Genomic DNA, 72,089 nt, shown 5'->3' with positions numbered 1-72,089 from the left:
ATGGCAAAGGGTGCAGAGCAGAGCTGAGGCGAGCTCTGTCACTAAAGCTTCATTAGACACTCTGCGGGGCCATTCATTACTGTTATCACAAACCCACACACACCTCTTAGCCTACAGCTGTTTGGACACATGTACCATGCATATGTGCTGCTATACAAGCTCGGAAAGGTGAAAGGGAACCTGCTCGTGAGCGTGGGCAGCGATATTTCATTCTTAACAAATAATACATTGAAATTTATGAGCTGCAGTTAATTCTAGTTTTGCTGATTGTGTGATTAAAACTGGTTTCAATAAGAATCAGAATTGAATAGCTTCCATTTGATTGTTTAAAGGGGTCTCCGAGGTTAAAGTCGTGTTTGCATGGGTTTCAGAATGATGAAAATTTTGCACCATTGTCATAGAAATTAACAAAAGTGCTCAAAATAGGGCAGAGGTATTTCTTCCTTTTAAAAATCAGTCAAATGGTGTTTTATTCTTTTGTGATCTTTTCCCTATGTCCGCCTCCAGAGCACACTTATTAAATATGTTTTTTGGCATTTTTGTCAAGTATTATTCTTATTTCTTCTTAATCTTGATCCTATAATAAAATGATATGCACACACCAGTTCTACTCACTTGGCCATGGCTGTAAATGAAGATACACTGGTTGCTGTGGGAAGACCATTGAGTTCAATACATTGAAAAAGCCATTACTCTGATTTGGAAATAACTTATGCTCCTGTTTCCTAGCATTCTTCTATTGCTATGTTCTAATATTTTCACTTTGTGTAACACTGCTTTTCGCTGAAGATTTCTGTGTTGTTATTCCTCCAGTATCTCCCAGGCAGATATTAATGTGTTGGCACAAGCAAAGCTAAAACTTCTGAAAGTTGCAATTGAATTTAAAACCACCCTTCATAACTTTTTCTACCCCTATTATGTAGTTTGACGACAAATCCTTCTTTTCTCACAATTTTCCTCAAAGCTTGTAAGGGTCTATTTTTTGGTGAATGGCCTGGGTGTTTGTTTTTACTTTGACAGCTGTTCCTGCCTATGCCCACTTGTGATTGGAGTCTTAAAAAGGTGAAGGTAGCAGTTTTTTGTCTTTGCGTTCAAGGGAGGTGAGGTCATCATGTCCTTCTGTGATGAGGTGTGCCTCCATATGACAGCTCCATATTTCTTCTCCACAGGATCCACTCAGAAAGGCTACAGGGGAGTAAGATAACACACACACATTTATTTACACTACACTACGTTTTCCCAGAATTACAGCCAAGCAATGGGCCAGATCTCAGGGTGTAAAAAGGTACAGTAGTACCATAATGTAATGTAATTCCCAGGAACTGTGGAGCAATTTTGTAAAAGAATCCCAACTGGATGCTTTCACTGTTATAATATTTTCACTGTGGTACCTTAACCGACATGACAGCAGGGATGGGGAGACAGCAGGGAGAATCTTTTTGATCAAATCTTCTCACTACATTCCAGATGGTAATTCCTTCCAAAAATGATAGTACCCCATTTAATATGAACATATGAACAATATGTATCAGTTGTGAGTTTTAAAGTCAGGATTTAATATATTATTTTTAAACAAGTCAAAACACTGCATAAATCCATTTTGACTTTATGGCTTGTTTGCTGGCATTTACTCCTTAATTAGACTTACACTTAGGCAAACTATTGATCCACAAGGAAAATTATTTGGACATTGCTCATACATCACAATATAAAATAATTACAAAGATCAAAAATATAAATGGCAATAATAAATTCAAAACAAGTAGCAGAAAGAGTAAGAGACCAGTGTCAGTAAGGCATAAATATATAAATGTTAGGGGTGGCACGACACACAATTTTCATGAGACGAGACACACCATGAGATTAGGTCCATGAAAATGAGACAAACAAGATTTTGACATGATTTATAATAAATAAGTGGAATCTATTTCACAATTTTAGCTTCACTATTTTTCTTTATTTTATGTAATACTTAAGTGGTCATTGTAGTACTGCATGCTTTTTGGAAGTACAGCTTCTCAAATTGTATAACTCACCAGCTCTTAACTCTTCAATTCAAAGAGAAAAAATCTCACAAGTCCATTTTTGTCATGTGTGCACAATCTTGTGGCAATTTTGTCTCATGAGATCTTGGGGCATTAGATCTGATCCCTAATAGATGTATGTATATGAACAAATAAAAATAAAGTATAGAAAGTAGTAATAACAATATATATCAGCTATGTACAAGATGTGGGTAAAGAGAAAGTACAAAAGTGATATATTGATTGACAGGGCATAGGGTTATCTGTAACGTAAGAGTGAGTTGTTGTACAGTTGTATGGAGTATGGTATGAATGTAGTCCTGTATCTCCCACTGTTTGAGCGGAGCTGTAGGAGCCTTTTGGAGAAGGAGCTCCTCCTCTCTCCCTCTACAGTCTGGTGCAGTGACTGAGCTGGATTGTCCATGATGGAGAGCAGTTTGTCCAGTGTCTTCCTGTCTCTCATAGTGACATCTTATTCTGCCTGTGTCCACCTTATGGAAGTGATTGGGCACAACCTTTACCTTGATAGTGAGCTGCATAGGTTCTCAGTTCTAAAGGCAATATTTGGAGTGTGGATACAGTTTTATTTTCTAACAGTTGTTTTGAATTGCATTCTCTGCTCCCCAAGGCCCATGTGCTAGCTTTCACTAGCTATTGATGTTTCCACAGATGGCAAGAAAAGAATGAATTGGCAGTTCTAAGAAGTGTAAAACATCAATGCTCTAATACATTTTAACCCTTGGGATTGAAGGGCACAAAAAGGTTGGGGCTTTTCTATTGTTCTTACGGAATTAAACCACAAAGATAAGAACTCCTAGGAAGACAAAAGTTCACCTCCCCCAGATGGGATGACCAAAGTTTCTTAAAAAAACTGAATGAAATTACTTGAGTAGGTTAATAAGTAAATACATGCAATGTTTTCCCAAGTGAGAATAGTTGTCAATATTGGATCTTGTCTGATCTTGGGAGCTAAGCGAGGTCAGGCGTGGTTAGTACTTAGATGGGAGACTGTTGGGAATAGCAGGTGCCACAGTGGAGCAGCAGTGGATCTGGTGGAAACTGTTGTTGTTTCCTGACTGAGGCAAGACACTTCACCTACATTGCCTAGTATGGAAGTAGTGTGTGCTTGTGTGTTGGTGTTGGTTGGAGAGCCTGATGGCACAGATTGGCAGCCTTGCTTCCATCAATTTACCCCAGGACAGCTGTGGTTACCAAAGTATCTTACCACCACCGAGTGTGGAGTAAATAAATAATGCGATGTAAAGTGCTTGGGAGGTCTGCAAAGGTACTAAATTGCGAGGCTGCTTCAATGGAGTCTTTTAAGACGATGAAGACAAGTTTTTAGTTGACAGGGTTGTTACTTCATTTAATTTTATTTCTGTCTTTTTATTTCAACATATTTATGTAAAACATTTATCCACATTATTATTAATTCAATATTTGGGCACAGTTTGGCCTGTCATGATAACAAATTTTAAAGTGCAATATACTGCTGAAGGAAATAAACGAAAATATTGAAACTAATATTTGCCTTTGACATGATGCCCTAAATTATTAGAATTATAACAAAAAATATTCTAAATGTAAAATATGGTTAAAACATATGCACTGCAATAAATAAACAGGCGAATGGTGCACTGTGTAACTTTTCTGTTGGAGATATTACTGTTTTGCCTTGATTATTCCAGAGTATGGAAATAAAGTTAATAAACTTTAACTTAATAATCACAATGGAAACAGGTTAATGGTCAGATCTATGGAGAAGCAAGCCTGTACATGGTAAGAATTCATGTTTCTCAAGGTATTTTTGAGCTCTAAGACACATGTAATTGAACTAATGCCAAGATAACTATGTTTGATGCCCTATTGTGGAACATTCCAGGCAAAGAAATAACATCTCCATGGAGACAAGCAAGTAGTCCATCTTAGAATTGCACCTTTAAGTTGCTTTATTTTAGTTTGTGTCTGTAATAGGGTTAGGTATCATTAAGAAGTTACCAATATGATACATACTTTGATACATAGGCCTTAATATGATATGGTTTTCGATACAGTGCACTTTTGATTCAATACGATTCAGTACGATATATTTCAAATCAATTCGATACAGTTCAGTGAAACGCAAAGGCTAAGTCATGGCTGTGATACTAAAAGTCTACTAAGTCCACTAAATCTGTGCAAAGTTTATATGAAAAATGCCCATTTTATTCATAACAGTGAAACTATCAACACAATTGTAGCTCTTACATAAAATAATTTAGTAAAATATACCTGAAAATACTCTTGGCTATATATTGATACTACAGCCCATGATATCGATATTGTATTATCAAATTAAACTATATGATATATCAATATGTCAGTATTTTTGCACACCCGTAGTCTGTAATGTGCCATAGAAGTTATGAATTTAAATCTTTACTGCTTAAATCTTATCCTATAGCCAAAAAAATAACCAACAATTCCCCAGTAGTGCAAAAAAATAAATTAAAATATTGACCACAAAAATATATTATTCCAGCTTTCATATACTGAATGATATGTCAATATAGTAATTATTGTGACAGACCTACTCACAGAGGCATACTTTAGTTACATTCTACACCATTTGTCTTGCATTTTATTGCATGAATTGTTTTAAAGTGTCCAACAATAATGGAGTGTACTGTTATCTGAAGTGTCACCCTCTCACTCCTCCTCACACTCAGTCCTTGCTGCCTTCCTCCCTCCTCAGCCTCTGGGATACATGACATTAATTAAACGTCTGAAAATGACAAGCCCTCTCCAGCTGCACCTGCTCCATCTCAAACAGGCCTTTTACTCAGGACATAGGAACAGCGCATTGATTTCCCTACTGTATAATTCTCCAAGGCCATGTCTTCTTTGGAGGACTTTTTCCATGTCCACAGGGAGAAGACGCTGGACAAATTAATACGTTAGGGGGCTCAGGTGACTGTAGAAAGACCAGTTGCATTGGGATGTCATTTTAATTTTTTATCAAAACTTCATTCTCTGTAAACTTTCAGCTACAGCCAGGTCTGGTGTCTTCTTTCTGTCCGGCTGTGGTTGTTGATGGGGTCCGTTATTTTAGGAAGGTGACCCGAAAAAGGATCACCTCACAACAGAGAGCTCATTAGCATAGACTCACGCTGGCAGTAGCAATCTGTGGCTAATACGTGACACAAATACTCAAACACTTGAAATGACTTATAACATTCTAAAACAGGATTTGGGTCATTTTAAATCTCATTTGGTTGACTTCAGTATTGTGGACTGTGTTAAGACTCAGTTTGAATCCATTGAATATGTCTTTGTCTTAGAGATGTCTAATAAATCCTTTTGACAAAATGAAACAAAGAAGGTTTACATGCTATTATGTAGCATAAACTCATGATTTACACATGTACAATCAAACTATTCTTGTAAGAATGGGATAATATAAAATTCACTGATTTCTCTTACCTCATTTACTGAATCATGTGCTTTAGCTTTTCTTTCGTCCTGAGTATTGAATGACGGTTCTTTCCTATGGAAATCCTGAATTCACCCAAAATTTCACACCATTTCAGCCCTCCCCACTGCTCGTAGAAATGTATAAAGATTTTTTTTTTTTTTTAAACTTGGAAAAAGGGATAAGGATTTGGTGTAAAATGTCTGAACATCTCAAGTGAAGATGGTTTGTATGTCATATGATATGTACATGTGTACTTGTACATGTTTTTTTCTGATATTCTCAATGTAGTTTAATCTATCTCTCTCCTCACTGTTTCTTCAGTTTTGCATTATTAATAATAATGACAAGCAGACTCAGACAGCTATGAACAGTGTGTCATTCTGCAATGACAGAATACAACAAAATCTGTCATAAGAAGCGCCCAAATGACATCTGTGTACTCATGGATGCTATTTCCTTTTGCACAAATGGTCTTGAGTGTGCAGTTGAAGCACAGATCGCTCAGCAGATGTCTTTCAAATGGAGCAAATCTTTCATAGCCTTTACCTAAATGGCCGCAATTAAATTGTGGGGGGAAAAAGCATTCATAATTCTTTGCAGTTTTACCAGATTTATATAGAAACTATTTAGAAAAGAAATAGATGAGTAAACAGCTGTGCTAAAAATATCATTTTCAACTGAAAACTCAGTTTTTCAAAACTGAGCTAATGAACTGAAACTGAGCCATGATTTTTGTAATGTATAAAATCTTATCTTAGTTTATCATGAGCCGGGATTTTAAAATTTTTTTTTATCAGAGGGTGACCAAAAACTGGTCTGGGGACCACATTTGGCCCCAGACCACAGCTTAGACAGCCCTGCTTTAATTGTTGCCATATTTCATAGTTTAATCGTTTAACTTCTTTAACCTTTTGAACTGTTGCATTATTTATGTTCTTTTAAATAGTTTAACTAAAACGTTTCATAACATCAACTCAACTTTAATTCATGTTTTATCCAACAAGCTGAAATGATCATCTTGAGTTTCAAAAGTGTTGTACATTTAAATAGAGTACTGGCAGGATGGGCACCTGTGAATAGCCAAGTCACTACTTGATCTGTTTTTATCATTAACCGATGCATCAAAAAATCAAGGTTGGAAATTGTTTCAAATTTGTTTGGCATTATAATTAATGCTATGCAAATTGCATTCCTGTAACATGTCTGTAATTGAGAATAAATTGTTTGTTATTCAATTCTGCATCTCCAAAGATTAGGCACACTGGTGTTGTAAAGCTACAGTCCTCAGAGGATGGTTACACATCCCCTATCAGAGGTAAACCGAGCATATAATTAGTCATTTGTTTCCTTAATTAACTTGCTCTCATCATTGTTGTCTGAAAGAGGAACATGTCAGTGAGTCATTGATGTTTTATAGGATCATTACTTCCCCTTCACCTTGTGCCCAGTTTGTATTCTGCTGGGAGACCCTTCACTTCGAAGACATCTCGTATTGTTGCTGTGCACACAGATTGACAATGGATAAGGTCACATTGAGTGGAGAGAAGTGAGATGCTGCAGAGACAATCCATCTGATATAAGGGAACAAGTGCAAACCTCAAGATGGCCGCTCATAAGCTCTTAACGGTGAACTATGTGGAGAGTTCGAAACCTCCTTTTCCCCATAAAAAAATGCTATTTTGACATTACAAGCATCTGCCATAACACTGAAATTATTACTATCGTAAGATGCAGGCTTGCATGTTTTTGCAGGTTTCCAAAATGTTCACTATATTTTATTTGAAGCAGTAGATTTGATTTGTGGTTGTCTTATTAATCTTCTATTGTCAAAGAGGTGTTTGAGATATCATAGTTGTCATTACTGCTATAATAAGACCCAGAGAGCTGAATCACATGTACTCTTGATGAGATATTTGTATAGTGTCCAATCATTTCATGAAAGACTTTCCATAGATGTAAATGTAGACGTAAAAACATAACTATGCTTTGGCAATGTATTAAAAACTAAATACAAGTTTATTCCTTGTTCCTTGTGGATCTTGACTTGTAGAGACGAACATGTTGAATTGTCTGTATGTTGCTGTCACTGTCACCAGCAGCGTGACCACCTCACCTCTGCCTCTCCCTGTGTGTCTGTATAAGACTAATGATCATCTGATGATGTACCAGCTTTGGCCCTAGGCCCTCTCTAAAGCCCTGGCTCCATCTATCACTGTGCGCTCACTGTGTAGTGCTGTGTGCAGAGAGGGCAGTCTCAGTCAAAGGCCAGGGTCACAGGGCCTCTGAGGACGATCCAGTGACTCAGCAGCAGAGCTGGAGGACCAGAGGGCACAAGTGTAGAGACAAGCTTTTCCATTCATATGGGAGGGTTAGTGATGTTGTACAAGATCACCTCTGACAAACAAGCTGTTTTATTACAACAGTGCATACAGTAACTGTTTACTGATTTTATGGTGGCCAAACCAGGAGATGTCGAGATTATCCTAGAAATCCATATTATTGAGGATTTAGCTCATATTATAATCATAAGAACTAAGAAATTCTAATCAATCCACACTCCAAAAAGTCAACCTAAACATAAAGTGTTTTAGGCTATTTATATCTTCACTTTATTATTCAGAGTAAGTAAGTCTGGTCACAAATTATAGATTGGTCATGCTGTCAACAACAACAAAATATGTCTTCCCACAGTCATCTAAAATGTGATATTGTAAGAGCCCTAACTCATCAAGTAACCATTTTACTGATGCTTCCTCCTCCACATCTATTTCTCCACTATTTTCCATCCTGAGATAAACTATTCCCAAACTATGGAACAGCTATCACCATTTAATTCAAGAAACAAGTTGTATCAATTGTAAGGCTACTCTCAGTACCAGGGGGTCACAGGAACACAAGCAGTGACAAAGTGGAGGTTGGTTTATCACATAGGAGGCTCAGGTGCAAAAATCTTGCTGATGAAGACCAAAGAGGCTAAAACCCTATAAAAAAAAATTTAATAAAAAGGAAGGACCAGAGAGGCAGATGGAAATCTAGTCCAAATCGTACCTTTTCAATTTAACCAAGCTGTCATCCGAGAGCTGATTAATGAAGCTGGGAATCCTGTCTGTCTTTCCTTCACCTCTGCGGACTCACAGATTGTTCTTTCTGATTGAACCCAGATATAGACTTCAGCTTAAAGGTTGAGCAAGTGGTATTTTGGTTTAAATTAATTTACAGATGCCCTGTAAAAATGGTCTGTGGATGAATGTAGCAAAATGTAAGGTTTTCTATATGTAGTTTCTGTATAACATATTTCTTTAATCATTTTGTATACATTTTGTTAAATATTTTGGCATTATTAGCATTAGAAAAATCCCACTCTTCACCTGATAATGTGCTACATCTACTTTCATACCTGCAGAAAACAGTTATATACACACACAGCCAAGACTATGACAGCTATGCGATAGTTTTTTTGTTCATGAACCTTACTCTTAATCTTAATCTTTAAAATGCAATTGACCAATAAAAAGGGAAAATGTTATGGTGACTAGTCTATACACAGGCTCCAAAGCATGCCATAAGATGACAATCAGCCTGTTATGATAAATACTATATTGACTGATAGTTCAATACATAGCAGATGGAAAAGTATGTATTTATTATGTTTTCTTTGCACTACTAGGAAGTTATTATTATTATTATTATTATTATTTTTATTTATTTTTTTGTTATTTTTGGCTATATGATAAGAGCTGTAAAAGGTTGAATTAATAGTTTGACCCATTACAGATACAAATGAACTACTAACTTGCCTTTTTTAACAATATTGTACATTTAGAAATATTTTTGTGGTATAAATCTGGTCTTGGGTTATTGTGGCATAAATTTGCTTCATTATTATTGTTTATCATATATAGTTTCTTCAGCAATATATCATGTTTCAAAATGCGTTATCGTGACAGGGCTAGCTTAATGATGATGTTTTAGGACTTGAACACAGTTGTAATTCATAAACCACAGGGTTTGTTTTTTGTGGTTTTGATCAGAACCGTACCAATCTGTCCTCAAGCGGTTTCATTTGGGCAAAAAATAAAATAAAATCTCTAGTTACAGACCTAAATATTGTACAGCTGTTCTGAACATAACAAGTCAGGTTGAGATGAGTTGGCATTGATTGTCTGGTCTACAGGACGTGAGAGCCAAAGTGCTGTGTCAAATCAGACCAAACAAGAGGTGAGGTTTGACTACACAAAAACAAACCCAAATCATTCACATTTCATTTAGTGCTACTCATCTGAAATCATATTTGACTCGACAAAATTGACCAGTGATGTTTGAAGTTGTCTCTGGATGATTAGATGCATTTGCTATCTCAACATGTCATCATTTTCTTTTTGAGGTAGTCTTCGGAAAAAAAAAAAAGGGAAATAACTATCATTTTGAGAAAGAGAGGGCAACCAACCAATCCATCATTGTGCACCACCCAATAGTTCTCACTTAAATTATTTAAAAGTGGACCTCCCTGAGCTTCAATGAGACCCATATATGGAAGCACAAGAGTGTCTTACCTGTTTGTTTACAGGAGCAGAGACATGACAGTGAGGGCAGGACCACCATCTGCTGTTTGGAGATGCTTTATGTCTCAGTGGTGCAGTCAAACCAGGATACACCTTTGAGAAGATTATAGGATCACAGTTTTTCAATCAAAATTACTCACAGTATTTCCTTGTTGCACTGCTTTTTTGTCTGGATACATGTATTATAATTGTCAAACATTCAAATGGATCTTACAGCACACGATTCACATTTTTTATCAGTCATTACATTTTAGCTCTACATCTGTCTCTGTGTGTGAATGTGTGGGTAGCAAATACTCCTCATTAGTCCTTAACGTCAATACAAAAGCTATGTGACAGTTTCTTATTTAATCCGTTAAAATTCCCCACCAATCATAAAGGCTCATATCTAAAGCATTGATTTGGTTAGAGTGTAAATGAAGATCTTTATTTGCAGACGTCTCCACAGGATAGATGACCCAATACTGTCCACACAACCTTCTCCAGTCAGTCCCTTGGCTCCAATTAAAGCCTTTGGTGTGTCATAAGGCTGTCACCATACACAGAGAAACTTACACAGAGAAACTTACACAGAGAAACTCACACAGAGGAACTCACACAGAGGAACTCACACAGAGGAACTTTAAAGGTGTACTATACAACTTTTCTGGTGGAGGGCTCCTCAACTGATTGTTTCCCACGGAAATGTTATTGCTTTACCTAGGAGTATAGCATTCAAATTTGTTTTAATCTTTACATTTGCAACATTTCAGGCAAGGCAAGAACGTCTCCATGGTGGTGGACCCTACACCAAAATCTTTTTACATCTATCAGAATTAGCAAGTGTCTTGCAATGGTAAAGGTTTGAACCTGTTTTGATTTGTTCATCGCTTGCAATCTGGTGTTTGCGCTGATTAGCCAAACAAAGCCAAAACCACATTTTGAGTTTGTTTAGTTAGTTATAATCTTAGTTCAGCAGCACAGCCCCCCTCTAGAGTTGCCTCCCATCTGAACTCAGACAAATGACCTTTCTGCCTATTCAATTCCCACCTCAAAACCTGTTTACTGTGTTTATACCCAGTAAAGTGACCTTGGGTGTCAGAAAGGAGCTTATAAATACAAAAATGTATTATAATCTAAACCTATATGAGCACCAACATTTCTATGATGTCAAACTGGCTCATGTTGATCTGGACCTGAGCGGTGACATGCCCTGGCAGCGCAATTCCCAAAAAGTGAATATTTTATAGCATTAATGAATCTCATTTGGACCAAGTGTCACCTCAGGTAGAGTCAGAGAGGGTAATTAACCTTGACTATGCGGGGCAGAACATGTGGCAAAGCCCTTCACGTGTGTGTCTCTGGTGCAAAATGGCTGTAATATATAACATGTAATATTGTAACTGAAGACTAAAACCTGTTAGGTCTAACTTTACAGCTGTCAGTGGCTGAGTCAGAAAAAGCAAGTACAAGCAGTAAGGCTGGGAGATCACTGCCCTCCATATCCGGTTTACATTCTTGAATTAAACTCATCTGGTGTGGGCTGGTGTCAGAAATGAATTTCACTCTTCAAGTGGACTCAGAAAAACTGAGCACCTTAGACTTTTTGAGCAGAAGATGCACACGCCGTTGCCACAGAATTCTATACCATACAATGGGAACAAAATAAAGGGACTGCAGTTAAAGCTAAGCCAATCCATCTCATCATCATTCACATGGCTTTGATCTGAGGGACCTGAATGAAAGACATTTTTAGACTTCAACAAGCAGAAATTAGATGGCTGAATGAATGTCTATTTTACTATACTGTGTATGTTTTTATTTTCTATTTTTACATATTTGCAACTTGGTCAGTTTTAATAAACTTAAGATCAGTGGATTCAACTGAGGACAACACATGGATGCCAAATGCCTCACTACAGTACTGCACCATTTTCCAAATCTGCCAGCACTAAAAGCATCCTTAGCCAGACCATTAGGCACTTTAGTCTGTGTTTATTTTTACAAGTGCTATAGAACAACGTTATATAAAATGTTTCACACTTTCGAACACGTAATCCCAGTCATTGGTTGTTTTTTTATGGTTGAGTGGACTTTGAAATGACATTGGGCAGCCCGTGTCCACTATCTACCCAGGCTTATTGTGAATAGTTTTGTTTTTCTACAGACCTTTTCACTGGAGTGAAATAAGAAGCACATTTGAGTTCAAATGTGGAAATCCCAAAAGCAGATCTCCATGACATCTAACAGAGTAACTCTTTTGTCCCCAAAGGACCTGTCCAGTTTGCAATAAAAATAAATAAATAGACCTAGAACCTCAGTACCATATTATTCATCATAGTGCAGTGCTTCTCAATTATTTTCTGTCATGCCCCCCCTAGGACGAATAAAACATCTCGCGCCCCCCCGCGTGACTATAGATAGTATCATTTGTCTATAAAATTGTTATAAGTACACCTGTGCGTAACACTGCCACCTTATATGATGCCAACAACGCTCGCTGGTTTACTGAAGTAGCAGTCACAAAGCGGGATGATTGTCGGCAATATTCGGCACGTTTCCGCTGAAAAAACTCAAGCGGCTTATCAGAGTGATTGGGGTGTAATGTATTTAAGTGACGCCTTAATTTATTGGGCTTCATGCTGTCGGCTGCCAACATTTTTAGACGCAGTAACACACCGGTCTTTCCTCGTCTCCCACCGTAGTCACAGTGAAGCCAAGCGCTACATACACTTCGTCATATTTCCTCGTCTTAGCTTTCGTGAGATTTTCGTTTGTCTCTTTATCTTCGTCTCTCTCCACCTGTCTTCTCATCCCTGTTAAAATATTTTTCATGGTGTCACTTGAGGGTCTGCTACACTTCGTGTCTACACTTCATACTCAAACTCTGTGCTGTGTGCAAAGCGCGCATGCTCAGTGCAAACAAAACTCCTACACCACCGAGCGAATGCTCCCTGCGCACACTCTGCCAATGAGAGCGCTCTGCCCCCTAATGTAGTGGAAGTGCAATTGCACTTTATTCTAAAGGCCCGTTCAGACCAAAGCGTCAAAGTGTCCACTTTCTATGTAAAGTCTATGTGGACGCGCGACTAGAGCGTCCTGCGTTTTTGCGGCGCGTTTTCGGCGTCAGCGCGGCGCGTCTTCAGCGTTTTGGCGTCAGCGGCCAAGACGCGCGTCCAAGGCGTCAGCGTCAAGAAGTTGAAAATGCTGAACTTTTCGCGTCAGACGCGCCGCGTCAACCAATCAGGGACGAGTATCCAGAGACGCAGCGACGTTATTATCAGGAAGAAAGACCCGAGAACCAGAACGAGAACCACCAACATGAGCGGAGCATAAATATATACACCACAATCACCGAGCCGATCGCGAGGACTACACCAGGACCGGACTGGGACCAAACCAGGACTAGACCGAGACTAAACAAGGACTAGACCGAGACTAAACAAGGACTAGACCGGGACTAGACCGTGATTAGACCAGGACCAGACCGGTATTAGACCAGGACTAGACCGGGACTGATCCAGTGTCATTAGCGGAGTAGAAATATATATACGCCCCAGTCGTCGACCCGATCTCCTCCGTTGATGTTTTATGTCATAAAAACACTCTCTCAGTCTGGTCTGACATTGTTTCGGGAAAAGAGCGAGACCGGGCTCTTGTTTCCAGGGCAACGGACGCGCGTCAAGTATTTTTGTCCCGTTTGTCCACGGCGTCAAAGATGCGCGTCGGGGGCGTCTAAACTCAAATGCAAAGGCTCCAAATAGAGGCGTCAAGGCGTTTTTTGACGCTTTGGTGTGAACGGCCCTTAAGACAGTAAAAAAAAAATAAAAATAAAAAAATAAAAAAGCATGCTCCCCGAGGTCAAACGCGCCCCCCTTGACGGAGCCTCGCGCCCCCCCCAGGGGAGAAGCACTGTCATAGTGTAACTGGGTGGTTAGACTATTCTGACTGTGGTGCGTCCGTGAATGCGTCCACCTGTGCAGTCGCTGCGCGTGGCTCTCGGCGTCACTGATTACGTGATAAGAAAATGCTGTGCACGCCGTAGTGGGGCAGTGGGGGCTTTCGGTGGCTTCTGAAGGCAGCGTGTGTAGGTACCGGAGTTGTTCTTTCAATATTTCTTATAAAATTTGCTTTAATGCGATGTGTCTGACTCAGAGTCGGCGTCAGAGCACATCTACTGGAGGGGCATGGGTCACCAGCAGGGGGGGCACTGCCATTTGAGAAATATTTTAACGCGGTGGAGTCATACACAGCAGACATGCTATCAAACACGTTTTTCTTTAACAGTATTAGGCTAATTATGTGTTGTTATTATAATCATTATTATATTAAGATTATTATTATTATTAGCTGCAATAGTTGTTGAGGTTGTGTGGTAGACGATACGCACACAAGACAATAATAAAAGGTTGAGGTTTATTAAAAAACAATAAGTCCTGCCACTGGTTGTAAACATTAAACAACAGCCTCTCGTCAAAAACACCTCTGAACTAGAAATAGCCACGCATCGGACAGCACCAGAGCTGTAGTGAACGTGGTACGCGAGTCGCCGTCTAGTCCTGTCCTATAGAGACCTGAGACTTGAGGGACCGGGACTAAACCAGGACTAAACCAGGACTAAACCAGGACTAAACCAGACTAAACCAGGACTAAACCAGGACTAAACCAGGACCAGTGGCGGCTGATGGTATAATTTTTGGGAGGGGCACCAAGGGCAAAATTATAAATATATATTATGAATAATATATGTATTATATATATATAGGCTGTAGTATTATAACAAATACCAGAAACAGATATTTTGGTTAGTATTGGCTGAACAGTATCGATCAGAGCACAATGAACAGCCAAGCGCAAACTTTATGCAACAACACAACGTAACACACCGCTCACACCCAGACCCAACAACGTCAGTAAAACTACAATAAGAGACATGAACACAGATGCCGCTCCTACAGCACACGACAGAACAACCAGAGCAGCGCCATCGCACCCACCAGCTCATTTACGCACTATTTAACTATTAACACTATAACACAATTTACCTGTGAGGCTCCAAGTTCAGATTTGCCGCAAACTAATGAAAACCAGCCTCTTACCTTCTCCAGAGACTGAAGCAGAGTGTTTCCTCTATCCACTGTCCCACTGGTTCTGTTTCCAAAAGTCTATTGTCCAATATGAAGAGATGAAACTGGTCCAAATCCTGGTCCAGTCTGGTCCGTGACGCGAGGTCCGGGAGCCGAGTGCACAAGATGGTTGTAAAATGAGTCTTAATCCCACTTCCCACTTAAATCTGAAAGTTACGGTCAGTCCATATCAGCACCAGGACACCAGATAGAATTATGCCTCTGCGCGCTATGCTCAGGTCAAACTTTTACACCCAGAAACGAGCGGACAAAGGCGGATAGAGCAGCGAGCGACTGCCCTGGCCCCGGCGGCGGCAGCGAGAGTCCGGGCGGCGACAGTCCCGGGTCCCAGCGGCGACAGTCCCGGGTCCCGGCGGCGGGTCTGTCAGTGTGTCTTTGACTCTGTTCTCGCCATTTCCTGTGTGGAGCTTTAGGCTAAAGTAGCAGCTGCCGCTAATCGTGGAGCTGCTACGAGTTGACGCAGCAGGTTGACGTGACGTGACGTGACGTGAGTGACAGGACAGTTGTCCAATCACACTACACTAAATAAACAGACACTGTGATGTCATTGATGTCACAGTAAAGTTTGTGCCCTCGGCCCGAAATGAAATGCGCCAATCAAAATCATTTTAAAATAGTAATAATAACGGCCTGTTGGGGGGCGGGGCACCAGTGGCCGCTAGGGGGGGCACGGCCCTCAAATGCCCCCCCTTGCCGCCGACACAGGTCTGACTACATTTTAAAGGTTGTCTGGAGTAGGCGGTGGTGCCGGCGGCCGCTCGTAACGCCCCCCTCCCCCTTCTAAATTTGCGGTAAATGCTCTTTTGTTGTATACCTGGGGTGGTGGTCGCTTATGGTCTACCTGAAGCTAACTTATTTTTCCCTGTGTAACAGATTGCCACTGCTGCATTATTCTTGCTCTTTATTCTTTATCCTATTCTTAGTGTTGGTTTTAATTGAATGTTGATTAACAGCAGCGGAGCTCTTGGAGGGAAGTACAATATTTGGTCCGGGGGTTCAGTACAAAGCGAGGTTAGGTCTCAGGGTTGGCACAAGTCACTTTAGCCCAAATAGGCCTCCTTAGCACGAGCACTTTCACCAGTTTGAATTTTATGCCCTTTATTGTAACGACGCCTACATTTATGACAGTTGAGTGGTGTGTAATTATATCAAGAAGGGAACAAGAAAAGGAAATAGTTTTTTTTTAATGTTTAGAAGATTAAATAGATGTGTAACTTTTATACCACATTGCCCTTGTCCTTTTTTTTTATGCCAGAACAGATTCTGTGAGTAATAAGGGGGCTCAGTCGCAACATTACAATAGTATGGGTTTCTGTATTTGTACTGCATTCATGATCAGAAACACTGGCTGGGAGAAATTGCAGTTACTATAGTTTGGCCTGAATCTTATACAATTAAAGGGCTCATATGATGCCATTTTCTAATCTATGTTATAATATTGTTTCCTCATCAAAAATATACCTTGAGTTGTGTTTTCATTAACACATGTTTAACACAAGCCCTACTTATTTAGGCAAACGGAAAACACTGTTCCACCTTGTGATGTCATGTGGTAATGACACAGAAAGTGCTCCACTGTGATTTTAGTGGACTTCAGCCCCAGAATTGCCAATCTCTACTGAACAAAAGGTAAAGGGTAGCTGTTAACCAAGCCCCGGGATCTAAAAATGGCCACTCATTCAAGTCATTGGGCCAAGCTCAATAGTGCATGCCTCCAGATTAGCCTAGGCCGGGTAGGTATGCGGTGGCTCCCTGCCCATTAAACATGTGCAGTAGTGCTCTTTTCTCCCCCAGGCATATGCAAGTGCACGTGAGCGCGTGCAAGGGCTCCCGTACTCATGTGATTGATTTGATCAATCAGAGAGGAGTCAGAGTGGGGCAGAGTGGGGCAGAGTGGAGCAGAGTGGAACTGGAGCTAGCTGTTAAAAAGCTGATTTTGAGCTGAGAAAAAGTTTATGATCTAAAATTAGGTAAAAATATCAACAAAATCCAACATTTTTGAAAATTGTTGGTGCCCTGTCAGCCAAACACGACCAGTTTGTAATTACATTACGCTATATGGGAAAAATCCTTTCTGGGCCAGGGGATTTTTTCACTGTAGTACCAGTGAGTAGCCACTACGCCAACTGGAGACAGCTTCAAGCTAGCAATACCCTATCCAGTTATTTTAATAGATCCATGCTGTTAACTTGAAAACTATCAGTTAATGACACCACAAGGTGGAAGAGAATATTTTGAGCTTTGGAAATGTAGGCAGACTAATAAAGGAATACTCAAACAAGTGTGAATGAAACAACGCACAACTCCAGGTCTGTTTTTGAGGAGGTAATAACATAATATGATTTAAAGCTGACAAAAGTAAAGTTTGCAAAATGTAGGACCTTTTAAATTTGTCAAAAACTCTTCTACTAGCTTGCAATTTGCTTGTTAGAGTTTGGGACCATAGATAATCACCTAAAGACAAGGCAACTTCAAAATCTGTTTTGTATCTTGGGTGACCTTTTGCTGTCCATCCTTATCTTTCTGCATGATTCTCAACTACAACAAAATTAGCATAGTTACTCAAGCGCTTGTTCACAGATGCACATTTACTGAATTGATTTGGAGAATAAACTTTCTTACTATTAATTTTTCCTTTTAATTGCACTTTGTATTCACCTCAGTTTCATTATCTAAATAAAATGCCTTATTGGTCAGCAAATAAAATGCTGTGTGTGTATTTTTACTCATTAAAAGGAAGATTATTTTACTTTTATGGACAGAAAACAGGACTTTAATAGGACTGAACAGGAGCCAGATTTAATCCTATCTTTACTGCCTCCATTAAAGTCTATTAACACAATTCCGTTTTAAAGGCGATTATGGGAGTGCCTCTTATCACAGTAAACCAGGGCTCATACTGTAAACAATAGGGACAGGGAGTCAGGCCATTACTCTCCATTATAACAGTCATGCACCCAAACCTGCCAACCAGCTGTGGGGACATGGGTGTATATGTGCAGGTCAATTTAAACCCAAATAATTACAAGTTGGAAAGCATTGCTGGAATGTGCTTCTATATGTGCTTCCCATGTTCCCATTATATCTGTAGGCAATCTGGCTCATTGTTCATTTCAAACTTATGGTTCGGTTGGTTCATGTAAATTGCAACTGAAATTATCTGAAGATATGGTCACATAAAGTTCACACAGCAGTTTATTTTCAAAAGACATTTATTAGACTGCAAACATAAAAATATGCAAAACTTTTTTTTTTTGCTTTTTTTTTTTTTTTTGCTTTGGTGTCAGTAAAACTCCATTCATGAACATGACATGACCTCGATGACACAAAATAGTCAACATAAGGCTCGCAAAAAGCATTTTTTAAGCCAGAAGTCAAAGCAAACTATTTCATGACAAACAATAACTACACAAGTTCTGAGGAGTGTGATGGAGCAGTTCTTGTACATACAGTAGGTGTGAAAAGGGGTATAAGGAGTCGTTAATCAGTGTTTTGCTGTTTATTGATGCACAATGACTTTTCCAAATTGGTTGACTGGAGATGTAAATTCATAGAAAAGTGACAAATTGAATTACTTTTGGTGAGTGCTTGTTTGTATTGCTCGATGTTGTAACAAATCAATATTGTCAATTTCTTGATTTGCAACATACAAATGCCATTCACATCACATTGATCCAAAAGGCATTGGTTACACACCTGTGTTTGTATCTGAAACATGAACTTGTAAACACGGAACTATAATGAAGAGCTCAGGGGCAAGGCACCTGACTGAAGGGCACCCTGAACATTGAGTTTAATGGTGTTTAGCCCAACACAACTATCACACGAGAGCAACTGTTGGTTTTATATCAAATGTAAAAAAGACAAAGAAACTTTCAGACATAAATAAGCATTTGTTTTGGCTTATATCAAATCTAAAGGTACTACATTCATAGATGCTGTCTTTGTATTCAGTGGATAAACAGTCTCACTGCAAGTCTCTGGCCACAGTTGCATAAACAGATTAGATATGGACCAAACCCTCACGTCAACAGGGCTCACCATGCAGTTTGTGCCTACTGTCATAAAGTACTGCATCGCTTGAACCTGCAGTGGCAACTCTATAAACTTAATACAAGATTACCTTTGTGCTCATGTCTGCATTTGTGTAAACGTCTCTGTGAGAGAAACTGGTTGTCTTTGAGGTGCACTATTGATTATTACAAATTTGAATACAAACTATTTTTATCTGTGATTTGACTCTATCGTACTAAAATAAACTGTACAAAGTTTTAAATTTTGGACAAAATAAGCTATCCTCTTCCTATCAGTTTGATTTTCAATGGCAAAAAATCACCACCTTCCGTTTTAAAGCCAGAGTTTAAGAACTATTGATCATCTCCTTGAGAAAAACAGATCTTTGATCTGTTTTCTGGAGGTACAAAGGTTTTCTTTGACTTTTCATCTGTACTTGAAACCAGATATCTCCACAGAAAGTCCTTCAGGAAGTCTCTGAGCAATAATGGCTCCAGGCCCTAAGCCAATCCTCAGCCTTCCAAGTGTGCGACCAGAGACACCACCACAGGTTTGTTGGTGTTGATGTCTGATGAGGGGGCTTTGGTGATGTCATTGGTGGGCTCGAAGCATGGTCTGAGCTGGGGCACTGTGACAGCTGGCTGACCCAGAGAGGCCACCATAAAGAGGAGGTCATTGGTTCGCCGTTGGGCACCTGGTCCACCTTTAAATGCCTTTGTAGCGATCCGTGAAGAGCTCTTAACACTGGAGCCCCTTCTGGGAATGGTACAGTGCAAGAATGCCTGGAAACACCTGTAAAACTGAACACAAGTACAAGGGTTACTGTCAGGATGGTTACACGTGCTCACTATTCTGAACTTTAGTGAGATTATATGTGGAATTTGTTAAATAGATGAATTTTGGCACTTGGTTCCTGAAAGCAACAAAAAGAGCATACGATCATGTTAAAGGGACCTATACACTGTAAAATAAAGGACAACTGAAAGGTTGAGGTGGCTGATGATTCTGCTGCTGTGGAGTTATGGGACATAACATCAATCAGAGGTAGAAAGAGAAAATGTGTTCTTGTGAAATGTAGGTGGGTGAAGGTGACTATATATATTTGATTTGTTGACAGAGAAAGCACTGCGTCTACACAGACTCAGACGCTGTCAGAAGGTGCAGACAGGAGGGACTGACACGTACACAGGCACTGTCAGGGTGGGATTAATACTGAATGGACCCCTTGATACATTTTTCAATCCGGAACAGATCAGGAGACCAGCAGATAATACATTCATGTGGATCTTCCTGTTTTGCTCTATACAACACAGGCCCAGTACTGTTCAGCTCAAAGACCTGCACCTGGTTGGACTGATGGACACATAATGAATAATAGAGGACCTCAGCAGCAGGTTGAAAGCATAACAATGCATTCATGGCATTTGGCTACACTTGAAATTCTTGGCATTTCTGTCCATATCTAAAAACATAGGCACAACATCAAAGACACAGAGTCGGTTGCTGTGTGACGTTGCTACTCCTGAGTAAACGTAGTATACTTAGTATACTTCACATTCATGTATACTTATAGTCTACTACATTTTCTCATGAGATGCAATTTACAGCATGACTCAAGGCTCAGTGTCTGCTGGATAAAACAGGAGAGAGAAATTCACACCATGATCACACTTTTTACTAACATTTTTAAATGTGCAGTTTCATTGATAACATTGGAAATACAGCAAATTTTCAGTTTAAGTCCTATACTTTAAAACTTTATGGTCAATTCTATAAAGCATGCAAATGAAATGTTTACTCCTGTCTATTTGTCTCATATCAAATCACAAACATATTCTGCAGGGACCAAACTTTCTCATCAGTTTTGGACAGTATATTTAATGTTTATGTTCTATTTTGAGGTGGCATTGAAAAACTTTCAGTTGAACTGTGATTTCAGGGGCTGATTCCTGTTGTCCTTGATGAGTAAATGCTAGAACAAAATGTACAGCACTGCACCGTCACCAGCTGTCTATGGTTCCTGGCTCCCTCTGCTCCACACACACTCTGGAACTGGACTCTAGAGGCTGGAGGAGTCAGCAAACAAATGTAGTGGGGTACTTAGCCTCTCTGGTTTGGTGTCAAGGTCAGAAATAAAATGATGGATGAGAAAGGGAAGAACGACAGATGGACCTGCTGGAGTGAGTGAGTGAGTGAGCGAGGAGTTTGGAGATGACAAGGAAGCTCTTGTCAATTTAGACTTATGATCTGCTCAAAACACATGGCAGCAGGGTCAAACATAAGGTCTTGAATAAAAAAACAAAACAAAAAACATTTCTTGGCATAACTACCTACTGCATTGCTATGAATTTGAAAGGTTAAAGGTTGTATGGAGGATTTTTTTTGTTTCAAATTGTCAATGATAGCATTATAGAGATGCAGTAGCCTTGTAATTATGATGACCAAAAAAAAGATAATAAAAATTCATCAACTCTGGACGTGGTAGGGCCAGCTAAACATTTGCCAATAGATAACGACATTGCCTTGTTATCTGTTAGCTGACAGGCTGTCAATCAATCTCCCTACGTTTCTAGCGTAACTGACTTGCCTGCGCGCCGCCGGTACGTGGTTTACGTACGCCTGTCACGCAGTCCACAGACGCAAGCCGCACAGACGCTGTTTACTCCACCAACGCAACAGTTCTTAGCGGCTTTTTTGGACCTATATCTTCCTCGCAGTTAGCACAAAGTTTGTTGCAATGGCAGACAAGAATCCAGGAGCAGTTAGCCGCAAAAGAAAGTCCGTTTTTGAGATTGCTGAAAGAAGAAGACAAGGGGAAAAGCAGCAAAGCCAAACTAAGGTGATTCTTGAAGATTCATTCCAGCGATGGCGCAACTGAAGCAGACGCAGGGTCTAAAGACTGACGCACTGGTCGCCAAATTACTCCTGGACAGGTAACTTCTGCTTATTATGAAAACGTACTTTATTTCCAAGAGCTAGTCAAACGTTTTTCAGGACACGAAAGCGATATCCTATGTCTGAAAACGTAATTTTCAAGGCAAAGAAAGAGTCCACTTGCTGCTGCGTGTTGTAGCTAGTTCATTCGCACTGAATCTCCGCGCAACCTTCTCTGCACCCCTTTCCTGCTCCTGTCCCCGCTGCCCGTTCCGTTCTTCTCCCTGCTCCTCACTTCTCTGGGCACGGAATCTCCGCGCACCGCTCCCCTCTCCTCTCTCCTCTCTCCTCTCCCTGCTCCGCTCTTCTCCCTGCTCCTCACTTCTCGTCCGCGCACAAAATGTCCGCACACCCGCTCCCCCCGCTCCTCACTTCTCCGCCTTGCCTAACCAACACTGTAGTTAGTTGTTTACAAGTCATGTGCAGCGCACCGGCTGTAAACAATCCTGTTTCTGGTGTAAGGAGGAGGCGGGAGAAGGCGTTTCTACATAGGGAGCTGTGGGGGAGGGGGGGTGGTTTCACGCATGCGCAACATTTGAAAAAGGACAAACAGTCGCTGGATTTCTCGTTCCTTGGAAAATCCTCTATACAACCTTTAATTTTGTTACTAAGTAAAAGTGTGGATACTGGAGCAAAAACAAAATACTCAAGTAAAAGTAAAAGTATCGTATTAATTAATATGAAAAATGAAAAATCTAGTTAAGTAAAAGTATTGAAGTATCAATTTAAAAATGTAGTCATATTTTTTCTAGAAATGTTTATATGGTTACTTTTTTTTTGGCTCAAACTAAGAATGTGATGTGTTAAAAATAAACCCCTTAGCCTTTTCAGCAGGTCTCAGACAATAATAATAATAATAATAATAATAATAATAATGATGATGATAATAAAAACTTTTACTTTTCAGCCCATTGAAAAAAAAGTAGAAAGTACAGATACCTTTTCTCAAATGTAGTGAAATAAAAGTAAAAATTATCCATATTAAAATGTAATTAAAGTACAGATATCTAAAATGTATAACTATGTACAGTACTTTACTATTTTACGTTATTACACTCCACCACTGGTCATTACCAACATGAGCCTTTTTTTTACCATCGTCACATGCACTGATTACACAAACTTTCCTCAAAGTTTGTTCAGGAAGCTCATAGGTGTATAGTCAGATCATATTAAACAGCATCTTGTTCCTCTGTGGCAGATTGGCGAGTCCCAGGGCTAATATTTGTTGTTGCTATCTCCATTAATTGCAGGGAATGAGGTCGATAGGGGCTAGTACACCGTGGTTGTGTCTACAGTAATAGTGCTCTGCCAGCAATAAGCCACTATGGTCCCATTCTTCACAATTCAGACTTGCTGCAGTGTGTGTTTTGAAAATAGAGGCACCTGGATTTTATAAGACTGTAATCAAAAGTGGGGTGTTGTAAGATATCCTCGAAAGTGTTTAATTTGTTTATGTCAATAGTAGGGAAGAAAATAAAGATCTTACAACAACTCCATCTGACAGAAATTTACCGGACTGTATTCTTGCTTTTCTTTATTAACTCCCACTTTAGCAATAGCACATTTAGTTTAATACATTTTGATTAGTTACTTTTTGGTTAGTGATTCAATTACAGGTGGTTTTGCAGCTCAAATCCCTAGAGAAACTGACTGACTGTGAGCGGGGTCGCACAGATCTGATCTGTAACTTGGTATGATTTGGTCTCCATGAAGATAGAAAGGTTTAATGCCTATACTATACTATGAAACAATACACACAACAGAATAACATTTGACGGACCCTCCACCAGAGAATTTACACAATGCACCTTTAAGGTATATTTTAGTTTGAGCTTATTGTGTCCAAAAGTGTATCAAATTTTACAATATAATTTTTCCAGTACAAAACAGTTATTATCAAACATCACATCTCACTTTCTCATGCTGTGCCACCCAGTGGTGATCCTACCGAGAGATGGAGGGGGGGCCCTGGTGCCACCCTTGTAGAGTTTGAAATAATTATGCTTTGATTTGGATCAGTCAGAAAGTCGGTTCTCATCAGACTGTGCTCTAATGAAGCACTGAACATCCATCTGCAGGAAATGTGTTCTGAAAAGTACTTTTGACACTTTGTTTGATTTAGTTTCACAGCTGATTAGGCTCTATGTCTGACAATAGCCTTCAGAAGAGGGTCTTGATATAACACACAGATGAGAGTACACCAGAGTGCAGTAAATTAAGGACTGAATTATTGAGAGGATTAAATATTCGTTTGGATTGATGTGACTAGGCACTGGATCAGTTTGCACAGCACACAGAGATTCATCTGTGTTTGCAAAGCAGTACCAAGGCCCACCCAGGGGACCTATATAACTGAAACTGCTGCAAATTGCAGTAATGTTTTACATTGAAAACTCAGCACCTTTAAGTGTGGAACGGGGAATTCATATGACAAGATTTATATGAATGTGCTTCACATCAATCTACAATTATACAGTTTGTGCATCACAGTTTTAACTTTACATTTTTTTTACTTTGATCAGGTAATGACACAATCACAGAACAATACCACATTTTAACTGGAAGTTAGTAAGCTATAAACAAAGTCCAACGTACTACCAACATAGGCCGCATACACCAACTGAAGCTCCTATATAGTTTGGTTTCATCCATGAATAAGAACCCTTTGAACTCACCCACATTGTCTGATGTCCTACACGGTCTTCTCAATGGGACAGTATCGACACCAGCTACTTGAATCTGTACAGCATTTTTAGTCTTCAACTCGCCTCAACTCACAGTTTCCATAGCAACGGGCTGGGAGGAATTGAAGACTGAAAATGACATACAGGACATTGGGTGTCCCCTCGGCGCCTGTGGGAGGTGAGCTGTGAGGGACAGACGGGCCCGGGTCTGTACACCATTGAGGAGTCTCAGCTTCTTATTTTCAGACACAAGTTAGAGAAAGTAATTAATATTTTAACCAAAACAGACCTTACCATTGTAACAACGCAGTAATAACAGATGCAGGCATTAGCCATTGCCATGTATCAGCTTAGCCCAATAATAAACCTGTAAAGATCTAAATAAATACACAATGTTCTGTTAATTCTAATGTATTGTCTGACTATAGAGTGATAGACCCAGCATCTTATCAGGTTGTTTCACAGCTCTTGTTTACAGTGTTTTTGCTAATGTATCTCTATGGGCATTTTGTACTGCTGCCAGAAAACACTGTTTTTTGACGTTCCATCCTGAGCTCTATTGATTGATATAGTACATATAACTTCTTCCAACTCGTTATTTAATTAGACCAACCATTACGTGTCTGTCCTCTAAACCTAAAAATAATGAAAACTTAAAACTTGAAAAGTAAAAGTTTATAACAGAATAAGCTTTAAATCACATTACATGTATTTGATATAATTCTCTAAGGTGTGCACACAATCCTGTCTAGGGACTATTGTTGTCTTAAATCCTTACACAGCAGTTTGGTTTCATTTAATAGACCAGAATAAGATGATACAGATTACACTGAAGAAAAGTGTTATCATTTCTGCCCCAGTGGAACAGGATATCTATGTTATCTAAAGGTTTATTTCTCGCGATGAAGTGCATTTCAGAAAAACACAGAAGATCTTAAATCTTTGGTTCTGTTTTTCAGCAAGGACTTGGAGGTTTGAGGAAGGAATTTGATAAGTACACAAAAAGTATAAAGTAAAACTTTCCTTCTTAATCTTAAACAATGCCACAAAATCTGGTAGGATCTGGCAGTAGGCAGATATTAGTGACCTACAGTGATATTAGGATTTATGTTGCCATGGCGAGATACAGCCACACTTATTTTTGTCCTGCAACTGTGGCAGCAAGGCGACTAGCATTCTCACCTCACAGCAAGAAGATTCTGGGTTGGACTCCCATATTGCCCTGTCCTTTCTGTGAGGAGCTTGCATGTTTCTTCCCACGTCTGTTGGGGTTTCCCCCAGGGCCCTACGCTTTTCCCCACCAACTCAAAACATGTGCAATAGTCTTTAACAAAAATGGCCTTTATTGTGCATATTGTATTCATATGTTTATTCATTCAGTTTTATGAGGTAAACTTCCTAATCCTAAAAGGCTCCGTGAGGATATGGTTTAGATACATTTAGGTGCCTAAAGCCAGCTGTTCCCCAATGTCCTAAACCTGAGTCAATAAGCCTGAGTGTAATTAGCCCTCAGTTTAAAGTGTGTATTTCAGCTCGAGCATAAGGCACCTGACAGCATGCTGGTGCACACACTGTATGATCCTACAGGGCGTCATGTTAAAGTAAACAACTGTCTCTTTACTAAAATGGCTGACATCCCATTCCTCTGGGAGAAGTGCAGCCATCCCCAGCTGCTGAAGCACACCTATAAATGAGGTCTGGGTCCTAATGATTTTAAAGGAGGATAGCTTACGCAGGAAAAGCTATTTCAGAGGATTAGTGCAGAAGATGAACCTGGGAGTCAAGAGGAGGAAGTGGTGTTTGGATCGTGGTCAGGGAGCACTGGACCTGCTCTTTACCTTCTTTTAGGCGCTTGAGTGTTCATTGGAGTTTGCTCTATGCCTAATTTTACTTTCAAAGTGGGCTGGGGGAAAGGTGATGAAACTCATGCAGTGAGGTCCATAACAATCTATTATTTACATTCAATAATCAAATACTGATTCAGTGGTTGTTTGTTAATTCTAAAATTCAATGTATTTGACCCATCCTTCAATGATGCCGGAGCACCCGGTGAGGAGCCGTGAACACCATGACCCATGTCCAGATCTTGAACTAGGCTTGGTCAGGACTACCTTAGTTGGATGACTTTACATACTGTGCATGTTTTGGGTTGATAGGGGTAACCGGAGTGCCCAAGGAAACCCACCCAGGCAAGAAGAATGTGCCACTGTGTTAAAATAGTTTATTTCATCCTGGTTTCTTGAACTGTAGACATTTATTTACATGATTAATAGCTGCCTCTAATGTGTAGATCCATAGCCAGCATTTATGTCATAATGAGAATAAAGCTCAGCTATAGAGTAAACACATACTCAGCGTCTTCTATTTGGCAGCAGTAGCCTTCACTAACAAAAGACTCCTGTGAAAAGAAGCCTTTTTGAATCAGACATGATTTGTTTGGGTGTTAAAGCTTTGCCTGAATCAAACATCCAAATGAGACGGCAAGTCTCTGGATACAAAGCATCTGTAAGAACGGCATGAATATTTCTTTTACCACCTTTACACAATTACTATAATTTGTTATTGATAATTTGCTGAGTGTGCATCCTCACCTGTTTGTTCATGAAGACATAAATGATTGGGTTGATCACAGTGCTGGTCTTGGCAAGGATAGAAGGGATGATACTGGCCTCAGGAGTGACCAGACCTGGGGGCCCAAATGTGGCCAAAAGAGCCATGATGCCGTAGGGCAGCCAGCACAGGAGATAACAGATGACCATAACCACCACCATAAAGAGCACCCTCTGCTCGCGCTTCCTGCTCATCGATGCATTGATGCCGCTCACCTAGAGAGGGAAGGCAGGACAGGTTAGCTTTGAACTGCCAAAATAAACATGTAGCAGACCTTCCAGCAGAAAAGATGCACATTGCATCTTTAAAAATACAAGGAATGACTTTAATCACTGAAAACAGAAACAAGAAGAGAGAAAAACATGCAGGCACTACGCACTGCAGTGTCTGATTTTCTGAAGTTTGAATGCTTCAGAGAGGAACATGCAGGCTAATAGCTAATACAAGACCCCTGATGCTTCTTTTTAAATGATGCCACCAGGAAATATAATACACCACCAAAAGCATGCTTAACAGCTCCACAATTTATTATTTTTATTATTTTTTTTTTTTTTTTTTAAGTTCACAGTTGAACAGTTTTTCCCCAGCTGCTATAGCAGACTTCGTGCAGGTGTAGCATTGTTACAGGCCCGTTGCATCATAGTAGAAAGTCCCCTTGCCTGAACAGTTGCTCAGCCTTGACCTAGAGTTCCTGGAGTTGTTCCCAAAAAAAAAAAAAAAACAAAAAAAAAAACAAAAAACTGTTGAAACCATTAACCAAGTCACAACGTCTTTGGAAGCAGTACTTAAGCTTAATCTGTTACTTAATTATGTATAGTTTATAAGGATAATATTGAAAATAATCAGGAGAGTGGGCAAACAATTTAAGCAGCTGTTAAACCCCTAACAATAACTACACAAATGAATCTGCCCACAAAATGATTTTTGACACCATCTTGTAGTTGGCCTGTTCAGAATCCCCAACATTTATTTCAGACCTTGTAGTTTTTGTTTTTGTTTTTGTTTTTTTTCTGAGTGTGACGCATCATCCATTTATTTATTTTTTCTTAGCAGACTAACCAGCTGACCAATCATCTCTGTAAAACATATTAGCATTTTGCTGTTGATTTAATTTCAATACAGAAATCAGTGTTTGATATACATTTATGGGAGACAGCTTGGCTCTCTTTAATATGACGTTTTAATTATTTCTCTGACTAATACATCATTCCAGAATCCTCTTTTTATGTGAAGCCATTTTAATTTGTATAAACTCAATGCTGTCACTCACTCCAATTGACTAGTAGTGGAAGGAACTGCTCGCACTCTTTCCTATGCAGTCTGCGCTGTAGCATGCATCCATATGACATGTACATTAGTCCAGAGATAAGTCATCATCGCTCTCATGACAGCTTATTACCCAGAAAAATATTTATGCAGTTTCCTCTCAGGTCCTCAGCGGAGTACTCATAACCCTATAGTGTACACAGTGGTTTCGCTCCTGCATTATTCAGCCCGCATAATATTGACCACATACTTGGGCTGGATGTGTTGTTGTCATCGCTATACAGCTGTGGGCTCTGTCTTCTGTTTGTTTGTGCAAATGAGCAAATAACATTGTAATCAGGCCAAAATGGTGATTGACAGCTTATTTGGGTCCAGTTGGTCCCAGAAAGAGAAAGAGTAACAAACAAGGCCTAAGCACAACTTTGTGTCAATAGAGAGACTGACCTAAATGTTACAGTGTCCAGTGGTGTTTCAGTTACAGCTAATGAGATGACAAAACAACTTTTATTTTAGTTGAATTTAAGGTGCACGATATAACTTTTCTAGCTGGGGGTCTGGCAGCTCCTTGCCACCATGGAGACATGGAGACATGTGTAATGCTAAATTATGATGATGCTAATGATAAACTCTATGTTACTTACTGCATAACCAATCCAATCCATGATTTGATTATGGAAATGAAAAGGTGCAGATAATGTTAATGTCCTTATTGAAGACACTAAGCTTAAGTGTTATTTTTTGTAATCACATATGTTGCTGCATAACTGAACACTCACAGAGAGTTTCAGATGTGAAACAGGAAGTGAAACAGACCATATTATTATGCCTGCTGTGCAAATGATTGCTAAGTATCAAGTTATTATTGCATATTTACATAATTACAATCATAAATATGATGTGAAGAGGTTTTTTTTTGTTCAGGGGATTTAACCACTTCAGAATATAGATCAACCAGATGATGCTGTGGGGTACAGCAAATTAGAGAAGCCCTTAACGATCCAAACACAGAAGGAGCAAGGAGCCCTTCTCAGATGGAAGCAGCTCACTATATAGTGAAGGTACCTCCTAAAGTACCTTAACCTCCGGTTATATCCAAGCTACTTTTGGGGAAGTTCTAAAATGTTTGAAAAGTTGGCCATACTATAGACATCGACATACAGCTGTATAGAAAATGCATCCATTTCATACTTGAATTCATTTGCCCTGAACTGTAGTCCTCATTTCCAATGTATGTGGCAGCTTGGTTCTTAATTTAGCATTCTCTTGAGAGTCTAAACAACAGTTACTATAACCTTGGTTTCAGTTACAGTGATAATGTAGAAGCATCTAGCGCCTTGGCCCAAAGCAAAACTAGATAAATTGGTTAAAAATGTGTCACTGCTCAAGTTTTCATGCTTTTATTTTGTGTTGTAACTGATTCTTGTCAGCTGTGAAAATGTGACTGAAATTAGAGTCAGTGTGAGTGATGAAAGCCCTCACGTAAATCAATGCATGTGACGCTTTGTGAGTCTGTACAGTGTCTGTACAGAGTCTATCAGTGGCTGTATTCTGCTGTGTTGTACTGCGTTGTACTGCGTTGTGCTGTGTGACACTTGGACATGAGGAAGCTGCCCTTAAACATGTCACTTTGTTTGTCCCTCACTGACACATGGAGACGGCCCCTGTCACGGGCCTCAGATATGTGTGCACTGTCATATGTGAGAGGGAGGATAATGTTGGCTACATGTGCTCTTCTCCAATGTACCTCTGGGGTACATACAGCCACTATTACGTTTGAAAATGTTGAAACTATGTGACTGACTGGATATTTATTTTGAATGTTAAAGTTTCAAGTTTGTGTCTAGTCATATTTTTATGAATATATATATGGGTATCTATTGCGATAGTGTGACTATTGTGAAGACCTCGAGACATAAAATATTGTCTTTTACTTTTTTCAAATACATGTCTATTTAAATTTTTCCCAAAGCATGTCTCTCTCTGAAGGAAACAGGTGACGTCTGAAGGGCATCATCATCTCAAACAAAATATGTAATTTTCATTTTCTGTAGTCTAGAGCCTTGTGTAACCTTGTTAGGCATCCAAACAATTTGCAGCATATGTAAAATAGAAAGCTGATTTAATCACAATCAAAATTCAGTCATCTCTTCAGTGCAAATAGAAATGGAAGAAGTTGGACTGGATAATCGTCAATGATCAACGTGTGGCCTCTTTAACTGAGAGGCCTACAGTCAGTCCTCGGTCAGTAAAAGTTGATCTGGAGCATAGGCCAGACTTTGGAGGAAGAATCATCATTATCTGCAGTTAAAACCCTATTCTGTTTGAGTTCAGGAAATTCATACTGAAAGCATTTATGTTCTATTTAAAGATGAACTGTGTAACTTGTCTGGTGTAGGGTCCGCCATCGAGTTGTCTCCATGGTGATGTTATTAACTAGCTTGGAATGTTCCACAGAACATCAATAAACAAATATATATTAGATTTATTCAATTATAGAATTTTTACTTCTCAAAACGACCACAGAAACAATGAATTATTACAGTGAGTGGGCTCATTTCTCTACAGATCAGACCTGTAACTTAACCTGGTGAGGTGGCTGCTTGTCTTCATGGAGATAGTTAAATTAAATGCCATCCTGAACATTCCAAGAACAAACAATAACAACTACATGGAGTCAAGCAGATGGTGGACCCTTTACCAGAAAGGTTACACAGTGCACCTATAAACGAAAACAAAACTGAATAAAAAATCAGAATCAATACAAGGAATTACATTGTGATTAATGTTTTGCCATTTCGCCCATCCCTAATAGCAAATTTCTCATTGATCAGAGCCTGTCTTGTGTGGAGTCAGTTGCAGCTATTGCAGTAGTCCTCTCAGTAGCAGCAGAGGTTTGATGGACAGTGAGGAGGGCAGAGGAACAGTGGTGTGACACAGTGTGGAGCCTGTGTCAGCTACAGCAACCCTCAGCCTGTCACTCATGATGGAGAGAAGAGCACGTCTCCACCACATCAATATTTCAGCTCGGTTCAAGGAGAAGGTTTCCTACTCCACACTCACTTAGCTGAAGGCTTGAGCTGAAGGTAAGACCAGTATTTGTGATGCCTATGCTGTTGTCTTAAACTGATGGGAAATAATATAGCAGTAACTTTTAATAACTACACTTTTAATAGCCTTAATAAAGCATGAACAGAGATTTCATCCATAATGAACAAATAGCTTATTAAGAATTCAGGCTTAGCAAATACTTAATCAATGGATAGAGATGTCTTATATATATCGTAAAATTTACTCTTTAAACCATGTTAGAATGTGTTACTTCCTCAAAAACATACATGAGGTTGTGTTTTCTGTCATTCACACATGTTTGAGTTACACTTTATTATTAGTCAACATCTCCAAAGCTCAAAATGCTCTGTTCCACATTGTGATGCCATGAAGTGGAAGTTTGAGAGAAGAACTCATCCTAAATATGCAGGGTTTTTGTGTTAACCCTCTCCAGGCAGGTGTTGCAGATTTGCAACAGCTAAATGTCAATTACCTACTTACTCCACATCCATATTATATGAGCTTTTTAAACTCAGGAGCCTTTTCTCCCATCCGTGCTGATAAACGTGGGCGATGCAGACTGTGCAAGAATGGCTTCTTGCAAACGGCCTGCCAGAAGTGCAAAATACTTTTATTTTTTTTTTTTTTTTTTTTACAAAGGATAAAAAAGTCAGGATTGTATATTAGTACCCAATATTATAATTTTCCCCAAATATCAGATTTTTCCTGATTCTAAAAATTAATTTGAGCCTGAGAGGGTTAAACATGTGTGAATGAAACAAAACACAACTACAGGTCTGTTTGTAATGAGGAAACAACATTATAACAGATCCAAAAAATAGTGTAATGTGGGTTCTTTAAAAGTTATGGTTAGTGAATTAATTAAGTAGTTACTAAGTCTGAATCATTCTCAAATAAAATATCAAATAATTTCTCTCTTTCTTTGTTTATGCTTCATGCAACTTAATAATTGGGATCTTCCAGGTGATAATAATCAGATTATATATTTTCATATGTGAAATTTTATTGAATTCACCATAAATTACATTTTAAAATAGGTCTCCTTTCTTCTTTCTTTTTAAATTTTTTCCCCTATTGGAGTAGGCTTATATATTAAAAATTCCAAAATAATCGGAACCAAGTTTTGATTCAAATTAGTGAGTGCATCCTGTGTGTGAACTACCTTAAATTAAACCCTAATATCCTGTGATCAAATGTAAAAAACAGACAGTTGTCTGAACTGAGTAGCTGACTCTTAAATGGAATTGAGTCAGTCAATGTAACTTGAAGCTAAGCGTAAATCAGTTTTTGACAGCAGACGGCGGTGTGAAAGTGAAGTCTTCAGGGTGAAGGACAAGTCACTCCAGCGTGAACACTGTGGGAAGAGGAGAGGATGCCAGGGGAGATCTGTCCATTCTTTAGGGACAATCTAAAATGAATCACTACCAAAAAAAAGAAAAGAAAAACCTCTCTCATTCTTGGCTATCTGTGCCTTTTGTCTGTCTCTGACTGATGTGCTGGAGTTATAGAGTTTCTGCTGTTCATTTTGAGAGTATTGGTGGTTTCTCACTCAAGCTTTAGGCTACAACTAATTATATTTTATCAAGGAATATCCATGTTGCAATTATTTTTGCAAAAGGGGAAGAGTAACTTGTGAATCTAACTAGCCTACTACTTGACCTTGCTATAGAAAAAATGTATGTCTATTTTAGTTGTTGTCCACAGCAGCAAGTCAAATATCAAATGACAGTATTGACTGTGGAAAAAAATCCATATGGAACCTCCCTAAGATGGCTACATTTACTCTAAGTGTTGTATTAACTAAAGGCAGGTGACATCTGCAACAAAAGTTTCATAATTATGGGGAAAATCTTGAGTCATCACTGGAAACCGTGTGTTGTAGGCCTCAGAGTGAGACTGCGACAAAGATCAAACTTAGAACCACCATCGACTCAAAATGGGCTGTGACTGATATCACACGTGTCTGATATTTTGGAGTCTTGATTGCAGAGCGAGGCCTCCTCTCACTGCATCTGCAAACTTGGTGGCTAAGAGTAAATACAATTGCTCCTTAGATGAGCTCCTCTGTGAATGGGATCATCTCTCCCAGATTCCCTTTCTTTAACTGTTACTGTTGCAGATGTGGAGACCTTGTATAAAGTGGTATAAGTTAGCCTCAGCTAACTACAGTGATGTTGCCACAGTGCTTGGAGCCTAATATTTGCTCCACCAAACTTTCAATGCAGCCACAACTGATCTTGGGTACCATCACAATTTCCACAGTCCCAATTTGCACCAAAAAACATTGCAAACATAACAGTACTTCAAGTTTCAGTCAAAAAAATCAAAAGGAAAAAACTTTGGTTGACCTCATGTGGCTCCACTATGACACCAGCTGGTGTCAGCTCTGCCATCTTTCCCTGCTGCCCACACAGCCACACTGTCACACCCTCTAAGTGCTCCTAATTAACCAAACATAATCAGAAAATGTGAACTTCAGGCCTCCTAACTGCAGTTTCTAAATATGTTTGTGTGCCCAGTCCTGAGGTACAGGGTTACCAACTGTGTCCCAGAATGCACTTCACCCAACTGTTATTATTACACTGTAAGATAGCAGCGCTGATAGACAGTGGGCCAGACGTAGAGGTGAGAACAGGCACACATGGGGCTGGGGGAGGGGCAGGTGATGAGAGCCTGTTGAAGAGACAGTGAATTTTTCCATCTGGAGTGGCTGGTGTGAGATACAGTATGTAGAGGCCGTTTGAGGCAAGACTTACTCTAGAGTGCTGCAGTTATGAAAAAGTGAGGCTTGTATCTGATGGAGGTGTTTTTACCCAGGGTTAAGGTGACCATCTAAAGTTGTAGAAAAAGGAGAGCAATGTCAAATCAGGAGATAAAATAAAAGGATAAAACAAAAAAGAAACATTAGTGACACTCTGCGTATTGGGAAAAGTTAAATGTCCACTATGGACAGCTATGTGGTTTCAATAATCTGTAAGTGACAGTGATGAACACTGATGAGTGCAGGATAGGCTATATTCACATGTGTCAGTTGCACCACAACATCAGAAGTAAAGATTTTGAATATTAGTTTCCTTTGCCTTATTTTTGAAAAATACACCGTCAACATGACTGAAATTCCTTAGAGAGGCAAGTGGGAAAAGTTCACTTGTGAAAGTTTGATAAGAGGTATGTTTTGGGCGCCCTTACTGTAAATGCGTATTCTTTATCCTGTCTGATCTACTGAAGCCTTTTTCATTTCTCTTCTGAAGTCAACTGCTTCTGGAAATGCTTCAAGTCCAAACTGATCTGAACGGAAGCTGTGTGATCTTTGGGGAGAACTCTTCTTGAATCCTGAGCTACATGCTGTAAGTAGTGTCTTCGTCTAGTCATTTATTAAATATGAAGATATCATGCTTGACTTTTATATAGCTGAGGCAAAACAGCCTGAAGAATAAGGGAAGTTGAGCTAATCAAAGTGACAGTGCGATGCTTGGAACAGTCTGGAGTACAAGCTAGTTTGGATATTTCTCTTCTATGATTGCTCTCTTTGGCAGAGCTCTGACAGCTGAAAGTGTTTTATGAAATCAAAGTCGGCGAGAGCCTTTGGCACTACAACATCTCCATCTCAAACAGACACGCGTGTGGCGCTCTGCTGCGGGCACAACACACATCACTGTTGCTCCACACTCATCAAACAAGCCACAAATTGGATGTTATGGCTCACACACTTCCTGTACACAGATGTACTTTTGGCACTGTTTTGACAAACATGTTTACATTATACCAGAGGAATGCCTCATCTGAAAAATCAATCACTAAAGCAACAGTAAGTGGGGCATGCATGTTTTACCTTCACAGAATACTACTCCTAGTTTGCTCAAAATAAGGACATGCATCATCAGTTATGTACATGATACTGCAGTAGATATTGAAATGTCACTGTCCCTTGTGTATTCAGAGCATCAAAATGAGTTTATTCTACTGAAGCTATAAACAAGAAACTGAATATATTGCCATTACAGATATCAGCACCTTCAATGGAAAAAATGAATACTGAAATGAAGATCTGTGTTACAGTTCTAAAGGGTAGAATAGAAGTTGTGTAGTCATTAAACCAAACATAGCACATGTTTAACATTTTCCTATTGGATGGACTGAGCAAATATTTAATTACTGAAGCGTGGTTAGAGTTTTCAAATGTGCACACATAGAGTGTACAGTATTTCTGCCTGCCCCAGGATACCTCCTCATCAGAGCCTGTTTTGCCAGTGCAGTAGTTGCAGCTAAACATGACTGATGGCTGGATTTGTGTGCGTTGCATTAGTTGGGGACATTCGTGGCCCCTTGTGGTGACTGCCAAATGCTCCATGTGCCTGTCGGGTCCATCAAAGGACCTCTCTCAGCAAGAATGCTCCACACTCCACTGAGTCCCATTACAGACCCCCTCTTCATGTCTGTGCGCCCCGCTGCTGTCGTGGGACACACATTTGATTTGGACTTTAATTGAGTAGAAAAAAGCCAAGTCCACTGCTGTGTGGGTGAACCTTGTAGGCTATTGGGAATCAAATGGAGGGTGCACTTCTTTTGCAGCTTGGGGATGGCTGCACTGAATAGACGAAGAAATGTGGACATTCATTTTCATATAGAGTAACAACTTGTGGCAGCGGGCAACTCTATAAAAGAAGTGCACCATTGACATCTTGGAATTGCAGCTTGTAAAAGGGCTTTTCCTCACTGTTAGATTACTGGAAGAGGTAATATTTGCCCATGCTAGCACCTGAAAGTTCATTTGAGAGAGGGAGGTCCAGGGGACCCAATGTTCTCATCTATTTATACAGAGGAGACAAACACCTGTTCAGGTACAGCAAGATGACAACCCTGAGACCTTATCAGCCCAACTGAAAATGGTTTGTGATACTTTACTGCACAAAAAAAAAAAAAAAAAAAAAAACAACAACAAAACAACAACAACAAAAAAACAAAAAAAAAAAAAAACAACTTAGTTTTATTTCTTCTCATCAGTTCAAAATCAAATGGAAACAGCACTCTTTTGTGTTTAAATGATCCATTCTCAAAAATCAAAAATCTGCTTTGTGTGCTTTGAAGCATATAATTTTCCTTCACCATTAACACTTACTTAATTGCTTTGGAATTATTCATGTATGTTTGTGCAATTTTACATTGAGAGACTTGAGTGAAAAAACAGCACTGTACTTACTGTGATAATAATAACACTACATGTAAGATTTTAAAAAGTCTGTGTAGTCATTTTTGTAAGTAAATTAAAATCTGCTGCTTTTTACAGTGAAGACTGCCACTATAAAGAGGTGGGGCCTATGAGTCCTGCAGTTTTTTTTTTCTTTTCAACAGGAAGTTAATGGTTTCAAAGTAATTACATATCAATATTGAGCTTTACCATGAACAAAATGTCAAAACAATAAAGATCTACACTATATAAAGTTTCTTATAAAGTAGAAAAGCATAGTACTTTTTAATACTTACTTACATAAAGTTGTCAAGTACTATGACAGCACACAACCTCATAAGGTACCCTGATTCCTCACTTTAATATTCTAAGAGTCCCATCACACATTTCTCCTGTGAAGTGAATAACCCTTTGCACTCAATTACAGATAATGAAATTATGTTTCTGAATAAAACTCAAATGGAGTAAAATAGTCATATTTCCAGTCCAGAAGATAGTTGTGGACAGTAGTCTGGCCTGTTCTTTGTCTCGTGTGTGTGTTGTGTCTATGTGTTGCATCAGTAGCAGGAGAAGCAGTGGGGGGCTAACAGCTCATCGCTCAGTGTGTCCTGAAACTGCCTAACCCAGCAGGCACACCTCTCCAGATGGATTCCCTCTCTGGTGGTTTTATCTTATTGTGTGACTGTTAGTGATGGCACCCGCATGGCTCCACTTTAATACATCAGACATACAACATGCTCCAGCTGGATATTAATTACCTCTATTTTAATGTAGTACAAATTAGACAAGAAACTACACATCATTTGCATATGTGGACCTTTGGGACTTTGGGACCTTTTCAGAGGGTATGTGAAGATGCTTTTAAATGAACAGCAGCCTCCAGTGCTGGTGAAAAAAACATCACATATGAACCTGTGCTGCCAGTGCTTTATCCTGCATATAGAGAACATATACACATTTTTCTCATTCTCAGTATACAGTATGTACAGGCCTTATGTGAAAGCTCAGAACCTGCAGAATTTATTAGCTGAGATGCAGAGGTTGCACTGGATTTAGGTAGTGAGGATTTAAATCAGCTATTTTAAGATTTGACCGTGTAATTATTTGACATTTTAGGGAGATAGATGCAGGTGTTGTTTTTTTTTCTTCAGATTTTTTTATTTGAAATTTCTATCCCTCCATCTTGCCATTACAGCTTACACACTCATAAATGATTAAATACCAATGCTTGGCAACTTTTTCCACTTTTAAGACACCAACTTTGAAAGATTTACTTTATCCATTCATAACAGATGCCATAATAAAACATGTCACCAAGCCTGTTAATCTCTGCAAAACAAGGAGATGAATTTGCCAAATAAGGACACATTATGTGCCTATGCAGGATTTATAACCCTGAAGCAAACAGATGAGAGTGCAGACCTGGGACACGTACTCTTTTTAGTGGCAGACGGCCTCTTCAAATCTAGAGCCTATGCATAACTGCACAATGCCTGCTGTCGATTGAATGAACACATCAGCAATGCAGTCTGAGTGAGTGACAACAATGGGGCTTATGTTTTGTACAGACAGACTGTCGGGAGGGATCTACAAATTCAAATGCTCCAATTAGGCTTCAGACTGCAGGGCCAAAGCACAACCTGAGCACAGCAGCTGGGAAAGAGCTACTCAACAACACCAGAGTTTTGTTATACTTCAAAGTTTTTAGAATCAAAAACAGATACGTTAAATGGGATAACACTACTAAAATAATTACATCTTAATTAACTTAAGCTTGAACAAAGACAGAATTCATAACGAACAAATAGTTTAAAAATATATCTCCAAAGCCCAAATGCTCTGTTCCACTTTGTGATGTCATGTAATGGTAATTTTCAACCTTTCACCTTTTGCTCAGTAGAGACACTGTTTTCAGTTTGAGAGAAGAACTCAGCCTAAATATGTGGTGTTTATGTGCTAATGAAACAAAACACAACTCAAGGTTTTTGATGTGGAAACATTATAACAGAGAAACAATATGAGTAATATGAGCCTTTTAATGAAGTAGTTACTAAGCCTGAATCATTCTTTATAATCTAGCTGATCATTGAAGACTCATTGTGAGTCTTTTTTTATGCTTTATTAATGCTTATTAAGGTGTATTACAAAGTAGTACCCAAAATATCTTAGAAATGAGTTCGATTAGAATTATTGGTCATTGTAGACATAGTACTATATAAACTCTGAATTGTTGCTTGGCGAGTCATCTCTTCGGAGATTATTAAAACTGCATAGAACATTTCATTTTACTGCAGTTTTGAAAAAAGTTTTTGTAATGCTGATAAAGTCTTCAAAAAAGTTTCATTAATTTCCTCAAAACAATGAACAAATTCCACATTCACCACTGCCATTTTAATTACCAAGGCTGACTAATTGAAAAGCACCAAAAGCATTTGTAGACAATGTTTCTACAGGGCTCAGACTGTTTGGACTGTTTTTGCCCACTGAGGTGCTACTCAGGCATAGAATCTTTATTGTATTTATCTATATTAAATTAGATTTTACATTCTCTCTGACCAAAAAATATGATGGACTTAAGTTTAATTAAAACAGAGGCCTGTCACAATAACACGTGTTCAAGTGCAATATATGGCTGAAGGCAATTTTAATATAAAAATATACAAACCATCATATTCAAACTAATAAAAACACAAGAACTCAAAGTAAGATTATTCCAAAAACTATTCTGAAGATACAATATTGTTAGAACTGCAACAGCTGTTAGTTTGTATCTATAATGAGTCTGTGAAGTTATTCATTCAACTTAATTTAAATTACTCAAATGTAATCATACAGAAAAAAAATAAAAAAATAATATAAAATCAGATCAGGTCCGATAAAGAAAACTACCCATGATCACTCTCGACCCCCAAAATGAGTGCTTCATCTATGGCTTACCATACTATACTGCTCCATACTGCATACTATAGAACGATAAGTTGCTTTAGTAATTATGGTGACAGGCCTAAACCAGATCACATGAGCTCACAAACTCCTCTAATCTCGCCCTGAGCTGTGTTCCACTTCACTTCTTATCAAAGTCAGGAAAATTTCATACAAAGTGTGCCGTCTGTGGTATAAAGTAAGATCATTCATTTTCTTGACACGTTTGCCTTTTCACAGAGTCCAACGACTACATTGATTAGATTGATTCAAGAAAATTATTGGTAATTCTCTGTATTCTGCCATCTCTGATATGATTTCTCTGTGGATACATTTGAGGGTGTGACGTGTTTTTCATACAGATTAAGAAGGTGTCAAGGCGGTGAGCAAAACCATTTAGTGTTAACTTTGATGAGGACGCCTGTCTCATTTATTCTTTGGTGTGTCGACATGAAAGCCATATTAAGTGGAAAATTGGGCTCGATATTTTTAGGCCTTGTTGTCCCACTTTGGAGACAAATGCTGCCTGGGAATGGAGGATGCAGCGATGTACTGTAAAGCTTTAAGCAAATACAGAGAACAAATTTCCACACGGGAGGCAAGGAAACCCTTGTGACAGAAAGCATTTTGTAATTATTTTTAGTTTGAATGCTGACAGATGCCATAATCTTCAACAGTTATACAGAAACTCTAATTACGCATCATAAAAGAAAGTTAAAGCTATAATTGTAAAAACATAGGTTTTTCTGACTGCTGTAGTGACTCAAGATTTCTGTGTTTAAAATGTTGCCAGGGCACTCATTAAACTAATATTACTCATTAGCATTCACTATTTAGCTATTTTCCTCTGGCATTTTAATTAGTAACAAATCGGCAAATGGTAAGTACTATTTCTGCATTTCTACTCCCTTTGGCACAAAGGAGCTTTACAACACAGAATAACTCCAATTATATGAACTCATTCACATGTGTTTATTGGAGACAAGTCATGTCCGATGAAGACTTGGGAACTAATACTAGTATAGATGTGCTGTCCTTTTTCTTGCTCTAATATAATATTCAACCTTTTGAATCCTGCATGCTGATGAGAGTTTACAATGTGTGCATTTTCTCTTTAAACCTTGTCAGAGACAAAACTAGATTCCTGTTTTGCCGAAGGACACAATGAAAGGATTCAGTGAAGGTGCGCTGATGCAGGGAATGAACACTCAACTGAGCAACTGCCAGGGCCATGCTTCAAGAAATTATTATTTTTTTTACATTCTTTCTTTGCAGATTTCTTAATACTATCTGGCATTGATGTTCAAGTTTGGTCAAAGTTTATAGAGTAAGAAAGCTGTCAAAAATATTTGTGCGCATAAAATAGAAATCCGTGCGTATTTGGCTGTAGTTGCGCATAAAATAAATATTTGTAAAACTCTCAAATTGAAATTGATAATTGAAATATGGTAGCCAGTTGGCTAACATCAGACGTAACGTTATCCCAGGGCTAATTAACAAATATCAGGTTCTATGTATGTTTAGATTAAAACATTCATGACTACAGCCACAGCGAGCATCAGCCAGTCTTCATCTCAGCTGCATTTCAGACAATGGGTTATAATTAGCAAATCCATCCACGTCACGGTGACGTTATACTTACTGGTAAATACTGTAAACATACCAAGGTGTTGCCTGTAAACACGAACATTAAATGTTGCTGGAAGCTGCATTAAACTGTAATGTGTAACATTTCATTGGCTGTGACGTCGTAACCATGACAGTTTGGTAGTGTTTGGCGTAAACTGGGACATTTCAACGTCCCGAGGAACTTTTGGTGGCATTTCATGCAAGAAATGCAGCTTGAAGTGAAGACTGGCTGATGCTCGCTGTGGCTGTAGCCGTGAATGTTTTAATCTAAACATACATAGAACCTGATATTTGTTAATTAGCCCTGGGATAACGTTACGTCGGATGTTAGCCAACTGGCTACCACTATGTTATCTAACATATAGGTGCAATTTCCCGTTCAAAGGAGGTGTTTCTACACAATATTATACAGCAGCGTTTGGTTCCCGAATTCAAGACATTTTTACAATAGATTTTAATTAACCCACTTGTTGGTCGCTGTTGTAGCTTCTTGTGCTATTACTCTTTTTACCCTCTGCTACAAACTTGAGCTGCGCAGTCTTGATCTTGATCGATGTTTCTTCTGCTCGATGAACAATGTCTGTGAAGTGATGACGTATTTTTGACAGTAAAGTTCCGTCTGTGAATTCGTATTCGTACTGATGAAAGCGTAATCGTAAATTTTCATTTTGTGATTGTAATTTATGACGTCGTCATTTTTCAATTCGTATTCTGATGGATAAAATACACACAATATATTTTATGTACGACTGGAGTCATTTGAGAGTTTACAAATATTTATTTTATGCGCAACTACAGCCAAATATGCACGGATTTCCCAAATACGCACGGATTTCTATTTTACGCGCTCGGATATTTTTGACAGCTTTCTTACTCCATAAAAGTTCACCTTGTGTAAAATAAATTTGCATTTTAATTGCTGTGAATGGCACAGTTCAAGAGGAAGTAAAACTGTACGTGTCAACTGTGTGGTATTTCCTTGAGATAGAGCTATGCTGCACATATAAATGCACTAGTTTGACAACCAAATTCAATAATTTCTTGATTGTTTCATTAGAGTAGATGTCAGACTAATCATTTAACTTGGGTGTAGTTAGTAAAATTACTTAAAGGTTGTATAGAGGATTTTCCAAGGAACGAGAAATCCAGCGACTGTTTGTCCTTTTTCAAATGTTGCGCATGCGTGAAACCACCCCCCCTCCCCTACAGCTCCCTACGTAGAAACGCCTTCTCCCGCCTCCTCTTTACGCCAGAAACAGGTTTATTTACAGCCGGTGCGCTGCACATGACTTGTAAACAACTAACTACAGTGTTGGTTAGGCAAGACGGAGAAGTGAGGAGCGGGTAGAAGAGCGGAGCAGGGAGAGAGGAGAGAGGAGAGAGGAGAGGGGAGCGGTGCGCGGAGATTCCGTGCCCGTAGAAGTGAGGAGAAGGGGGAAGAGCGGAACGGGCAGCGGGGACAGGAGTAGGAAAGGGGTGCAGAGAAGGTTGCGCGGAGATTCAGTGCGAATGAACTAGCTACAACACGCAGCAGCAAGCGGACTCTTTCTTTGCTTGAAAATTACGTTTTCAGACATAGGATATCGCTTTCGTGTCCTGAAAAACGTTTGACTAGCTCTTGGAAATAAAGTACGTTTTCATAATAAGCAGAAGTTACCTGTCCAGGAGTAATTTGGCGACCAATGCGTCAGTCTTTAGACCCTGCGTCTGCTTCAGTCGCGCCATCGCTGGAATGAATCTACAAGAATCACCTTAGTTTGGCTTCGCTGCTTTTCCCCTTGTCTTCTTCTTTCAGCGACCTCAAAAACGGACTTTCTTTTGCGGCGAACTGCTCCTGGATTCTTGTCTGCCATTGCAACAAACTTTGTGCTAACTGCGAGGAAGAATAGGTCAAAAAAAGCCGCTAAGAACTGTTGCGTTGGTGGAGTAAAAGCGTCTGTGCGTCTTGCGTCTGTGGACTGCGTGACAGGCGTACGTAAACCACGTACCGGCAGCGCGCAGGCAGGTCAGTTACGCTAGAAACGTAGGGAGATTGATTGACAGCCTGTCAGCTAACAGATAACGAGGCAATGTCGTTATCTATTGGCAAATGTTTAGCTGGCCCTACCACGTCAGAGTTGATGAATTTTTATTCTCTTTTTTTGGTCATCATAATTACAAGGCTACTGCATCTCTATATAGCTATCATTGACAACTTGAAACAAAAAAACAAAAAAAATCCTCCATACAACCTTTAAAAAGATTTATTTTGTGGAATTTTTTACTTTTCTTCTCAGTTTGTTTGATATAAGTATACATACGATCCCACCAAACTAACCAGTACAAGGGAAATGTTTCTAAGCTCTTTAAAGCAATACTGCACTCAGACTACCAAACAGTTTGTGGATGCCAGGTTTTCAACAATTCAAAACCAAAGTAGACAAGTACTTGTAATTGCTGGTCATGTCCAACTTTGGGTGTCTCGTTTGAACCAAAGTGTTATTAACATTCTCTGTGGTTTGTTGTGTTTCATCAATATCGATCTGTCTGAACTGTTTTAAACACTAGAGAGAGACTGTCTGCTTAAATTATTAAGAAACCTGCAATTACGCGCTCTGCACTTCAGTAAAAATGTTACTTCTTTCCAGAGACTTGGCTTTTATTGGGTCTAAAAATTTAGTTATTCTATAGTGACAAGTTGGATTACCAAATCATCAGGCATAATGGACAGGTGAGGAGAGATTAGTGAGTATTTGATAATATAATAGCAATACTAATAATAATGTTATAGTGGAATTTGCTGTTTACAGATCAGATTGCAGATCTGTTGACCTGGTTTATGGTTAATATCTCTGTAACTATTGGGTCAATCCACATTAAACAGAAACTGATGCAAAGTCCAACATCTTCTCAGCCCTCAGTCTGAGCATAAATAAACCAAATGGAAATATTTTCATAATAGCTTCAGAAAGTAATGCCATTCCCTGACAAGTAATGATAAGGTTCAACATTTTTGTATAAGGTTGGACTTTTCTTGCAAATTTTCAGCTTTCGGCCTTTAGTCTCCAGCAAATTCTGATATTTTGTTTTGACTGACCTGCTGCCTAAATGATAATATTTTCCCTATAGGGACAATAACGTGTACCTTAACCTTAACTTTACATATATAACACTTTATTTGAGTTTATCGGCCAACGGTTTCTTTGGATTCTAAACAATCAGTGTCTAGCCTGATTTATCAGCCAGTTTCACTTCATAGAAACCGTCTGACCTCACAGTGTTAGAATTTGTTCGCTCGACAGTAGGCGTGTACTTTTTTTCATTTAACCAATCGCTTTGGTTGTGACGTATGTAATGTGCCGCTAAAGGAGCTAACTGGTATATTAAGCTTTTCCCAAATCCTGTAGGAAGAAGGGCAATAATCTTTCCCCTTGATAAAACTCACTGAACATTCTCTTTGTTCTGGCTTTAAATCCTCGATCTCCGGAATCATTGCCAACACAGAACTTATGGCTCTTCGCTGATGAACTGGTGCCAGAACTTGCACTTCTGGGGTTTTGCAAACAGTCTAGTGTATTCTGATTCCTGACCGAGTCACTGGAGAGAAATGAAATTGAGCGGAGGCACTAGGTGGAGCCAGCCTGGCTAATCAGTGTCAGCATTGGCCATGAAATTAAGAAAATATATATATGTGTCGATCTCTGTTGTGAACTCAACCTATTCAACCACTGTATTTTTGATACAAGATTACCAAATTGCCAAAATTGTCAAACTGCCACAAACTGAAATACTCCAGTGAATATTACCTATTGCCATATAGAAAACTTCCAGCCACTTTTTTAGGCTTTGTCTAAATTTCATTGTGTAATTTTCTCTCATTCCTCTCAAGATGTAGAGCAGTTTTTTGCCCTGCTTTGTTTGTATTGTTTTCACAAGTTTTTACATGTTTTGACTGCATCCATAATATCATTGTTATGTAAAATCACCATGTTTTCTGTGTTGGATTCTTTGGAGGCTCGCTGTGGGTGGTGAAGTGATAATGGCAACTGAGACAGGCAAGGTGAAGAAGATTGACGATAATGGCACATTATTCTGTGAGCAAACACACTGTTCTGACGGAAAGGAAACATCACAACAGGAGCAGACTGAAACAGAGATTGTATTCAAATTGGGCACAGATTTGGGAAAGTATGCCACCAGGAAAACAATTAGTATTCAGTGTGAAGAGGTCCAGCAAAGGAAATAAGGGAGATAGGGGGAAATAAAATGAAAAAGCAAGAAGTGGCCAGTACAGTGAGGCAAACACTTGTAGTTCAGAGCTGTTCTGTGGGGAGGAGTGTCTGTAATTTTCAGTCCAAGAAGCCAACAAGTGTTTTCACAGCTGCTCCTCATCCTCTGGCTCTGTGTTCACTCTTGGGGTCCGTCTGTCAGGTTGAAGTGTCGACGTTGTGTGCCTGTGTTTCCCTGATTAGAAAGTTCAGTATCAGAGGGGAATGCGTGGGGAAATTATGGAAAAACTAACATAATTTGTGCTCATGAGTAATAGACATTTAGGAGCCTTTTCAGTTCAGAGTTTTCAGTTAATTTCAATTATGACTGAAAATACTACAGTTATACATAGATATTATTATTATTTGCTTTATTTTTAAGCTAGAACTGTGGTTAGAATTGTGATAGATAAAGACAGGCTTTTAAAAGTCACATGGTCCTTTTATATTGTTCTGGGTTTCAGCTTACTGTTATACGCAATATGTTCGGGATTTTTGCCTCTGCTAGTTAGTTCAGAATAAAATAATTCTGTGTCCTCTGTATGTTTATTTTACATCTACGGGACTCTTCCACAACAAAGCAGAACATGACAAATAGTTTTTGAACTTTTGTTTGTGTGTTCCATCAAAACAGCAGATGGAGGAAAGCTATGAGCAATAAAAGTACGACCTCAGTCCCCGGCCCCCCGTCTCTCCAAATGAGTGCATTTCTTAGATCTACAGCTTCTCATAAAATAGGTCGGCAAAATTCTTCAAAGCTATACTATGTATGACAGCAACTATAGGTGGAGGCATAAGTGTAATTTCTTAATCTGAAGTGCAGCCGCTAATTTACATAAAGGTCCCCTCTAGAGCACTCGTGATCTATTTTTGGATAATGAGATACCGGGTCATGAAATTACCAACGGCCATGGGCAAGTTGAAAGAAAAAAAAAAAACATCTTATGACCAATGAAATTACTTCATGACCAGCACAAGGTCACTTCGATTTGATTTGGGCCTACATAAAAATGAAGACCCCCGACAGCAGCAGCCTTAGCACTCTCCGTCTTTCATCTCCTCCTCTCTTTCCTTACCTCCTCCACGCTCCCTCGTTCCCCAAGCTCCTGTCTTCTCTACCATACTGCCACTCAGCCTTCAGGACGTTATAGAAATATTGTTGTACTTGAAAGGACGGCAAGAAAGATCCACAGAGAGCATGCTCATGTAATGAGCCTGGTCCAAGGGTACGGATGTGATGATGTGTTGCGGAAACTATTGGTTATCTAATCCATTTGTATTGTGTGTGGACCATGTGGGTGAGTGTTATAGCATTATATTATTATAGTAATCTTATAATATTTATGCATCCTTTGTGCTTTGTTGATGCCCTACAAGGCCTTTACTCATCTTCCTAAAAAAATGAGAAAGCCGCCAAATAATTTCTTCTTGGTCTTTTGTCCAGGATTTATAAACCTCAGTTGTTAGTGTACATTAAAAGAGGGCCTTGCTCCCACTGAAGCCTATTAACCTGGACACAAAGAATGCAGTAGTTCAGGGCTATACGATATACATAGCAAAATGTCCATAAAAGTAGTTTTTAGGTTAAGGTTGTTTGCATCTTTTTATATTTTTAAAAGAAAACAAAAAGCAATATTACTAGTAAAAGTACACAAAATCAATGTTCTAAATAGCCAAATAGCCAACAAATCAACATCAATAATAGCTAAAGCAAACTTTTTAAACTAATTTATGTGAGATTGTACTATGAATATGCATGTCCTTTCCCACTGAATGAAAAAGTTCCATTTTGTCAACAACATTGAAGTTCTGTCCCCTACATTCAGAACACACATAAAGGTTCATCCTTGAGCTTTGGTGAGCACAATTATTTTGGTTCCATGTGTTTTGAATTATGCTGACTGCTACAAATAATTTTTCAGTCACCACATTTGAATAAAAATTAAAGATTGAACCACTTCAAAGTCAAATGTGTTTTGGGTCCCACGAAGTAGCAATTTTCAGTCCCAAAGGTTAAGCGACTCCATGAATGTTGTACAAGACAGTTCTCTGAGAGACGGGTTTGAGCACATGCTATCACTTCAATGTTCCCTGATAAAAACACAAGGGACAACTCACTTTCTCTCAACTCCACTCTCAATTTCCTCTCATCAAGAAGAGGCAATAAGGACACATGGCAGCAGTGACCCCTCGAGCTTTGTATCTTGTTTTATATTGCAGCTCTTCAATGTTCTCCTCCAGTGCTTGGGCGTTAATGAAAACACTCTTTGTCACAACTATGGACCATGAAGAGGTAAGAAAATAACGCTCTGCAATGTTGGAAGGCTTTCTTTGTTTCACATCTTGAGACATTTGCTTTAGTAGTTTACCAGTGTTCCAGCCAAATACTGTGAGTCGATAGCACTTAAGCTTCACATCAAGAAGGTCTTGGGTTTGACTCCAGAATTCATGAGACCATGTGTGGAGTTTTTTCTTCTTGTGTCATGGTGGGTTTTGTTCGGGCCCTTCAGTTCTTCCCACCCGAATCTGCACAATAGGTAGAATGCTCCATTTAAAGTATTCCTTGGCAGTGGCGGCATAGTGTATATCTGCATAAACATATTTTTATCATGTTAATTTACTCATATCACTTTATTTGGTTCATGTCTTTGCCCATTGAGATCACTGGGCCGGAGCAAATTCAATGGAGTTCTATAGAAGAGCCTCAAGTTTTGAGAAAATTTGGCATCAGTACGTTGCTTCTGCACATTGCTTTACATTGCAGCCCTGAAGTATGTCTTGGGGGTGCAGGTTGGGAGCAAACTCAAATCAAGTGATTGGTCTTCATAAACGTTTATCACACACTTGACCTACTGTGATTTAATGTGCTAGCTCTCTCTTGCCCACCCCCAGCTCTCCACTGCCCTATATATATATATATATATATATATATATATATATTCTAGCCAAATTAAAGCTACCATCTGTAAGTTTATTTTATTGTTTGTTACAACAAAGCAGATGCCCCCCCCCCCCCCCCCCCCTTCCCACACCAGGCCTTTGTTCAGCCTCACCTGTGCCCTCTGGTCTTCTTCTGTCAGGTCAAGCAGTCACACTATCAGACAGAAGTAATGTAGATAGCATCTAGTAGTGGGGTGAGAATACATCCGGAGTGGCTCTGTCAATCTAATTACAAAGGGTAGCTGTCATGCTATGGGACATTCCAAACAGAGCGTTGACATATCCATGAAAACAAAAAGGTGACAGATCCCCAACCAAAAGTTGCACAGTGCACATTTAAGACCAGTTAAATTTAGTTATCCCAAATTTAGTTATGAAAATTAGCAGGCACCAGAATAGTCTACCACATAATAATCCAAAAATAAAAGGACACAAGCACCACTTTCAAATGACATTGGCCTAAGCGAGTTTTTGTTTCGTTCAAGTAGCTCACCTCTATTTCAGACTAGCCTCTCCTCCGCTAACGATATTTGTAGTGCGTAATATGACTCAAGACTTTATTATGGATTTGAGGAGACACTCAAATGTTCTAGGAGGACTTGCTCATGTAATCCTGTGCAGAGGTAAAACTAGTGCATCCAAGGACAAGGAAATCATGTAAGGATTTAATGTCACCAAAAAAAAAAAAAAAAAAAAAAGAGATGTAGAGAGTTGTCCAAATTGAGCTAAGTATGATTACTGAGGTGAGAGAGATGTGTTGACTCTAAGTTAATATTGAAATGGATTTATAGAAAATCACACTATTGGGTATAATGAAAAAGATGCAGAAAAGTTGTTGTAGTAATAATCTTCCAAACAAGGGTATAAGGTGATATTTTTCTTTATTTTTGTGTTTTGTATTTCACCCTATTCACTTATTGTGCAATACTTGAACCTCTCAAGACAAGCACACTTATGCACATTTCTAAATGGATTTGCTAAAATATAAATTGAGATTTTGTTGATGTTTTTGGTCAATAAAACCCACCCCTTATTTGTTTGTTGTCGCATTGCTCAAATTTAGTTATGTTTACATAACAGTTATTAAGCAGCTGAGCATCTGTAGGCAAGGCTCATGTTTATGTGAGTAGACATGATGCAGATGGAGTGAGTTGTAATCTTGGAAAAATTGCTTTGGGACTTGAACTGGCAAACTGAGCAAGAGTGCATTTTAATGCTGTTTCCCAGGAGAGCAGTGCCATCCACGCTGTCTCCATTCATATCCTTCTAGCCTGTCAGTCAGAGGACAAAACACAGCCACAGAAAATAGTTCACATTTTCATTTTTACCAGAGCAAAACCCATTGATCTGTGCGCCATGACCTCTATAAAGAACCATTCACACGTTTGAGAAACGTTTATGGACTTTTATATAATTGTTTTGGCTTCAGTGATGTGTGGGATGGTTTGAATGGTTGGACTAGCATTGTGCTGTTAAGATGACAGTGCATAAGGTCAGACTAATTCTTGTTCCAGTTCAAAAATGTCTTGTTCTCAAAGCAAAGTTTGGCCTCACCTCAAAATGGTTCAAGTGGCTTCAACAGACTTTGGTTTTTATGAATGTAACTGTGGAAAATGAATGCACTAAAATGGTCTATAGAATCAGATAATAACAATGTTTTATTTTCATTCATGAATAATCTTATTTGTTCAGGGCTTCTTCCTGAAAACTGAAATTGTCAACATTAGAGTGATTTGCTTTGGGTCAACATAACATATTTCAGAGGAAAAAGATAACATAAATACAATGAATTTTTCAGTTGCTCTGAAATGACACAAAGAATAAGGCCATTCCCATGAAAAGCCTCACTCTGCTATCAGTGAAATGTGGTTACGTCTGTGTTTTAACTCTGCAGTATTATACAATGCAGTTCATTAAAACTGCATTAAAACATTTTCTACACATTACACTTACAAAGTGTTGAAAGCCTACTATCCTCCCCTTGTGTCTATGCTAAACCATGGGCTGAGGTAACTATATTTCACTTTAAGATAAATGGGGGAATTACTTTGTGTGTTTCAAAATTGGAGAGGAAACATTTTCACGTGTGCATTCTGTAGGTATAAAATGAGAGAATTAAGTTTTGGATCCATGATAAATTTGTCAAATTAAACTCCTGAACCTTTGACTGAGGTGTTCTGCTGTGATAATGCTAGACAGACACTAGCAATGGCAAATATGTGCACAGGATGTCCCCAACAGCACTCCTGTTTCTAGGCCAAAAGCTCTGCTCCTGATGTTTAAATTTCACTGTCAATATTGCCTTGTTATTAAGTTGAGTTGTGTCTGGAGATTTCTTAAGAATCTTGTTCCTGGTCTCATCTCTTAGATGTGAGTATTTGCTGAACAGACATTCTTAAAGTGATGATAGTATAAAACATCTGAGAAGGTTTCAGTTTTACATCTAACTACATTTATTTTATTATATTTTAATTAAAGTTGGGACATTATTTAAGTATTATTATATTTTAAGTTGCACATTTCCATTTCACCATCATTTTAAACAATGTCTCAACTTTTTAAACTTGATTTCTAGATTAAAAAAAAATTATAATTTGCTGAGTTTCAGACATGCTTTACTATAAATAAATCATACCCATACTTAAGCAGTGGCGTTTAATACAAAGTCATCACAAAGAGGAACTCCAGGGTGCTTTGTGCTGACTAAGTTTGTTGTTGCATACTGTGTTAAAATGTCTATTACTTTTCTCTCCCCTCAGGTGCACTGAGCTTTGAATTAACAAGTCATACCAGTGTAAATATTTGCCATAAAAATCAAATTAAACTAAATAGTGTGGCCTTACCTGCCTGATGGCGCACAAGAGCTTCCCATAGCAGAACACAATGACCAGAAATGGCACGATAAGGCAAAAGATGAACAGGCAGATGATGTAGGACATGCTGTTGGCCGTCTTAGCCGTCCAGTCCACGGAGCAGGTGGTCCCAGGACCCTCTGGCCCATAGTTGCTCCAGCCGAAGAGCGGGGGCAGGGTCCAGACCAGGGAGTAGAGCCAGGTGAGTGCAATGCCCAATGAGATCTTCCTGTAGTTGGATGGGTCTGCCTCTGTAGGGGCCATCATAGTGCTGTAGCGCTCATAGGACAGGACAGCCAGGGAGATGAGGGACACGATGCCTAAGACAGAGTAGACCATGAACACTGTTAATACAAGCTGAAGTGCTATTTAAACACAGCTATTGATTTTTGCTTTTGCAGGTGGCAGGACCAATTCATAGGCTTCATTCACATGAATTTCTATAGGCACCATTTTGCGGGCTTTTTACCATTCAAAAGACTGAGTATTTTGTTTGAATAGATAATTGCTATGGCAGCGTTTTTATCTTTCTGAAACCCATGTATACCAGGATAAGCACAAGCAGGGCATAAGCAGTCAGTTGTAAAATTGACTGTAAAACTAGTTGTAAAACAGTTGTAAAACTGGTGATATAAACGATCACAGTGGGGATTGAACCATGAACCTAGTTAGTGCAAAGATGTCCCCACTCCCCAATTTAACAAGCACACACTTTATTCATTTAAAGGGGATTTATAAGTATTTTTATTGAGGCTTTTGGAGGCTGCAGTAAGCCAGAATACCCAACAGAAACAAGCCGTTTAATTGGTGGGTTTGAAATGCATAAAAAGAAGGAAAATAATGTTATTAATAGCAGGATAAATTCCTCTGAAATGTTAATGTTTATGGGAAAAATTTGACTACATGAAATTGGACAAAACAAAGATGGCTCTAAAATGGTTATAAAAATAAAAAGTTATTATATTGTCTAGTAAATAATGGCCTTCAAATGACTTCCCTTAAAATTTTGGCTTGTGTTATTGTCTTGTGAGACTGGCTGAACATTGCTGTTCCCACACTGGGAGCATTTGTAATGAGCCAAGCAGGTTTATTGTTTTTGAAGAGTCACCCTTTACTTAGCAGATACTGCACTCCTGCTGGTAAATCACTCTTGACAACAGTTTGATTGCCTTAACCCAATCAACTTTAAAGAGACCACAAGGAGAAAAATTGAAAAATGGAATTACAGGCAGAGTTGTTTTGGAGTTAAGCCAAAGCCTTCCCCAGGAGTATTTAAAGTTTGTGTGTAACAGAGAAATGGCTGGGCAGGAGGCAGAGGTGGAGAGGTGCACCTGTTCATACAGTTTCCTAACACAGTTTGTGCCTGGGCTGAGCAGTCAGCCTCTGTTCTAATACTGCTAATGCTGTGAGACTGCACTGTGTCTGCAGAGACCACACTCCATCAGGAAAAATTATGCCTTCTGTACAAGGTTTGGACGGAACATATTCAATGAACTTCTGTTTACATTCACCACACTTACCACACTAAAAAATTTGCTTTACTTTAAAAAGAGTATGAACATTTACTAAAGGCTAATCAACAATTAAAACCTTATGTTCAATGTATGTGTATATGTATGTATGTATGTGTATGTGTATGTGTATGTGTATGTGTATGTATGTGTATGTGTGTAGGGGTGTGTATGTGTATGTGTGTGTGTGTATATGTGTGTGTGTATGTATGTGTATAGGGGTGTGTATGTGTATAGAGTTGATATTTGTGCCTTTTAAGTAATAGACAGTTAACACACTTGAAGGTGGGTGGGGCTGTTAAGCTTCATTGCAATTAAAAACATTTGCATATTACTGCTAAGAAGGTGCACTATGTAAGATCCACTACATGCTTGTCTCTTTGGAGATGTTATTGCTTTGCCAAAAATGTTCCATAGTATGGCATTTAAATGACCCTGGCATAACCGGCTTGTCATGGAGATAGATATGTTTAATGCTATACCTTGGAACATTCTATATAGGCAAAACAATAACATCTCCATGGTTGGTGATGGGCCTTTCATCAGAAAAGTTACATAGTGCACCTTTAACTTTAACTAGTCATGCACTTATCTTGCACTGTCACTATGTCGGATATACTTTTTCTTTTTGCACTATTTTCTTTGCACTGTACTCTGTTTCTCAGTTGCCTCCAGATATTACACTTATGTTGCAATGTTGTGGGGGACAGACTGCTGAGATTCCGGCTTTTATTAGTTTGTTAGAGCAATATAAAAATGTCAACACCAGTTTACTACCACCCCCTATGGTTGTGTTTGATCTGGGCACAATCACTATAGCAACCAATCCCTAACAACAAAAGCTGCTGGGACTTCTGTCCTGGTTAAGTCCCTTTATGTTCTCTCAGGCTTTCTCTGTGAGGGATTTTTCTATTGGCTGTATCTTCCCAACAGGTGGTCCAAAGTCTACCACATGTCTGGCTTGTCATCGTGCAATAATGTGAAATAAAGTACTATAAAGGAGGAGTGGGTTTGGGATTACACTGGTTGTTTTACATGAATCTTAAAAGTGAAAGAAAATTAATCTGACAAAACTGTAGGTGTCCTATAAGAAGATTTAGTTTTTCTCAATTTATTACTGCCAGTATTTTTTGCCAAAGTTGGATGGCATTTTTCATATAGTCATATAACTGAAGTTTAGAAGATTCTACACCAAACACAACATTATTATCTGCTATATAATAAATAAATAACAATTTTGTGATTATGACCATCTAGTGACCATCTTAGTGACCATCTTTTTTGCATGAATCTTTTGAGCAGTTTTTGAACTACACAGACTTGTGTAGTGGATTTGAGAAATATTTGTTCTGAAATAACACTTCATTCCAAGAACCACTTGATCTAAACCAGGTCTATAACAAGACTATTCCTGGTCTAAACTTGGGCTAAACCAGATTTGATTTTAAGGACTAAACCAAATGTTAAGTTCTTCTCCTGCTAACCCAAAGCAGAAGAAGAATGTGGATGAAATTCAGGCTTAATAGAGTAAAGACTAAAACTGCAGTGTGACCAATCATGCAGGGGGTGTTCTACATTTATCTCTATGATAGAATGTTCATTGGTTTCCATGGTGATAAATTGCACATTAACTACCAATAAAGTTTCAAGATTTAAGAAAAAAATACAAAATGGATTTAAGCAACATTTTCAGGAGCCTGTGAGTGTTTGTGGTACTGTTTAGGTGTTTGATTTTCAACAAAAAGATGAATTTGTGATTGTAATGCTATTTGAGAGGGACTTTTTAACAGCATACATCAGCTCACCTGTTGTGGTTCCAGCTAAGCTCTTACTGATCAGATTGTGTTAAAACAAAACTCAGATGAAGGTCTAGCAGGCATCAGACAGAACAGTGCCTACAATTAGCATCACATCCTCAGGGAATGTTGCAGACCCACCAAAAGGGCTGCAGTATCTGAGATGATATGGACATATGTAACCTGAAAACTTTCTTTCACAAATGTTCCCCATTTTTAATCACCTTTTCCCATTGCATGCTAGTTTAAAATATGCCTTCAGTTTTCAAAGGTCCATAATTACAGCAGCTTGGTTTTAACAGTCACTTGATTGTTACATAAATCCTGGTTTGGGCTCAGGTGAAACACTGATAAGCATCTCTGAAATTGCTGATGTTTTCTCACCGTCTCTGCCTCCTTATCTGCCTCTGAAAGACGATCCACCACGATGTCGCTTCAAATTGCAAAGCTAATTAACAGCTCTCTTCTTGGGACTCTTACACAAAACAGTTCAGAGATAAAACTTAATATTCTACAACGACAACTGTAACCTTTTTAACTGCATACTCAGTCATCATAACACACAGTTAGAGAACAACTTTTTCCTGTGAAACAATGCCGTATAAAACTTTCAAATGTAACTTATATCTCAAATCAAACACAAGCCAGCCTCACTGTACAGGTCTAGAGGATCAAAAGAAGCTACAGAATCTAATATTCCCAAAAGAAAACTTCTTCTGATCTGATAATGTCTGGGATCAAAAAGAGGCAAATCCTGTCTGTGATAATACATCCAGGAAAATGCTGTGAATGAAAAATATGAGATTGAAATAGTCTCTAAACCAAACCCCAGTTCTTTACTCTACAATTATAACATTAGATCTACTAGTAGCTTAATGCAAGATTTGTAGGATGTACATATATTTTCAAATAATAGCTCATAAATCCAGTAGCCTCTCATGTGCCTCCCTCTAATATACATGAAAGGTCCTATATGACATGAAATTTACTCTTGTCAGCTTTAGGCAATGTTATAATGTTGTTACCTCATCAAAAACATACAGTGTCAAGAGTTGTGTTTGTATAATTCACATATGTTTGAGTAATCCTGCAATATTAGTCTGTCTACATCTTAAAAGTTCAAAATGTTCTGTTCCACTTTGTGATGTCATGAAGCTGTAGTTTCCAAGTTACCAGCTACCTTTTACCTTTTATTCAGCAGACATTGGCAATTCTAGGGCTGAAACTGAGAGAAGAATGTTTGTGAGGAGGAAAGAAAAATAGTGTAATATGAGCCCTTTAAAAGGAAGAAGGTCTGGGACAACCAAGCTTTTTGCCCACCCATGTCCACTCCCCTGATTATATCTATTTATTTATTTATTTTTTTTTTACTGATCCCCATCTGTTAACTAAAACTTCTAAAACTAAATCCCCATCTGTTAACTTCACCTTGTGTTTTCATTGTCCTTAAGAGCATTTAGCTTTGTGTTAAAACCATGGATGTCAGCAAATACTTTCTCCCCTTCTCCCCACAATCACCAGCACAACAGAAGTGCATCTCTATCTCAAGAGCAGGACCAGTCCAGCAGCAGAACCCTCTTGCTCTTCCTTCCCCTCGTCACGGCAACGGCACAATCTCATCCCCTTCACTTCCCTCCAATGGCCACTTGCCCCCTCAGCTGGTCCACAACAGCAGCACATAATACTCTGGCTTCTTCTACTCCATCCACTCAGCATTAGATACACATGCACATCTTTATCACTACGCACAAGCACAATAGTTCATTTTCTTGTTCCTCACAAACTCAGTTGCTTTAAGTTGCCTTACATTGTTGTGCATTCTTCATTCACTCCATGCTTGGTGGTAAACTAATTATAGCCACAGCTGCCCTGGAGTAGAGAAGGAAGGAAGCCCCCCAAACTCACAAACTACATTCAACCATTAGCAATATGAGTGAAGTGTCTTGCAAAGGACACAAATATGCATTAGAGGTACTGCCGCCCCACTACGGCACCTGGTATTCCAGTGCTCTCCCATCCCAATACTAGCCAAGCCCAATCCCACTAGAGCATTCTCAAGGTACTATGGCCAAACATAATAGAATGGTTCTTCTTACATCATGTGGGTACCATACATGCTGTTAACAAATAAAAACAAATATTGATATATTGACACTTGTGCATACAGATGTAGACTACATGAAATATTCAAGACTACAATGTGGCGGAAGAATGATCAAACTAGACATGCATCCAACATACTGCGTCAGTATGTTGTGCTTGTTTATTTATGAGACAGGCTCATTATCTGGTTGACCTTTCTGCCAGAGTGTGCTATTGTTCGGCCTCTTTCTCCCCATTGCTCCCTCCACTCATGACAAATTAACTTCAACCCAGCCAGGTGATGCCAAGACCAGCATGTGCAACTGTGCATACCGAAAGACTGGGATATAGTTAAGGTGTGTATGGCTCTACTGCTACTTTTCTAAAATCTAAATCAAATCAAATCTAGACTTTTCATAATAAATCTGTCCGTGTTTCATATTCGCATGGGCAAACAAATGGTTTATTGGGGTTGAGGACCATAATTAAACCTGTCATGATAACACAATTTGAATCACGATATATTGCTAGAGATATACAGCGATATCTAACAATGTCACTGACACAAAAACAAAAAAGCAAGACAGTCCCAGTAACCCACCTTTTAATAGACAGTATCATTAAAAGGCCTGAGCTGCAACAGATACATAACAGAATCAACCAATAATTAGCCATAGAAGTCACGTATTCAATCTTCTACGGCTCAACTCTTTCCTCTTTTACAAAGAAATTGAAAAATATTTTGTTCCAGCTTTCATATATTAATGATGTTCATGAGAGGCCTAACCTTAATTGCCGCTTGAGACTTCTGTTGGTTGTCAGTATTACTGGATGCTAACTGTTTGATTAATACACAGCCTTTCTTTCAATATTTTATATCAGTGATTCCAGTTGGGGGCTGGGATACTTTATTTAATATATTTTTTTGAAAGTAGGTCAAATAGCACAACAAACTACTTTACTATTAAAACAGATTTAAAATGTTTTGCTGACTTCAGTTTTATTTTTCAATGGGGTTTGTAGACATGTTGCATGGTTATGTTGGGGGTCCTGCATGAAATGTTTAGGAACACCTGTTTTATTCTGACTTTATGAAATGTTGTGCAAGTTACTTGTTGTAGCACCCCCTTGTGACCATATCTGCTTCAAACTGAGAAGTGTGCAAAATGATTGTGGGCGCTGGGATGTTCAGAGTGGAGGATGCAGCTGAGTGGGCTCAAGCAGTGCAAGGTCAAGTCACCGTCGCTCCACAGAGTAAAAATAGGATTCATAAACAAGCAGTATCCAAATATATTGATTTCATACATATGAGATCTATAGCAATAAAATGTGTTTGTTTGGAAGTAGTTTGTTTTTTGTTTGTGTGGGAAAATAGTTCCACTTAATAGAGATAAAATAAGGTTTTAACCACCATTTGCTCATCAGAATAAGTTTGGCTGTAAACTGAGTATAAATTTAGCAAAAGAAAGTATAATTCTGTCAGCTGGGCAAATATTTTTGAGTAAAGACATTTCACAGCTCATCCAAGCAGATTCTTCAGTTTTGGTCAAATTGCTGGTGGATACTGCCTTATATCTGTCTGAAGGGAGGAGCTGACTACACAATGAAAATACACTTAAACTACCACACCTAAGTGTTTACAGTTTCTGTTTGTTGGCTATAGGTCTATTGAACTACACAAAGTTTGAAATGTGCCTGAGTCATATTAGCATAGGTGTTAGGCCCCTGATTGGTGCTCTGCTCTTGCATCTATTAACATAATGTCTATCCCTATTGTTTTCCCTGCTTTAATTTTGGTCTGAGGATGGAGTCGTCAATACGAGAAATGGATTTAAATAGATGATGTCTAAGTCCCCAGTCCTGTTCAAAGATGGACTGTCTTTAACTCCCCTCTCAAACCATTTCTTTTCTTTGGCTCAGATCTGTACCTCACTATCCTCAAGGGAGCGGTTGGTCACTTTGAGATGGAGATGTTCGGCAATCTGGGGTCCCATGCTGCTCTGACTCTGGTGTTGGTACATTGTCTTATGGAGTTTCTGTTTTGTTTCTCCAATATAATGCTCACTGCAACCTTCGCTACACCAAACAGAGTAGACCACATTGCTTTGTTTGTGGCTTGGGGTTTTGTCCTTTGGGTGAACCAGATTCTGTTTTAAATTGGAGTACACTTTTATAAACTTATAAATGTGTTGTCTGAAAAGTATTGCATTGGGTGCTCTCTCTCGACCCCTGAAATGCTTCCACATTTAAACTGATGTTTTATATGAAAGCTGACACAAATATGTTATAATGATTGTATTGCTTTCTTGTTGTCATTCAATCCTGGCTTCTCCACTTAAACGCAGTGACAAGTTGAGTAGTTCTTTCCTGAAGACGGAGATGTTGTCATTTCTTGCCTGAACACCTCGCCATTATTCATCCAGACAACGACTTCCTCTCCTCCAGTCCCTGACCCTCCCTCTTTCCGTCTGTGCCTTGTTTTTTATGAGCCCATTCAGGAATTACTCATCCATAACCAATGAACGCTTTAACAATGTCTGTAAGCTATCTCTCCTATCCCTCATACATACAGTATGCAGCTTGTTTCCGCACAGAGAAGCAAGTCCTGTCAAAAAGAGTTTTATAAATTGGCTCCTTGTGGACAATGTGTTTCAGATGGAGCTTAATCGCGGCGCAACACTTGAGTTAATGAGACAGTGGATATTATAAGAGAGTACACTGGGATACTGCATATTATTACTAGCTTTCTCTTTTCACTGTAATTCTGTTTTGGAAATTACATCCTATGCCAGCTGTAGAATGTCAAAAAGCATGCTCAAGAATGTTTTTGTATTTTAAAAGTTTTGACTGGCTCTAAGTGAGTGGAAATGCGTTTTGATTAAGTTGGGCACACTTTGTGAAACTTTAACAATAGGCCTAGCACAAAGGAATTCACATACAGATGAGCCTGGTGACAAATGACAAGGAGGAAAAGCTTGCTGGTTTTGTTTGTACTTTTGTAGTTACTGCTCCGATGCTAAAGTTCTTAAGAACTGCCATTGGTATGTACAGTACCATATCCTCTCATGTTTCATGTTCAGCTTTACAAGGATGGATCAGCAATGACATTAAGAGTTTAACTGTCACCTTAACTATATTGTTTTATGGATCTATTTCACTGTTGTATTTATTAGTTTTTTCTATGTTGTTTTTGTTTTTATTGTATTCAGTTGTATTATTTCTCTATGTGCAGCACTTTGGGAACAGTCTTTGTTTATGAAATGTGCTATAGAAATAAAGTGGATTAGATTTGAACTAGGGGTGTCAAATTATCGCGTTAATTGCGATTAATTAATTACAGTCATATTTAGTGCGTTATGTTTTTTAATCGCGTTAATCTCATTTTTAATCTCTAACTTTAGTGTTTCTGTATGCGAGTTGCTTTATTCTAAAACCTGTTTTTATGTGTTGTTGGAACACAACAACAACACACACACACAAAACGCGCGCAGTAAGAGCGATGTAAACGTCATGTTAACGTTGGCGGCGTCAGTCACATAATGGACGAGGTCGAAGAGCCAGTAGAACAGAGGCAGCAGTGCACAGGTAAAAACACATTCGTGTCTTGGAAATTATTCTCCCGACGTGAAAAATAAAAGAAAATAACAAATATAATATCGCCTACAACTTAAATGTCACTGGTGAAAACAACCTGCATAGGCTCATGATGTCTGCACTACTGTCCTATAGTGACCTGCCACATGAGGGGACACGCACACAAACACACACAAACACAAACAAACACACACCTTCATCATCGTCATTAACCTCAGAATGCACGGACCACGTTTTCTTCCGTAGTTACTGCGCGGACACCGACGCACCTCGTGTGGACCGTGTTTTCTCGCCAGAACTAAAACCAGAACTAAAACCAGGTCTAAACCAGGACAAAACCAGGACTAAACCAGAACTAAAACAGAACTAAAACCAGGTCTAAACCAGGTCTAAACCAGGACTAAACCAGAACTAGCACCAGGACTAAAACAGGATTAATCCATTCCAGGACTAAACTAGGACTAAAGTAGGACTAAAGCAGGTCTAAACCAGGACTAAAACAAGGACTAAAACCAGTGATCTCATATATAAAGCATTTCTCTATCAATAATATTTTGAATATGGTTAAGGAAAGACTGGACTTTTTATTGTCTTTAAGTAGACAAAAGTTATTATTAGTCTTTGCTACTTTACAGCAAACAGTTTCTTATTCATGGAGACTTGGGCTCAACAGCCAATTTGGAGAGATTTGTTAAACAATAAATGCCTTTATAAAGTCACTTTTTAAAATCTATATCAGTCTTTTGATCTGCCACAATAATGTAATAATGAATTTAAATGAAAATACCTCAAATTGAAGGCTTTTCTCAGTAATTTTTAGGTGAGATTAAAATGAGATTAATTAGATTAATTAATTACAGATCATAATTAATTAATCTCTCAATTTTTTTAATCGCATGACAGCACTAATTTGAACACACTACGAGCTATGTGAACTTGGTTTTAATCATTTATTTCAATATTTATACTATACTATACTATACTATATTTATATATTTAGATAGCTCCTCGATAGCAATGTTTAAGAAATGCTTGAATTGTGGATGGAAACTGAGAGTGAAGAAGGCAGGTGGCTTGCAGAGAGCAGAACCTGATAGTGTGACTGACAGCTGTGAGAACGTAATAGGCTCTAGTTGTATTTTTCCATACTTTCATGCACCTTAACCTACAGCCATGGATTGAACTGTTGTATTCATAGGTATCTGCCCCAGCGGCCTGTCCAGATAAAACGTGAGTGTGCTTGTTTGAGGTGCTAGTCTCATCGGGACAGAGGGAGGCCATAGTGAAACATTTATAAGATAGGGCCCTGACAGTTGATGGGTGTTTGCCATGAGCTGCTGTATGGGGATCTGTAAGTGTTTGTGAAGTGCACTCAATATTTTACTAGTCTGTAAAAACATCTTTGGCGATATTGTTGGTTCACTGATGAGATGTCAGCTCTCAAATAAGTTGAGGTTTGTGGTGTTTGTGCAAGCTAAAAAAACAGCCTACAATAATAAAATGCATGACACAGATTACAACAGTTTGAAACAGCGTGGCACTGGCTTCTGATATGATTATGCTGACTGTTTTTGTTTGTTAAAAAGTGTTATTTTCTTACTGAAGCACTGTAATCTTCAAGTTATCCATGAAACTACACAATTTTGCTTTACTCATTAGAGGAACGCATTATGCCAATATTGCCAAGGATTCCTAGATATTCTAGGCCTAACTTTGTTTTTGAATCTGAAATCCCTCCAAAACCACAACCTCCTTTAGTTTGTCTTTGACACAGAAGTGTATTAGTCTTCTTGGCTGAGAGAACCATGGCTCTCCTCCAGCGCTCGGAGAATCCTCGGTGGCGTCGTTTAGTTCATTTGCATGTTTATCAGCCCCGCAGAGTCCTCTCTCATTGCTCTCGTCCCCCGGGTGATTTTCTATTCTGCTCCTAACGCTGATGTATCTGCAGGTGCATGCTCACTAACCGAGACCAGCATCACCAGAGCCCTGTCCCGCCACGCGGCACCACGTCCCACCAAATGAGGCGCAATGATTCCACAATGAGCCACAATGAGCGGAGATGGCGCTGTGCTTGCCGCAGGCGTGGTCACTCAACTGTTCACTAACAAGCAGCCCGAGCCACTAAATATGTGCCAATAGCCAAAGCAGCAGTGGCTTCCAGGATACCATTAGACAAAAGTGTAGGTTATTAGGAACCATGCACCAACTTTGTAAGCACCAGTGAGCTGCGCTGTTGAGTCGCGCGCTGTCGTCGCTCAAAACCACAGCGGAGGAGAGGTTGTGCCAGAGACCAGAACATTTGAAGTAGCCTTAAATCCATGGGATATAATGTACTTTTAAAAAAGTGTTACTTTTTACTGGTGCTTTTTTCTATAGCCAGATGAGAAGATGTCTACGTAAGCTGGTGCAGCAATTAGCCACATTTGAACACTTTTCCTTGTTTCAGTGCAACTATTTATACGTTTTTGTGGGACTTTATAGACACAACATGCATTGTTTTTTTCAATTACACAAAATAAATGACACACAACCTTTGACTATGGTTCCATTATAGAAGCAGGGTTTAGCACTCCACACCTATAGGCACTACCTGAACACGTACTACGTGTCTACCCACAGCGAACACCCACTCATCCAGGCAATGGAAGCATCGGACTGGACCATAACAGTAGTTATCTGTAGGGCTTTAGTCGCAGTTTTAATTCTGTAGCCTACTGCGTTTCCGTAAAACGTTTCAAAATAGAAAGCACTTAATTTCTCTCACTAATCACAGCCAAATTGCCTCTCTGGAGTCGATTCCAACGTTCAAACATTTATCTACCAAGCACTACATTCACTGCCCAAACACATAGAAAAGACGATGGGAACTTAATGCACACCTTATAACGCTTCTCTTGACAACGCTCATCCAAAAACAAAGACAGTGTGTTATTAGGCTACTTACCAAAGAGCGAGTTGGCGAACCCGTACCACATGCATCCTCCTCTCCCGATCAGCCAGCGTCCCTGCGTGCTGGCGGCGAAGCTGAACGGCGTCCCGAGCGTGCACACGAGCAGATCGCTCACGGAGATGTTGACGAGCAGCAGGTTGATGGGTGATCGCAGCATCTTGTAGCGACAGAACAGCAGCAGAACCAGCACATTGTTCACAAAGCCAAAAGTCCCGATGAAGCCCAGGCACACGGCGACCACCAGATTGCCTGTCGGGGTGAGCAGCGACTGTCCTTCCCCGGGGACTGCGTCCAACTCGTCCCCGTCCCAAGCTCCAACTCCGGAGCACAAAGCGCTGTTGAGCTGCGCGCAGTCGCTCAGGTTGGACAAGATCATAGCAGTCCTGGCTCACTTGCGTCCTGGAGAGGTGCTTAATAATGTGTGCCTGCCATGTGTCAGATGAGAGTGTGAGAAGAAACATTAAGCCCAACACGTGCACACGCTAATGACTTTGTTGTGTTGTTTAAACTAAACGGGGACAATGGGAATGGCCGAGTTTGTGTTTGTTCTCCACTGTTCTCAGTCCTGCTTTAAATCACTGTAGCGCACTCCGCGAGCGTCTTCAGTTTGGATATTAAGCATCGAGCGTTATCCTCCTCATCATCATCTTCATCATTTGGCTCAGCCCCTTGCTGCGTAAAAGCCAACCGCTGCTCGTTTCAATCTCGCTCCAACTTTCAGGGGCTCTTCTTTGTGCGCTTTTACGCACGTCCAATGAGCGCGTGTTGCTGAAAGTAGCTGTCCATGGTGCTGAATGCGCTGCTCCAGTGATTGGGAATGAGGAAACACGGTTGAGGACATTGGAAATCAGCGTGAGCTTTAAGGACCACCACAGCGCTTCTCTTTTTTGAATGATCTCTTGTTTGAGCTCACATATAATTGGCTTCCTATTCTGAAAGAGCAAAAAGCAGTGTCTATAAAGCACTCAGACTTCATTGTTTTTAAAACTCACAACTGATCAATGGCTCTTTACATTGAATGTTTATATGTGTATTTGATATTTAATCTATGGGATCTTGATATGTAAACCCAAAGGGAAATTTCTGTCTGCCATGAATTCTAAAGGTTCAATGGTTCATCACATGCAACATTAAAAACATAGGTGTATGTGTAGATGATAACTATACAGTTATGTTTTCACTTTATGTGCATGTATTCAATGAACCTGCATATGCTTTAAATTTGGCCATGTAGGATTTTTAAAGAGCTTCTTCTAAATTTACTTGCTTTGTAAATTTGACCTTTCTTGTTTGATAACTCTGTTACTGACATAAAAATAATATTGGTCACTGACTCATAGCAATATATTTCTAGACAGCTACAGATATATAGGTGTACAGTAGTAATAAAGTATGCTTATATAAGACTCAGACAGCAAAAGGCAAAGTAAACCCAACATGTCACAGGGTGTCGAAGGACTCTAGATATTTATGTGCTGGTTTGGTCTGCACACTCTCCTCTCCAAAGGGAATATCATTTCAAGCTCACTGTCCATTCTCTCCCTCTCTCTTTTTTTTTTTTTTTTGGTTAATTCCATCTGCAAAATGTAATCATCCTTTTTCCAGTGTTCCGGTGTGAAAACAGAAGCTTGGGGAGGACACTGGTTTGAGGCCGAAATAATGAGGAACATGGAAATGCTAAGTGTCACACATCCACCTTCATGTGTCCATACTGTGCAGCAGTAGAGGGGAGAGGAGCCTTGTACTGAGGGAGCACTCAAAGCTGCTGCCACTGTAAACCCCAACAGTCACACAAGAACCTGGTGTGCTTACACTTATTATGTTTACTGCATTGTTTATTGGGATAAGATAGGGACAGCAGGTTGTACATATGTCCAAACTGTTACTTTAAAGATTGTTATATTTTTGGTCCCTTCCCTGTTCTCATGAAAATATTAGTTTATTGTTCATGTTCATGAAGGAAAATGTAGTGTCAACATTTGACCCAGTACCTCAGAGCAGATAATCAGGGCAGTGGATCACAGCAGTGCAGAGCCTGGGGATTTTGTTCAGGATTACTCGGCCGGTGGGTTATACTGCTGTGCATGTTTTGAACATGATTACACATTTTTGACTTGTAAGTTTCTTCTGTATAATATACAGTAACTGTTTTCAAAATCTTATAGCACCAACACTGACCCAGAAGATTTGTGTTAAAAACAATACTGTTCACAAGCTTTTCTCTGCCCATTTCCCATGATTTACATTTGAACCATGTAAAGCAAAGTGTTGACTTATTTGATTTGCTTTCATAGTTTGGGTCTTACTTGCTGGCACTGCACTCATCTGCATCTCAGAATATGAACTGTGCTGACTAATGTCTGCTATGGGGAACAAATGATCTGCCCCATCCAAAGGAACAACTACTGAGAAAATAGAAGTGCACACAGTTTAATGTTTAATACAATTTAATACCAAGTTCCCCAGGTTATTCTTCTAAACTAAGAATTCTGGTCCACCTGTCTCATCTCAAAGGGTGCACTCACCATCTGACACAATCTTACTCAGGCCAGATTGTGGCATTTATTTGAAATTGTTTGTTGACTCTATTAGTATTAAAAATATCTTATTATTATTGATCACCTAAACCCTTTTTGTCCAAACTTGTAAAAAGTACAGGTCCAGTCTGCAGAATTTAGTATATTTTGAATTTAGGGATTTAATTGTGAAATTAATTGTGATAATCTAAAAGTATATTTAAGTGTGAAGGCCAAACACACATGTGGTGTAATCACCTCTTAAAAACGAATTAAACTCTGGCCACAATAATGTAGTAATAGAAGACACATGCACCACTAACAATATGCACTTGACTTTGTAGTCTAATCGAAGGTTACAGCACAAGACATAAACTCCCTCTTCAACATGCTGTGAATTCCCTGCTGCCAAAACTCTTCGTCCCTGTCAGAAGGGAGCAAGGTAATTACCCATGAAAAGGTATACAGCGACATTTAGCCTGACAGCTACGTCCCAGTATACACTTCTAATTGGGCTGTATTAAGACACTGCATTTGAATACCAGGCCTATTTAATAATCTCACAGGGACCAGTCGCTTGGTATTTCTGCGCATTTCTAGGTCAGCTCAGAGACTCCACGCTGGGATGTGTCCGGGATGTAAAGTGCAAATGGGGCTAAAAGGCCATCTCTCCAATGTGTGTAACAACAGTATGCTCCCCCATAATGATGATGATTTGTTCACTTATAGTTACTGGTCCAGAGAGCAGTGAGTCAGTAGGAAATAAAAGATAATGCTTTTGTGTTAACTTGTTTTCACATTATAAAACAAACCAGTGCACTGAATGTTACAGAACCATTATGCAGTGTGTACATACGCTTCCTCTCTGGTGCCATTAGAATCCAAGACTAAAGAAAATACAGATGGGAGGTGTAAGATTTGGGAAGAATAATAAAGGTTAGCTGCAGCAGGATAGAATACATGTGTTTGAATGAGAGTGACCCCAGTGGAAGTATGGGGTCTGAAGGTGAACAAGGGGTAAGATCTAAGTACCTGAAATAGAATGTGTCTAAAAAAAAGTGAAGAGCTGTGTGCAAACAGAATGGAATAGGTCAGGAAAAGTGCATTGATGGCTGCAGCTGTATGGGCTTTGGTGGTACCGAGAAAAGACCCAAAACAGTTTAGGTATATACTTTTTTTACTTTATAGTTTTGCCTTTATTAGACATTTCTGAAAGCTATTTCAATCAAAGAAAAAGTCTTCAAGAACTCTCATGTCTAAGATTGACTTACTGTGTCTCAAAGCTAACAGTCACTTAAAAAAAAAATTGTAATACATAAAATAAACAAAAAATGTTTAATTAATTAAACAAAAAATTTGTGTTAGCGTAAAGCATTGATACATCAACATATCGCTCTTTTTAAACACAGAAGTATCCTCTGCTGAAGTATTAATTTTATTTGTATACTTTGTATACAGTGACATCCACCAACAGCTCCATGTTCACTGTCTTATTTTTAAATATTTATCAATTTTAGTACGACTGCAAAAACCTCAGAGAAAATATTGGACAATACAAGTAGTGATGCTAACAGTGAGGATGCTGGGTGCTATTGTGCACAGAGCTTATCGAGAAACGTGGTGGTTTTAACCCTCTCAGGCTCAAATAAATTTTTAGTATCAAGAAAAATCTGATATTTGGGGAAAATTTTAATATGGGGTAGTAATATACAATCCTGATTTTTTTTATCCTTTGTAAACAAAAAAAGTATTTTGCTCTTCTGGCAGGCTGTTTGCGTGTAGCCATTCTTGCACAGTCTGTATCGTCCACGTTTATCAGCATGGATGGGAGAAAAGGCTCCTGAGTAAAAAAAAGCTCATAAAATATGGATGTGGAGTAAGTAGGTAATTGGAATTTAGCTGTTGCAAATCTGCAACGCCTGCCTGGAGAGGGTTAAACTGCCCTGGAGAAATGTAAAACAATGTTTAATTTTAACTTGCCAGTTGCATTGAGGCTAACTGTTTTAAAATTATTATTGATCTCACATTTAAATGTTGTCTTGAGTATTTTGTTTGCTAGTTGCCCTTAAAACTCCCAAGTGACCAAATAATGGAAGAAAATGTCAAAAACAAACTGCTTGCGGTGGTAGCCTTCCTGACAGGGGTCACCAAGGCAGCGCTGTGGCAAGTTTTGATGCCTGCACCCTTCACCATCCCACCTGGCACAAACTGAGACTGAAGCTTTGGGTACGCTTGGAGGCAATAGTGACCTTTGACCCCTCCACACTAAGCCAAGAAAAAACTACCTGATCAAAAGTGAATGACTGATTGACTTTATAGCACATCCAGATTTATACTTTCTGTCATGGGCAAAAATATACAATTAAACAATTTTCATTTCCACCACAAAATTTATTGACCACAATTTGAAGTTCAATATTTCTGTGCAAACATTTATTTTACTTTTGGGTTTCTGTGGCTTTTCACTTGATTTGTGAATCAGTTTGAAAACATCTCTGAGTAAAGTTTGTTTACACATTCATATTGATAAGAAAAGCCCCTGATGTCTTCTCCCATACTGATTATAAAATGATAGAGATATGTTCTAAATAAGTTATTCACCAATTCAACAACTTGCCCACCTTTTAAAGCGATGCTAGACAGCAAGGTACAATGGACAATATTGAGATGGAAATAGTCCATAATGGATTAGAAGCTCACATAGCATTCAGTTTAATGTATTCAGGGAGTGAAGTACTTGTTATTCATCACTCTTAAAGATAATACCCCTCTCACATATTTTGAACCAGGGCAATTTGAGTTCATGAATGTCGTGAAAAATTGTGCTCTAACCTGCCCTCCTCCTCAAGCACTTGTCATTATCAAGTCTGGGATCACTGCATTTTGTTTTCCCCTGTCCTGCTAGGGATTATGGGTACTTGTCATTTGTGCTTTTTACACTGTTTTGGAGAGGTGTGGAACTCAAGGTGAGGAGTGTCAGCATTGCATTTAAAGAATCCCCATGAGCAGTGAGCATAGTGGATCTTTGTATGCGAGTAGTGGCCCACTTGTCAGGTTGTCAGCAACACGAAACATAATGTCAGCTCCCAGAATCAAGGCTGCTCCAGAGAGAATGCCTTCAAGAACACCAACAAAAGGTCAACTGACATGAGCCGCCTGGTTGTGCTAAACTAATGTTTGCAGTATTTTTTTGGTATCATTGTTTTCCCATTGTGTTTTGGACCACCAGTTCTCCAAAGTTACATTCAGTAGGAAAATGGCTTCAAAGAACAGTTTGTGGGGACTACAATCTGCACACACTGAATTCATGGGGACCTGTCTCTTTTATGAGGCCTAAAATCAGATCCCCATGATGTAAATCCTTTACTATTATATCAATAACATGGTTTAATGTTCAGATATTGGGTTAAAATAGGTTAAGGTTCATTTTAATTTAGAATTTAGATTTAGGGTGGATTAGGGGGGTTAGGATCAGTCTCCAGGAAATGAATAAATGAATAAATCAATGTAATGGACTCAACTCCTCTGTTGTGATAATTAACTCATCACAGGGCTGCAAAAAAGTTCAGAAGTTCTTGACTTGTTCCAATGTTTTGATGTTTTGACCGATTAAAATATTCATGGTGATGATCCACTTTCAGAGAAATTCATGTGTAGAACTCATTTCAGAGCTACACATGCCTATCTGGTGTGAGACCAGTTATTTATCTTTTTTATCTCAATTTTTATCTTCACAAAGGCCATTCTGAGATGAAAAAGACCAATGCATGACACAAAATGTAAATACTCTTGCTTAAATATTCCTGCTTAAAAATAAATAAAAAAAAGATCCATACCTATCATATTTCATGGCAGTTTTTAGCATTTGCAATGGTCATTGTACTATATATCCCAGCATGCCCCTTGAGCGTCTGATTTTGACCTTGGCAGACTCTCTCCTAACACGTCACTGCAACATAATATACCAGTAGCTTTTAGACAGGCTTTCAATGGGGCGAGTACCATGGATAGTATAGATTTATCATTAACTGGATCCACCACAGCTGCCAGTATATCTGCACCACTGTCACCTGAGCCCATGTTTTAAATGTTTGACACATCACCTGTCAAGATGGGACGCACCACTGGAATATATATGGAGCGGTGGCTGGGAGGGGCCATATGTTATGAAGGGAGAAGATCCAGAAGTCTGATGGACAGGTGTCAAATTAACAGCATGTCCCACTGTCTCCATGGTTTAAGTTTCAACATCAACTCTTTGCAACTATTTCACCAACTTTACTTTCTGTAAGTTTTGTTTAAAAGTCAGTAATGATTAAGGAAGATTTATTAAATATTATTATTCCTGTAAGGACACATCCAGACTACTGTTGGCAAATCCAGAATGTTATCTCTCTACATTTGTTATACAGAGGAATCCTCACATCCACACAGTCAGATGTGCAATCAGATTAGTTTTTTGTATTATCAGTGACACCAGTGAAATGAAGGAGATCAATGGTCACCTATCATTTACAAACAACATTAAATTTCTCTCTCTTAGAGTAGCAGTAGTAGTTTAGTGCTTTCCTCAGGCAAAGTCCACAGTGTCTCATCTTCAGATTTAGAAGTGTGCTCTTTTTCTGTTTCACATATTTTCTTAGATAAGTTCTTCCTATCCCTTTTAACCAAATTCACTCACTGCTTTTGTCAACTTTACAGACATGTCCTCTGGATTAAATTCTGTAATGTCAGTTCTGGTGAAATACTAATAGAAAAAAATACAAACGAAAAAAAATTGCAACAGACCAATTCATCCAATAAAGTTCAGTTTCTGTGTAGAGACACATGTTTCTCCCTGTGTCTGTGTGGGTTACCTGCAGGCACTCCAGTTTCTCCCACCAACCCAAAACATGCACAATAGGTACAATCCACCAGCTAAATTAATCCTGACCAAGCCTAGTAACAACATCATGGGGATGGGTCGTTGGTCGTTTTGACCCATCCATCAATGCTGCTGGGGCACCTCACTGCAGTGCCGTGCCCCAGCAGCATTGATGGATGGGTCAAATGCAAAGGACAAATTTCCCTACGGGGACAATGAAGTGTACCTTAATGATGTCCACATTATGCACACATACTTTACCAGTGCAAATCATACTGCTTTGTGTGTCATGACTTCACAGAGTCTCAGCTAGTGAATCTAAAGTAAACTTGTGTCTTACAAACCCGTTTAAAAATAAGCAGTATGACATTTGAATTGCTCATTTTCATCAGTCACTGCTCCGAAACTGCTCATTTGACCGTGTTTCCCTCCCATAACATCGTCTTTTTATACAGGGCTAATAGCACCTGTCAGTATTTTAATCACATTTTTAATCAAGAAACTGTGAGTATGTGGCACCTTACACCAGATGTACCAAATGTCCATCTCTGTTTGAGTCACATTGACGTAGACACCAGTGTCCATGTTTAAACATAGTCAGGTCTCTACACAGTCTGTGATCGGTTCTTCTAAGTTTGAGTCAAAGATAATTGGCCTCATATTTGACAGACGTCCTGTCTTTCACAAGTATAAGCAGTGTTGGGAAGTACCAAAAACACATATTCAGAATACACATTTTGGGTAAATGAATTTTAGTACAGTTACACTTTGCTTTGTTGGTATTGAGGATACAGTTACTTTCCTAAAATCAAAGCAACTCATTGCAGTATTGATTGTATAAATTATGCTTCAAACTGCATGGTAATAGTCAGAAAAAAAGAAAAAAGAGATTTGGAGATTTCATGTACAATTTTTCCTTCACTAATCAGCGATTAATAAATCCATAACAAACATAAAGCATATGTATTACTGAAGACAGTATTCAGTATTGGGTCATGTAGTACGTTACAAAATACATAATAATGAAGGTATTTAGTGGTATTAGTATAGTGTTTTTTCAACACCGAGACTACTCATCCTTTTGGAAACACCATTATGCATGTGTCTGCAAACTCAGATACCTCCTAAAATCAATCCTGTACTAGAGGTAATTTTAAATAAGAATGCAACAGTATTTAGGGATTGACCGTTTATTGACTGAAGTCAAAGGTTGGAGGTCAGGTGTGGGGGTTGATTACAGACCTCAAATACA

General features: G+C 39.0%; 1 protein-coding gene across 1 annotated transcript; it reads right to left on the bottom strand.

Moving 5' to 3' along the window:
- Nucleotides 1-19,692: 19,692 nt before the first annotated feature.
- Nucleotides 19,693-63,833, bottom strand: LOC110173528 (vertebrate ancient opsin-like). The gene is made up of 4 exons (XM_020939554.2): nucleotides 63,452-63,833; nucleotides 51,516-51,844; nucleotides 27,393-27,626; nucleotides 19,693-19,980 (listed from the first exon to the last, which is right to left on the bottom strand). Exons 1-4 carry the CDS (start codon nucleotides 63,831-63,833, stop codon nucleotides 19,693-19,695), a joined length of 1,233 nt encoding a protein of 410 aa, XP_020795213.1.
- Nucleotides 63,834-72,089: the final 8,256 nt, after the last annotated feature.

Source organism: Boleophthalmus pectinirostris, unplaced genomic scaffold, assembly GCF_026225935.1.
Source record: "Boleophthalmus pectinirostris isolate CB_2022bp ecotype Guang Dong unplaced genomic scaffold, ASM2622593v1 HiC_scaffold_16, whole genome shotgun sequence".
NCBI classification, from domain to species: Eukaryota; Metazoa; Chordata; class Actinopteri; order Gobiiformes; family Gobiidae; genus Boleophthalmus; species Boleophthalmus pectinirostris.
Note: the sequence above shows the minus strand (reverse complement) of the source record. Positions and strands in the feature narration are given on the sequence as shown.

Bases quoted from the DNA above. Each gene is read 5' to 3' on its own strand.
- LOC110173528 (XM_020939554.2), bottom strand. From the start codon at position 63,833: ATGATCTTGTCCAACCTGAGCGACTGCGCGCAGCTCAACAGCGCTTTG. The intron at 27,627-51,515 runs GTAAGGCCACAC...TTCCCTCTCTAG, and splicing joins TCTTGTGCGCCATCAGGCAG to GTGAGCGGCATCAATGCATC. The intron at 19,981-27,392 runs GTGAGGATGCAC...ACTTGTGTTCAG, and splicing joins ATGTCTTCATGAACAAACAG to TTTTACAGGTGTTTCCAGGC.